At 42.6% G+C, this 72089-nt stretch overlaps 2 protein-coding genes, 1 long non-coding RNA gene and 1 pseudogene across 6 annotated transcripts in view; all 4 read right to left on the reverse strand.

The window, feature by feature from the left end:
* Positions 1–17655: 17655 nt before the first annotated feature.
* Positions 17656–49044, reverse strand: LOC149461165 (monoacylglycerol lipase abhd6-A-like; annotated as a pseudogene). The gene is made up of 8 exons (XR_016312945.1): positions 48554–49044; positions 45928–46084; positions 42665–42778; positions 37233–37365; positions 33467–33627; positions 23720–23774; positions 21950–22050; positions 17656–21102 (listed from the first exon to the last, which is right to left on the reverse strand). The product of XR_016312945.1 is annotated as a monoacylglycerol lipase abhd6-A-like (transcript).
* A 1338-nt stretch (positions 49045–50382) lies between these two features.
* LOC149461166 (hydroxyacyl-thioester dehydratase type 2, mitochondrial-like) lies at positions 50383–51059 on the reverse strand. Its single transcript, XM_089678771.1, has one exon. It carries the CDS (start codon positions 51057–51059, stop codon positions 50565–50567), a length of 495 nt encoding a protein of 164 aa, XP_089534897.1. The 3' UTR covers positions 50383–50564.
* LOC149461167 (ribonuclease P protein subunit p14-like) lies at positions 50990–59906 on the reverse strand. Of its 3 annotated transcripts, none has more exons than XM_089678774.1 (6): positions 59780–59906; positions 58951–59063; positions 58521–58605; positions 55383–55459; positions 51711–51756; positions 50990–51128 (listed from the first exon to the last, which is right to left on the reverse strand). In XM_089678774.1, exons 2-6 carry the CDS (start codon positions 59040–59042, stop codon positions 51072–51074), a joined length of 357 nt encoding a protein of 118 aa, XP_089534900.1. In that variant the 5' UTR covers positions 59043–59063; positions 59780–59906; the 3' UTR covers positions 50990–51071. The 3 variants fall into 3 exon arrangements, with proteins under 3 accessions (XP_089534900.1, XP_089534898.1, XP_089534899.1); XM_089678772.1 differs by having other exon boundaries at positions 59729–59816; XM_089678773.1 differs by lacking the exon at positions 59780–59906 and adding an exon at positions 59430–59712.
* A 12095-nt stretch (positions 59907–72001) lies between these two features.
* The window catches only part of LOC149461168 (uncharacterized), a 3568-nt gene continuing 3480 nt past the window's right edge, over positions 72002–72089 (reverse strand). Inside the window, exon 2 of the long non-coding RNA XR_016312946.1 lies at positions 72002–72089. This exon is cut by the window's right edge and continues 107 nt beyond it. This is a non-coding gene — a long non-coding RNA (uncharacterized LOC149461168).

Raw genomic sequence — 72089 nt, forward strand, 5'->3', positions numbered from 1 at the left:
AGCCCAGCATTATTGCCTGCAGAAGGTTTTGCAAGAATCCAACCCTTAGGAATGTTACTAGACTAGAAATAATAATACATTTGTATTTGTAATAATTGAAGGTCTACATTACCAGCATCCACAGAGGGCCCACAGCCCATGGCTGCAGAGAATAATGGTCACTCTTTGAGTCACCTCCCAGCGACTGCTATTTCATTTAGAAGATTGGAAGATTATTTTCACAAAATATTTAATCTTCAAGGATTATGAATGGTTGGTATGATAAGAAGGCAGAAGCTGATGGTTTAGTGTTCTCATAAAAAGAAGGTTTAATTCTTGGGTCAGTCTGTCCAGAACTGATATTTCAGTTTTGTGTAGATGCTCCATACAAGATGCTTATTGTTGGAATACAGAGTTCATGTATTTTGTGCAATAACTACATCAGTATTCAGTAGAGATATGCTCTTCAACCAGCAGGTGGCAGTGTTTATATGTTTGTAGCTGCATCTATGGTATACTCTATGTCTTTTCTCTGAATAAAGTTTCCTGCTTCCTTGTTGCAGTGAAGCACAAAAGCACATGTGCACTGTCTGTTCTGTAGGGCTATATACAGATTTATAACACCTATACAAGGTGGAGTGATAACCAACTTGGTCCTGGAAGCTTCTTGTCTCCTCTGTATCACCAGGTATAGTACAATTAGATTGCTCAGTGAGATACCAAGGCTGTGCTGAAAACATTGCAAAAGTGCTAACGGGAGAAAGTCACTTCATCCACATTCCAGAGAGAACCTCATATGTAGGGTGGGTGGGTCTGCTGGGTGAATCAGTGCTGTGTAAGGCTCCGTTCACACCTATGCAGTTTGCTTTTTGTCCATTTTGCAGTGCTTTTCGAAGCTTGTTTTGCATTTTTCTACACGCTTTTTTGATGTGTTTTTACAGCATTTTGCATTTTTTTCTCTGCTTTTTAAAGTGGATTTTTTGTTTAGCTGGGCAGAATATTTATTTATTTCAGGTACTTATATAGCGCTGTAAATTTACGCAGCGCTTTACATATATATTGTACATTCACATCAGTCCCTAACCCTCAAGGGGTGTACAATCTAAGGTCCCTAACTTACATTCATACATACACATACTAGGGCCAATTTAGACAGGAGCCAATTAACCTACTAGCATGTCTTCGGAGTGTGGGAGGAAACAGGAGTACCCGGAGGAAACCCACGCAGGCACAGGGAGAACATGCAAACTCCAGGCAGGTGGTGCCGTGGTTGGGATTCAAACCAACAACCCTAGTACTGCCAGGCGGATGTGCTAACCATTTAGCCACTGAGCTGCCCATATAAATGCAAAATGCAAAACGTGGCAAAAAAGCACTACCATGCATTTCAGAAGATTCTCCATTGAACTCTACTGTAGCAAAAATGCTGCTTTTTGCTTTTGAAAAAGTCCCTGACCCTTTCCAAAAACGCAGAAGCTCAAAAAAACGTAGATGTGAACATGTTCCATAGGAAACTATGTTAAATGGACTGCAGTGCATTTCTGCAAAAAGCACTAAAAAACGCATTGGTGTGAACGGAGCCTAATGCAGGCCATAGACGGGGAGAAAACCGGACTTTTTTTAACAAAAAAAATGAAAAATCGGTCGTTCTATAGGCCGACGTTACCACCAACAGTAAAAAAAAAATCGGCCGATTTTCTTCCCGTCTACAGCCGGCATTTAATTACTTCTGTCCCTGAAGAGAGCCCCGCTATTATATTTGACATTAAAAAGTATTGTGGTTGCAACATTGTATCTATTTATATCCATTTCGGATACAGATGGGGTTTTTTCCCCGGATACAAATAGACACATTGTTGCAACCGCAATACTTTTTGATGTCAAATATAATAGGTGTGGCAGTGCGGTGTCCTGCCACGGTCAAACTCACGTTGAAAACCCTGGATTCTCAACCAGGCAGGTTGAGGGGCTCCAGAGAGTTAATGTATTGCAGAGGAAACTGGCTTTTCCGTTTCCTCATTTATCCATTAAGTTTGTTTTGGGATCTGGAGCCTGGAGATTTCAAAGAGATCTGGGAGGGATGAAATCTCCAATCCGGGGTCCGGGTTTTGAGAACCCCCAGCACAGTGATTGCACAGGTGTGTGCAGGCCTTTTTATAGAGTCCTGACCATAGTTCTGGGCTCCACCCCGGCAGATAGGAGTCAGGCGGGCTCCACCCCGGCAGACAGGAGGTCTCTGCCGTGGAGTCAGGTGGGCTACACCTAGGAGAGGTGGAAGCCAAAAGCAGCAAGGGGCTGCTACAGAATAGCTGTGTGCTAAAGGTTCGCTGGGTGCCAAAAGAACCTTTTGGGAAGAGTCTGCAGGAGGCAGACTTAAAACTGCTTGCAAGCCAGGAGGCTGAATACTATTAATTTGCTTGATGATGGATACCCCTGCGTGGGAAGCATTCTTGTTTATTTGAACTTTCTTGTAAATAAAATTGGGCAAAAAGGCCCTTAAACAGATGCGAGTTGCTGTGTTTTGAAGAAGAGCTCTACCACTTGAAGCAAGCTCCCACATAGGGGACTGGAATTCTTCTTCTTTATCTTCTTCTTCTTCTCTCTTCTTCTTCTTCTTCTTCTTTCTTCTCTCTTTCTCTTCTTCTTTCTCTTCTTCTTTCTCTTCCTCTTCTTCTTATTTTTTTTCTTCTTATTATTTTTTTTCTTATTATTATTTTTTTTCTTCTTCTTTTTCTTCTTTCTCTTTTAATTTTCTTCTTCTTTTTCTTGCAGGTCATGGCTCATGATCAAATTTTTTATCGGTAAAAAGATCGGCCGATTTGCCCATCATTGCTGCGAAAATCGGCCGATCGGCAAAATTTTTTTCCAAAAAAAAATCGGCAAAATTTTTTTCCAAATTAACCAATCAAAAAAATCTGACAAAATCCAGAAAAACAGCCGACCAATTAACCCATTAACGGTGCAAAAATTGGCCGATTTTCAACCCATCTATGGCCTGCATAACTCTATATCTCTTACTCAATGACTGCTGTACAAAAGGAGTTGAGAATATTCACACAACAAATCAAGTGAATTTTCTCTTCAGCATATCCCTGTTCACATATTGCACCTGATTGGACCAGCGTTTCTCATCCTTTTCTCAGTCAGGGCACCCTTTCGAGGTGGTTGTGTGCATTGTTCCAGGCTCAGGTTACCCTTTGATTGGTAACATTTATTTTTTTTACATTTTAGACTGGGGTGCTGCGGCATTTTGCATACTTGTAGTATGCAAAATGCCGCAGCACCCCAGTCTAAAATGTAAAAAAAATAAATGTTACCAATCAAAGGGTAACCTGAGCCTGGAACAATGCACACAACCACCTCGATGAAAGTACCTTCACATCAGAAGCCCCATCATGGTGATTCACCAATCACATCAGAGCCCCCCCCCATCATATCATCAGTGTTCTCCATATGTATTAGAGTAACCCTTAAATGTTAGTGTCCCCCCCATCATATGAGAGTACTCTGCATCTCAGAGTTCCCCCATCATGTCAGCGTACTCCCATAACGTCAGAGTCCCCCATCTCATCAGTGTTATCCCCATATATCAGAGCCCCCCCTATAAATCAGAGTCCCGCCATCAATCCCCTCATCTCATCAGAGCTTTCCCTATTTGTCAGAGTCCCCCCTATATGTCAGCGTCCCTCCATCACATCAGAATACCCCCATAAAACGCCAGAGTCCCCAGTCATATCAGAGTTTACCCCCATAACATAAGAGTGCCACGTCTCATCAGAGTTCTCCCTATTTGTCAGAGTCCTCCCTATATGTCCAAATCCCCCTATATATTAGTGTACCCCCATAACACCAGAGTCTCCCCATCTCATCAGAGTCCTCCCTATTAGTCAAAGTCCACCTTATACGTCAGAGTTCACCCTATACATCAGAGTCCCCCACATCATGCCAGAGTCCCCACATCTCATCAGAGTTCTCCCTATATATCAGAGTCCCCCCTATATGTTTAGAGTCCTCCATATGTCAGAGTCCCCCTATACATCAGAGTACCTCCATAAAGTCTGTAATAAATCTAAATTATGATTCGGCACTTATATTGATGGCAAGCTTGCAAAATATTTGGTTTTTATGATTAGTCATAATTAATATTAATATGTGTAAATGGTCTTTTGACAAATGGTAGTATTAGTATTCTTCAATTAAACTGAGACTGAAAAAGATATGAATAAGTTAAGCTGAAGTAGCTAAATCAGTTGAAGGTTGAGTATACTATATTTAGGCATAAAGTATCTGGTAGTTACAGTATGTCAAGGTTATTAGAAGTGACTTACTATTACATTATGTATTTTAATAGTATCTGTGTGTATTTAGTATACGTTTCTAACATTGATACATATATAGTTTAGTGATTATACATTGATATGTTCTTAAGCTATATTATTCTTTAAATATATAGCTGAGGGTTACATCATTAGTACATCAGCATACATATGTTCCTGTCCATCAAACATCATATGTATAGCATCCCTTCCTTATATGAAATGGCTTTGCTAAGCAGTAATAATTTCCATAGAAGGTATTAAGATCACTAACTATGACGTACATTTGCCTCATAAAAGACAAGAAGGAACTCGCTCACACTCACGCTAACACGACACTCTTTCATACATAACACACACACACATGGCTGTTCATAAGAACTTTCTGAGATGCTGGAACAGGTGCTGCAAGACAAGAGATCATCATTATCGTCACGTCCGGCTTCTTCTTTCTCGGACTCTGTGTTGGACAAGGACATGGAGAATCGCACATGGCAAGGACAGCCATGACAGATAATGGTGACTTTATCTTTAAACGGTTGCCTTTTATTTCTACAGTAGTTTTATCTACATGGAACTGTTCATAATACGCTTTACATTGTTTATTTTACACCATTGTGTGATAGAATAAAATCACACTTCATTTTTTATTTCAATGGCTCTTTCATTCATTATCGCCTCAAGACACTAGAAGTATTATATGTGTCTAAAAATCCAACAAAGTCAGTGTACCCCCATCTGATTAGACTTCACCCTATAAGTCAGAGTCCCCCATCTCATCAGAGTTTTCCCTATATATCACAGTCCCCCCTATATGTTTAGAGTCCCCTATAATGTCATAGTACCCCCATAACATCTGTGTCCCCCATCTCAACAGAGTTTTTGTATACTTCAAATTTGCCCCTTCATGTCAGATTCCCCCATCACTTCTGAGTACCCCCACCATGACAGAGTATCCCCATCATGTCAGAGTACCCCCATAGCTTCAGAGTCTTCCGATCTCATCAGAGTTCTCCCTATACGTCAGAGCCCCGCATCACATCAGATTCACCTCATCATTGAGTCTTCTCATCACATCAGAGTCCCCCCATCACACAATCCCCTCTCCCCATCAGAGCACTACCATTTGGCTCCAGCAGGGCAAGCAGAGGGCAGAAGGTGGAATAGGTCTGGGGGAACCAGACTTCTATCCTCTCCTGAGTGCTGGGAGTTGGTCCTGTATGCCGCCTGCTCTGGATGAGTGTCATGAGTAGCCATGGAGCGGGTGGGTTGGTCACCTTAGCACCATATAACACTGTGTGTACTGTCCTAGATCATCATTGGTTGCTATGGTGCTGGTGGTGGGCCCCGTCTGCAACATGGCAACTCATTCCACTGCTCCAGGGCAAACTGCTTACGGCACCCAAGGGAACGTAAACAGCACCCCAGGGTGCCATGGCAGCCCAGTTGAGGAACACTGGATTGCATTGCATAACTCCAGAATAAGAAAATATTGTCTAAATATGAAATACATGTGTATTATTACTTGAATCGTGGTGTGTTTTGTGTATTTCTTCCGGATCTGTGCAGTAATTCAGTGTGACACTTTACCTCTGTGCAGGACCTTCCTGTAATAAAGACCAGTCACTGCTGCTCTTTCCTTGTGCAGGGTGTCTGGTCTTGTCTCCGCCCCCTCCTGTAGTTTTCCGCAGGCAGCCTGTAGTGGATGGGTTGTGCTGAACCCCACCCATAGCTCTGTTCTCTGCACAAGCTATGTACAGCACAGTGATAATGGCACCGCTACATTTACAAGGTAATACCTGGGTTTGTAAAGGCATTTAGTGCACAAAAAGTATATAACCTTTATGGCTATTGATGAATTTATTTACATGGAAAGTGTTCAGGATTTCAGCTTTAAATCAAGATGATTATTGTGTGTTTTGTAAAAAGAAAAGTGATTTTAACATATAATTGAATAAAAGGTTTTCTTTGGATATTATGAAATATTGTTATTGCATGACAGAAAAACAAAATTGTAATGCCACCTTTAACCCGCTAACAATATATGTGTAATAAACACTTGTCTTGGCTGCACACTCTGTAATATTGGTCAACATGTCCCACAAAGCTATTCTTGTAGTAGTTATTGCAGCATGAGATCCCAATCTCCAGTATGGGAAGTTACAAAAGTTATTTAAAAAATTAATCATTTGCACAGTCTGTGTAGGATTCAAAGAACAAATTCTGTGGAGGTCTTCTCTGCTCCCTGGGGCTCTAACAGGAAGACCCTCCATCCCCCTCCACCCCCTACCTATAGCACCATGATGGGCAGAAAACGTAGGCTATCTGGAAAAATGATAGGAATTATAACAAAGGCCCTGTGCATATTTTTTGCATATGAAACAAATAACCACTTGACTACCGGGCACTTCTACCCCCTTCCTGCCCAGGCCAATTTTCAGCTTTTGGCACTGTCGCACTTTGAGTGACAATTGCCCAGTCATGCAACACTGTACCCATATGAAATGTTTATCATTTTTTTCACACAAATAGCGCTTTCTTTTGGTGGTATGTACTCACCGCTGGGTGTTTTATTTTTTGCACTATAAACAAAAAAAGAGCAAAAATTTAAAAAAAAAAAGTTTCTCTTTTTTTCTATTATAAAATTTTGCAAACAGGTAATTTTTCTCCTTCACTGATGTGCGTTGATGAGGCTGCACTGATAGGCAGCACTGACGGGCACTGATAGGCAGCACTGACGGGCACTGATAGGCGGCACTGATGAGGTGGCACTGAAAGGCACAATTTATGAGCTGGCACTGATATGCAACAATGATGGGCACTGATAGGCGGCACTGATAGGTGGCATTGACTGATGGCACTGACTGGCGGCACTGCTGGGCACTGACTAGCAGCACTGCTGGGCACTGACTGGCAGCACTGCTGGGCATCACTGATGGGCACTAATGGGTGGCACTGCTGGGCACTTGTGGGTGGCACTGCTGGGCACAGATAGGCGGCACTGGTGGGTGGCACTGCCGGGCACCGATCATCAGGGCACTGATCATCAGTGCCCTGATGATCGGTGCTGATCCCTCCCCTGACAATTGTCGGTTATTGGCAGTACTTTCCTCATGCTGTGACAGTGTGAAGAAAGTGCAGCCGAGAACTGGCAACTGCATTTACCGGTGATCTGCTGTGTCATTGGACATGGCTGATCACGTGGTGAAAGGCCGCTGTGATTGGCCGTTTACCACCTCACATGATCAACTGTGTCCATAGGACACAGCATTCAAAGAGATTGCCGGGTGGGCACGTTCTAGGAGGACGTCATATGACACCCTCCCAGAACTGGCTGGCCGCAGCGAAGCCGTCATTCAGCTATCTGCTGTCGGCAAGTGGTTAATAAAAAAAAAAGACACAAATTAATGCAACTCTGTATTCATTACCATGTTATTATTTTATATGCAGGTGGGGTAAGTATTTGAATTTGAGTCAGTATCATTCTCATAAAATCCCCTGTACAGTATAGCTAAGACTGGTAGAGGGAGACGCAGCACAAGAAACCAATCAGTTGTGCTGTAGACCTTATGAGAGAGATAGAGAGATGAGCTCACCAGTTTTCCACTTCTCCTTTCACTGTCCAATTATAGGCTGGGGGAGGGACAAGACCAGGAAGTGTTACTGAACTTTAGCGGAGGGAAATCAGGTCTCCCGCCCTGGCAGACAGGAGTTTGTTGTATGATGGGAACAAATCTCAGGACTGGATGGGTAGAAGGTTATAAAAAAATATCTTTGGTCAGTAAACGTGATGGGTATGCATATTTGGATGACTATACTTACCTATGTTGAGCTTACCATACATCTGAAGAGCAGTACTGGTGAATAGTGCTGGGACTGATGTGGAGAGTTGCCTTTGAGGTTGAACGTATAGAGGGCTTAAAACCACTCTGAATATGGGGGTCTTTACATCTGGTAAGGCCGCATCTAATACAAACATTGGACAAACTTGGACTTAGCCCTTGGGTGGTTCAGTGGATATGCAGTTTACTAAAGCATAGATACCAGAGTGTGGCTGTAAATGGGGTTCACTCGGAACAAAGACCAGTCACTAGTGGTCTATATCAAGGCTCCGTACTAAGTCCTTGTCAGGGCAGGGCTGTGGAACGGACAGGTAGGCCTAGTGGCAGGGTAACGCACTGGCTGACGACAACCACCAGCAACAGACCGAAGTCCCTCAGGGCGCGGAGTCTAAGTCCCAGGCTGCCCTTCACCAGGGCCCCTGATGGTGGGGATGGACTTGACGCAGCCAGGAACCAGGTCGCGGCCCCCGAGACACCCCAGCTGCGGTAATGGCCGCCGCCAATGGCGTGTAGCTGGTGAGAATGACAATAGCGTAGTCAGGCAAGCCGGGTCAACAACAACGGGACAAAACAGTACAGAACAGTAGACAGAGAATCACAGGTCACGGGTCGGGTTCAGCAACGGAAGGTCAGATCGAAGGAAAACACAGAGAATGGTCTTAGTAACAAGCCGAGTCAGAATACCAGAAGAGTCACAAGCATATACACAGAGCTGTAGCAAGACCAAGACACAAGACACAAGTGCAAAGAGCATGTGCAGATCCCAGGCTTATATGTACTCAGCCACACCCCTCTGGGGGATGGACCTCAGAGACCTGAAGGCATGAAAGATTCCCATCATGCTCAGCAGAAATCCAAGATGGATGCCAGCACATGGAGTAACATAACCTCTGGGAAAAGGTAGGACCTTGACAATCCTGTTCTATTTAATCTATATGTAAGACTGGCCATACATTATACAATTTTCTTGAGCCAAAAACCATATAATATGAGGTCAAACCTAAATGACACTTTCAATTGTATGCAATTAGACAGGCCCTTGCATTACACAGTTGAAGGTAAATCTAAAGGAAATTGTAAGAAAATTGTAAGAAAATTGTATAGTGATAGAACTAAAGGTTTGTTGGGTAACGTTTGTCTTTTTGCTGATGACACAAAGGTGTGTGATAGGGTTGATATCCCTGGAGGTGTTTAACATGGAACATGATTTAGCATTGCTGGAAGATTAATCAAAAAAGTGGAAATTGCAGATCAATGTTTCTAAATGTAAAATAATGCACCTAGGGAGAAAGAATCCCTAGAGAGAGTACAACATGGGCCAGCACTACAGAGGAAAAGGACTTGGGGGTACTTATTTCAGATGATTGCAAAATGAGCAAACAGTGTGGCCAGGCAGTGGGGAAAGCAAATAGAATGCTAGAATTCATCACTAGAGGGGTCACCAGCAGGAGGAAAGAGGTCCTGATTCCCCTACATAGCTCTTTAATTAGACCTCATTTAGAATGCTGTGTCCAGTTGTGGAGACCTCACTTACATAAATATATTGATAAAATCAAGAGAACAAGTCCAGAGGGCAGCATTTTCACCAGGAAATCAAAATCAAGAACACGGGGACATGACCCTAAACTAACTGGAGGAAAGTTCAAAACTAATCTCAGAAAGTAATATTTTACTGAAAGAATAGTTGAGGCTTGGAATAAACTTCCAGCAGATGGAGTGAGCCAGTCAACAGTAAATAGCTTCAAACATGCTTGGGACAAACATATGTTTCTATCTAATCCTCACTGTGGTGGTGGGTGACAATGATGTTAGCGGATGAAGAGAGATGTTGTGGAGAACTAATACTTTTGATTCACTCAATGTGGACTAAATTTGTTTATAATAGTTTATAATACTATATTTGTTTTTTTTCAGAGGAGGCTTACATCCTTTTCATTTTCTGTGGACTTTCCTTTATGCACAATTTTTTTAAAATATTTCTGTAAACAATTTTGATCATTTTATTAGTTTTATCAGCGCAAAACGTATTATTGTATTGCATGTAATTAGAGAGGATATGCTCTTATGTGTTCGCTGCTGTCTTTTAATTTATGTACAGTTTTGCATAGTTTCCACCTTGTTTTATTGACTGACAAATAGTAGACCCTTTAAGATGACCCGCTTTATATAGTACAAAATAATTTGCCCTTAAACATCTGTCATTGAACTACTGCAAAGAGTCAACTGTCATTTGATTTAATTTCCCTCAATGTAAGGCTGCACAGAGTCTGCTATAACTGTCAGTTGACTTTATTTCCTCAGCAGGGGCGGACTGACAACTCATGGGGCCCTCGGGCAATAGGGGATCATGGGGCCCCTGTGTCCTTGCCAGGGGTGTATTTACCACAAGGCAAACAAGGCAGTTGTCTAGGGTGGCATTTTTCAGGGGGGCAGCGGCATTTTTCAGGGGGCCGTGGCATTTTTCAGGGGGGCAGTGCCATCCCCTGAAAGAAGGAAAGGAAGAAGGGACACGCGCAGCATGGGGACCATGTGGGATCTGAGAGAGGCTGCGGGCTGCTTGATGGTGTATGCAGAGCCCGACTCTTGTTCCCAGGGAGCTGTGAAGGTGGGTGTCTTATCTCTTGCCAAGGTGGGGGGGGGGTTTGCCAGTGTATGGGGGGCGGTGGTAGTGGAAGGCTCTCTCACCTGGGGATGGGCGGGGGACTGGGGTGTTGTTGGTCAATGTCAGGCTCTCTTCGTGGGGAAGGGGGGTGTTTGCTGGTGTCAAGGTCTCTCCATGGGGGTTGTGTTGCCTAGGGCAGCACAAAACTTAAATACACCACTAGTCCTTGCCCAAACTCAAAAAAGCCTATGAAAAAGGTACCAGGGGCATCTCACGCGGCCCCCTGCTGACCCTGGGCCCTTGGGCAGTGCCCGAGTTTCCAAATGGTCAGTACGCCCCTGTTCCTCAGTGATCTCTTGTAAAGAGTCTGTCAGTTGAGGTTAGTGGAACTATAGGCAAATTAAAAAATGACGCATGCTGCAGTCTAGCATTAGGCTCTGTTCACACCAATGTGTTTTTTAGTGCTTTTTGCAGAAACGCACTGCAGTCCATTCAACATGGTTTCCTATGGAACATGTTCACATCTACGCTTTTTTGAGCTGCTGCATTTTTGTAAAGGGTCAGGGACTTTTTTAAAAGCAAAAAGCAGCATTTTTGCTGCAATAGAGTTCAATGGAGAAGCTGCTGAAATGCATGGTAGTGCTTTTTTGCCGCATTTTGCATTTTTATTCTGCCCAGCAACAAAAAAAATTCCACTTCAACAAAAAAAAAAAGCTAAACAAAACGCAAAACTCTGTAAAAACACGTCAAAAATGCATGTAGAAAAACGCAAAACCAACTGCAAAAAACACTGGAGAGAGCGTCAAACGCAAAATGCATATGTGAACCAAGCCTTAAGGGGTCATTCACACTATGGTGTAGAGACGTCAGGTTTTCTGCAAGCGTTCTGCAAGGGCACAACAGAATTCATTGTTCTCTATGTGCCCTGTTCACACCACACTAGTATCACGTGCAGATTTTTACTGTGCAGAAATCTGCAACGTGTATAATACTCATTGCAGAGCGCATGAAAACTGATGTAAACTGATGTCTCTGCAAGTGAAATCTGCTTGTCAGTTTCCATCAGTTGGTTCCAATGGTCCAAGCCCGTTGGCATTGTTCCTGGCATCTTCCCCCTTGGTCCTTCTGGGTGCCAGTCTACAGCCATTATGAGTGGTTGGCTCAGGAATACAGTCAGCCCGGCACGCTGCCTGGACACGCACAGCACAGTGTACATTCTGCAGAGGATTGCGAATAGACAGGTAAGTGTACTTTACTGTAGAAGAGATATTGCATGTACTCTGCAATAAAAAGCCGACCTGTTTTTAGTTTTTTAAATACAGTTCTACTACTAATGCAACATTCTTTTTTCTACACCCCCTTCCCCAGAAACAGTCATATCACCTGCCAGTAGATCTGTTATTTTTCCATTTCCTTCACCAGGTGCCCACACTGTTCATTCTGCACTGAAAATGCACAGCATCGTTGTCACCCTGTGGACAGGAGCTAACATGAAACAATCTCCTACAGGGTCCCTCCCCTCGGCCGCTCCAGCTGTCTGTCCGATCAGCCACTCTTCCATCCCCAGCGACAGCATTGAATTCTTCCCTCCTATTGGCCAACATCTGGCTAGGTTCACACCTGGCATTTTGTAAATGTGCGGGTTTTTTTGTGGCACATTTTTATGCTACACGTATAAGGCAGCCCATTCATTTCAATGGACTCCCCTACATGCTGCAGACACGCCAGAGTAACTCATGTACCCTTTTGGGAGTTGAACTTCATGCGTTTTTAAACCATGCACTTTGACATATGTTTTATCACATATGAAAATGCACATCTGCTTGCTGTTTTTGGGGTGCTATTAACAATGAATGGCATCATGAGTGTGACATGTTTTCCCTGCGTGCAAAAATGCGCTTTTGCAAGCGTTCACAAAATGCTCCAGTGTGAATGCAGCCTTCCATGGAGTCTGACATTCCCTGTACCTTTTATGCATGCACTAGGCCTGGCTACAGAGAGTTTTGGTCATCCCAGGCACATGCCATGAGAAACCCATTGCTGTCTATGGCTGGGCCTGGCACATAATAATTACTGACAATGCCAAGGCCCTAGTCTTGGACAGGCTGTGCCGTGAGAATGTTTATTAATATGAAGTCTGTATTACAATGTATTCTGTATATTTCATACATGTTATGGCCTTAGAGGTCGGACTTTTTACACGAGCGATAAGATAATGGCACAGAGCACAGTGATCTAGACTATAGGTCAGGAATGTAGCCAGATTATAATTCTCTCTACACTGGGATAAAGGTTATGAGATGTGTGCAGGGTTCAATGCAGAGTCCTGCCAGTCTTGCTGGAAGAGATCTCTAAAATATACCTACACTGATCAGCTGGAAAATTATGAACACCAACCTAATGTTGAGGAAGTCCCCCTTTTGACCCCAAAAAAACCCTGACCTATGGAGGCATTGACTCCACTGGACCTCTGTAGGGATGCTGTGGTATCTGTCCAGTTTGATGCTCACATACCAAGCTGCGGTTTCTAAAGTGAGCAAAATCCTCTCTTGTATTAGGAGAGGTATAGACTCCAGAGAGAGGGATATCATTTTACCCCTGTACAAATCATTAGTAATACCTCATCTGGAATATGCAGTTCAGTTTTGGGCACCAATTCACAAAAAGAACATTGGGGAACTGGAGAAAGTGCAGAGAAGGCCAACCAAACTGGAAAGAGGCATGGAGGAGCTCAGTTATGAGGAAAGTTACATAGTTGCATAGTTAGTCTGGCTGAAAAAAAGACAAAAGACCATCCAGTTCAAAAAAAAAAGTTATAATCCTATACCCACAATTGATCCAGAGAAAGGCAAAAAAAACCAGCAAAGCATGATCCAATTTAAAATATTAAAGGAATTTAATTTAAGGGGGGGATATGATCACCATGTATAAATACATCAGTGGTTCATATAGTGAATTCGGTGTAGATTTTTTTACCCTGAGGTCATCGCAGAGGACAAGGAGGCACTCTTTACATCTGGGGGAAAATTAATCTCCAAATACAGAAAGGTTTCTTTACAGTAAGAGCTGTGAAAATGTGAAATGGACTCAAGTGTTGGTTCTGGTCAGCTCAGTGGATTGCTTTAAAAAAGGCCTGTATTTTTTCTTAGATACACAGAATATAACTGGTTACTAACATGTTAACTTGATCCAGGGAATATCCGATTGGCTCTCGAGGGATCAGGAAGGATGTTTTTTCCCTGCAGGAGCAAATTGGATCATGCTTTGCTGGGTTTTTTCCACTTTTGACACATCAGCTTCAGGGACAATATGTACACTTGTTGCCTAATATATCTCACACACTTTCAGGTGCTATTGTGACAAGATAATCATTGTTCACTTTTCTTGTCAGTGGACAAAATGTTATGGCTGATTGGTGTGTCTTTTTGTCCCAGAAAAAAAACTTCCAATATCCTTGTGTAAATAAATGTGGAATATTTGAAAAATGAGAGTGCCACAACCCAACAAATGTTAGAGGTTTAAAACGCTCCCTTCACCAGCAACTAAGATGTCATTTCCCAGCCCTGATGAAGGGAGAGGAGTTTTGAGCCTTGGAAATGTGTTGACCTCTTCCTTTTCATGCCAAATAAAATTTCTCACTGGACTTATCAAACTTTTGTGATGCTCTCATCTTTCACATACCCCACAGACTACCCCCGAGATATCATTGTCATACCTCTGTCAACAGACAGCTGCCTTTCAAGACCTAACTTTGGACCACTGATTCTCATACACGCCGAAGGCCATTGGTCCTCCAATACATACTTTATTATACTGTGCTTACAGGAGCTAGTTGCTTTTTTTTTTATCAAGCCCCTGTGTGAATCCAGCTAAATGTACTGACTTTAGCTTTACACAAGCATTTACAAGACTTTTGGCTTGCTAAAATCTGGTTTAACCTCCCTGACGGTATTCCCGAGTGTAGCTCGGGGTAACATTTCAGTACCAAAAGCGGTAACCCCGAGCTACACTCGGGCTTACCCTGCGGCACTGCTCCGGCATGTGTTCTTCACTTACCTTACCCTGCGCTCCCACGATGTGTCCCCTGCAGCGTCCCCGGCCATCTCCTCCGGCCGATGCCGGCATCCAGCTTCTGTGTCCTGTCCCTGTGACGTCGGGACGTACAGGCGCCGCCGCCGGCGGGAAATTTAAAAATTTTAAAAAATGTCACTTTTTTTTTTTTACATTTTACACAGTAAAACATTGCTGTTTCAACCTATTTCACATACATATTGTCCCTAGTGCTTTGTCCTGCGCCCTGCCTGCATTTTGTCTGTTCTTTCTGCCTGGAAACTGAGAAATGTCCATGGCGTCCAAAAAGTGTCCCTTTAGGTCAAAAGCGGTTTAGATCAGCTAGAGAACAGCGATAGTAAATCAGAACCACTTGCAGAATTGAGTGATAATGATTCGTGGGGGAAATTCGTCATCAGAAACTGAAAACGATTTTGCGACTGAGCTCAGCAATGTGCGAACTTGGCGCTCTATTTCACATTTCAGTGTTTTTGGTTTGATTATATTATTGAATTAAATTTTTTATTATTTTTATATTATTTTTATGATTATTAAATTATAATTTATGATTTTGTGTTTCAAATTTTATCATACCCGGGATGTTTACTAGACTCTTGTTCGGACAGATTTCAGTGAGTTTTTCCTAAAAATTACAGCCTACAATAAAAAAAATACATATTTCCATGCAAAAAAATGGTACCGCTTTCAGCACCAAAAATCTGAAATAATCATACCGCCAGGGAGGTTAAAGCTACAGCCTGCACCCTTCTACAATCTGTGTTCAGATTGGTTCTGAACAAGTGGTTCTAAGCTTGTTAAATGTTTATTGTTGATGCTTTGAAGAACAGTGTGCAATGTGAGCAGTACAGGCAACACCTTGCACCTCTCTTCTAATCGTCAGCCTCTCCGCCTCCAGCTTCAGTGTGCCTTGGGTGGCACTGATGGTTAGGCATGAGGTGGATGGCACAAGACTGTTCACCCGGAACGGAAGAAAGTATAAATCTGAACCTGGTGATAACAGGACACAAGACCTTTCAATGCTTGTCCCATATCTAAATCCTTCCTTTATCTGACGGATAAGGAAGAGGAAGTAGAAGCTAACCATTACCCAGCATGTTTTTAAGGTGACACTTCTTTAGGTGTCTTGTTTATTTACCATTATTACATATTATTAAGGCAAGTCATAGACGGGTCATTTATCGGCCGAATTTTCGTCCGCACGAAAAATCGGTCAATAAGCACTCCAGCCCGTCGGCCGTTTTTTGCGGATCTCCACATTTATTTTTATTGTTTTTTGTGGACATTGGTGGCAGCATCGCTGCCAGCAATGACAGATCTTTTGTTTATCAGACGATTATGCCCTGATTATCAGTATAAGCAATGTACTCACTGTATCCTGTCAGACAAGCCTGTTTACATGTGACTAGCTGTGATTGGACACAGCTGATCTCATTGTATAGGGCTGCTGTGATTTCCCCAAAAGACATTTGGACATTTGTCCAAAAGACACAGCGGTCACAGAGTGCACTCAATGCATGCTCCAGGGGGAGGCGCACATGTCCATTGATGTCCTCCCAGAACTGGGGAGCAATGCCTATAGTACGGACGGGAAAAGGTTTAAAAACATTTGTTGCATGAATATCACAGATTTCAAATTTTAGCCATAATTGCTGTAATAGATTCATTTATATTATCTTCATCTCCATGTAGTGGCCAAAATGCAACATAGTTTTCTGAAATAATGAGAAAATATACCACATCCAGGCTACTAGACGGAGGTGACTATTATAGGAATAAATCTATTTCAGAATTTACAGCCAAAATTCATGTGACCTGCACAAATGGGTGGGCATTTGTCCAACAAATGTTTTATAAATAGATCCTTTGGAGCAGGGTCATTCTGAAATTGTTCAAAAATGTTTGCAGTCTGTCATGAGGCCTTCTCCTGGGGAACATCTAAACCAGCCTTTCTCTACCTTTTTTAACCAAGAGGAACCCTTGAAATAATTGTCACATCTCAGGGAACCCCTGCTAAGGTTAGTCCATTGCAGGTAACTCGAAAAATTTGACTCCTATGAACTTTTTTGCTGTTCTGCATAGACATTTATGTACACATGGCACTTTCATTACTATGGTAATTGAAAACATTTATCTTACATTGGTGGTCCGTGGATGAATGTCCCCCTTATAGTGGTGGTTAGAATGCCACCCTTGAAGTCAGCTTTAAAGATCATTGGTGTCATTCTACCTGGCTCTGTCAAGTGATGATGGACCTGGAACTTTGTAGGCACCATCAGATGGGAGACCAATTAACCACAGCTCAAGGAGCCCCTAACAACTTCTGGCGGAACCCTAGCTGAAAATGACTGATCTAAAGGGTAAAATGTATATATTTTTAGGTATGCTGTGTGAATGGGAACATATAACAAACATATAGTGGGGTTTTCTCAAATTCGAAAAGTGTCTGCTTTGACATTAAACACAATAATTCCAGACTAGGTAGGACTGGAGGACATGGCCTTGTTAGGAGGGATGAAAGCGGTTAGAAGGAAGATTGGAAGAAATCACTTGGCATATAAAGTACATTAGATAACAGTATTTTCTATGTCAGTGCTAATTATTATAGCATGATTGATGTATTTCTATCTTACGGTTTAATTTCTGATGGTAAGAAATGCCTAGTTACTAAGCAACCTGCTGTTTATTGAACAAATTTGGGTAGGCGTTGTGTGGAGATCATAATTTCATACCGAACGTCAATTGTGGGAAAATGTGCACAGTGCCAGGACTTAAATGCCAGACAATTTGTTGGGTCTTGTGTTCAGTCTCAATAAGAATTACACTGTTCATAAATAAGGCTGACAGGTGGAATTGTTCTGCTTTTTAATGCAAAAGGTAGTTTATTGTTCCATACATTCATTCACGTAGGGTGATGGTCCCCAGAAATTGTGACACACTCATAAGTTATGCTGTTGAGCGGCTGGTAATAACTCATTAGTGGTTGTTAATGTATTGCAGTCTTAAGGTGACTTCAAAATTCTTAAAAACAAAAGGATCAACCCTGCCGCCGATCAAACACCGCTCTCCTCCACCTACAACCAGTGTTTTACTGCTTTCAAATTGTCTTTATTTTCATCAAACTGATAGATGAATAACATATTAGAAAGTGGCAGGTCATCTTTATTGCTTTAGGCAGTAATACATACAGCCCCAACCCACATCATTGCCAACATTCCAAGCAATAACCCAGGTGGCTACAGTAGACATCAGGGGATGCAGGGACCTGGGAATCGACCACTGGCTCTGATCCATCAAGTAGATAAAGTGGGTGACATAATAAATTACATACTGTATATGATGAACATGTCACTAGCAACTAGCAGCAGTTTTGTTATTCAGGGTCCCCCCCGTAACAGTTTTATTACCTGATCATGGCAGTAGATCTGTTGTATTTTCACTTCCTATAATAGGACAACACAGTTCGCTCTGCAGTTAAATCACATAGAGTGTTGTCACACTGCGATTGGGTAGTCTCAAACCATGTAATCCTACATTGACTGTAAAGTCCAACCACGGGCACATAAAAAACTGTTCCTTGCAGCAGGGCTGTGCCCACACTGCAAGGGTTAATTGCTCATTTATGTCTAGGGGAATAATAACAGAAAATATACTTACTCGATCCTCTGCTCCTTCCCCCCCTAGACTAGTCCTTGCAGCTTCTGCACCCCTACATTCCCTGAGGTCATGAAGACCAGAGTAGGGTCCATAGACCTGCTTTGGACGTGAGGATGCCGAAGGACAGTCCACCATGGCAGGGGAGCACTGTCTGCTGGAGGATCAGGTAAATAAAACTTTCCCCTTTTCCCTAGACAAAATGAGCTGTAAAGGGGGGGGTCTGGGGTGTACAGCACCACTGCAAGGGATCATTTTTTTTATCTGCTTGAAGTTGGGCTTTAAGAAATGTCAACAAAATTAAAGCCAAACTGGTGATTACACTAAAAAGGCCATTACAACAGTTTTTTTTTCTTGTGGAAAAATGGTTTAGGCTGGGTTCATACTCTTGCACTGTGGTAACACGTATTAGCCCTGGTTCACATATATGCAGCCGTGCGTGTCGCGTTTTGCGCGGGCACGAGAGCCCATTCATTTGAATGGATTCCCTTGCCCTACAGCACGCAGAGAAGAAATCCCTGCACTTCTCCTGAACGCGCAGCCCACACGGGAACCTCGGGTCCCAGTAAGGTTGCGTTTTCCAGTGCGGGCGGCATGCCATTAGAACTAATGGCACCCGTCCACGGGTCCGCATTTCTCTGTGCGGGTGGTGCGGCTGCATGGATTTTCGTGCAGATCTGCAGAGGCACCACCTGCACAGATGTGAACCTAGCTTAAGTGTACATTAATGCAACATGCAAAAACGTGTTTTGTGATTTGATGCACTGTGATGCCATTCATTCTTAAAGGCACCGAAACGCACCTTAAAAACAAATGTACATTGCAGCGCAGCACAATGGACAGTAATATACTACTGTGCGGTGTGCAGCATTTCATGATACAAAAATAGTACAAGCACCTTTTTTTGGTGCAGTAAGCAGGCCATTCAAATGAATAGACTGTCTGAATGCAACGCATGTAATGATCAGGATCACAAGCAGCAACACACATGCACTAACTCAGTGCAACAGTGTGAACCCAGCCTAAATCATATGAATCAGTACCCCTCTCGATTTTACACAGCTTGTTCCAACCCCTACAACTGATACCTGTGCGGGACAGCTTGGCCTGTTAAAAGAAGTGAAAAAAAAAAACAGCTATTGCCAGGATCAATAGGTAATAATTCTATGTTGGGGGGGGGAGGGGGGTGTAGCTGAGAAATACGTAAACAGCTGTGTTAATGCTAATACATACTGCATCACATATGTATTTTCTGATTTTGCCCATGGTACTATTAGGCATGCTAAAGTCACCTTTCAGGCACACGTGTTATAACTTGATAGGCCACTTTAGCTTTCTCTATGAACCATGGCAGTCATTTGAATTAAACTCCATGGAGTTGATTTACTAAAGGCAAATAGATGGCTCACTTTGCAAGGGAATTTGTCCCGGACTTCCATCATTCAATCATGTGCAAGCACAAAAAGCTGTTTGTTTGTTTTTTATTTTCCTTGTACAAGATTGGGTATTCTTTGCAAAGTGAAACTTCCTTTGCAAAGTGAACAGCCTATTTGCCTTTAGTAAATCAACCTCAATATTCTTATCCCACGTCTTGGTAAGAACATCCGATTGTAATATCTACATAACAAATAATATCCATATTATGAGACGTATACAAGATCATCAGTCTCAATGGCAAATACTAAAATACAGCTCTGTAAATTGTTCAGTCCTTTTTGTGGCTGATGTGAACATGAAAATTTGCATATCAGTTAAGGACATTAATTTGTATTTCTCTGAGTGTGATATTTCATGGAAGCAGGTGTGGCTTCTGATCATTTACATCATGCAGTCCCTTAGATCACAGTGCGCATGTTATCAAAGCTGATTGGTGTATTGTGTTGTCTACACAATACTGCTTTGAAGGCACGGTACCAAAATATTCATATAGTATATTGCACACATTCCAAGCAGTGTGCTCATACTTGTATATCTCAGCAGCTTGAAGGACTGGTACTTCCATTGCACAATGACTCACCAGCATCACAGTAAGGGAAGTCTTCTACCTTTGAGGCCCTATCAACAAATATTTCTGCAACAGCAGTACATTGCATATAATAAACAGGTTCAAAAGATCATCCTGCATTTATAGTGGTTTTAAAGTGTTGGGTGGAGAGTTTCGGTGCATCACATTTGTGACTGGTTTCCGTTTGCACGCTTTAAATTTTAAAAGATCATGTTGACTTTGGAATCACCATCAGCATACCATACCATAATCATCCATGTCCGTCACATGCATTATCGTAAGCCTCTGACACATTGGAAGGGATCTGCATGTGGACTTTACAGGCAGATACTGAACTCCCAGTCTTGTGTTCACAAGGAACTAAACTACTTTCCTAAGAGTTCTACAAGATCCCCTGAGAAACTCAGAGTGGTACAGTATACAGAGAGGAGCAGAGTTGTCCCAGGCATTTCCTGATTGTTAATCATGTTTTTTATTGTTCTCTGTGGTTTGAAGGGAGGATAAAAAGTCCATCATGAGCTTGGCTGTTTTTCTGGGTCTTTCCATCACTACTGAGTGACCACAGTTCTCTAGGATCTCCACCTGGCTTCCAGGTATGGCACTGGACAAGACTTCTGCTCCAGAAACATCCAAGACCTGTGACAGAGGAATAATGAATGAAACATATTAAAGATGCAGGGAAATCCATAAACTGGAAGCGGTGGTTAGCTTATGCACTGGTTATAGAACGTAGAACTAGTTTGGGATGCTTTGGAGTTTGGGAACATTGTTGGACATTCTAAAATTACTGTTAGTTTAGGAAGCTTTAGAGTTTGGGGGCATTGTTGAACATTATAAAATAGAATTTTACCCTGCGACATGATCTAACATGCTGTACACCCAGGTATGAAACAAAACTCACTTAAAGTGTTACTAAACCCGTAACAGTAAAATCAGTCTGTATATGCAGTAAAGCATGCGTGTTATATTCACTGTGGAACCTAAGGGGCTAATAATCTACATTGTGTAAAAAGGCTGTTTGATCCTGTATTCTCTGTTCCTCCCCTTCTTCAACTGTCCCCAATCCATGTGCTGATGGTACAGAGCCCTAGGAGTCACTCTGCACATGCTCAGTTTAGTGTGTATTGCAAGAGAGTTTTTTTCTTTGGGAGGGTGTATGTGATCGGCAAGGGGCCAATCAGCACTGTCCAGACAGAGGGTTAGGGGTTATGCAGCCTCATAGGACAGTCAGAGGAGAATGAAAAGTCCTCCTTCAAGCTCTAACCAGTGCTCAACTAGGCACTGATAGAAGTCACAAGACTGCTATATACTGCTGATGAGAAAAGGTATTTAGTAGTTTATATTTACTAAAATAATAACATTTCCATGTTCTGTGTTCTGTGGGAGACCAGATATAGTGAATTCAGGGTCCTGGATTTAGGAACACTTTTAACTATGTTTCTATATACTATACATATGTCACAAATAGAGCAAAGAGACCCACCTGGTCCTGTCGACCCCAGATGATCTGGGTGGGAACTGTAATTTTGTCCATGCTTTTTTGAAGAATGCGACGTGATTTTTCAGCAACCAAATCTAAAAACACTGAACAAAATATTGCTTGTTAGTTGTCACCATTATCAACTCAACAACAATATGCTCACAATTAAAACATAGCTAAACTCAAACACAAAAATGTAATAATTAGCAGCTTACTAAACCTTAGATGGTGGCTGCGATAGTTTCCTTTTTTCAAGACTTTTTTTTAACTTTATTTTTTAACTTTATTTTTATATGGTATTCGTGCAAATAGCACAGTTCCTATCCCTGAGTGGGGTGATGGGATTAGTAGTTTACATTAGTAGTTTACATATGAAAGATAGCATTTTTCTTGGTCTTTGTCGAAGTACTGGTAAACTGTAAAATATTACATTTTTGTTCTTAGTTATGATTTAAATGGGGCCTTTTGTAGAGTAAAGCTGGATATACACTATTGGAAAAAGCTGATACAGTCTCCACTGTATACAGTGCAGATGGAGGAATCTTCATCATCTAATTGGATGTGGGTGCTGATTGGCCAACAATTTTCCACTCTATTTTATTTTCAGCTCTCTCCCTTTTTTATGTACTCTTAAAAGTATCAATGTCCTCATGCTTCACTATGGGATTCCCCCCCCCCCTTTTTTTCCCTTTTTCTTTTATACGTCATGGATTTTGTGGACAACCTTTCTAATCTATTTTTTTTATGTTTTTGTGACTCTAATGTGTAATATATGTAAAATGATTTGATATAATTTTTTGCAGTCATATTATTCAGACTTCTGATTGGATTAATATGAATAAGCCCATATTTTAGTGCCTATCCCAAAGAAGCAACCACATATAACGAAACATGTTGAGTTTAAGCACTGTGTAAATCTGTAAGATTGTGGACTAGCGTAAAGCGGGCCATAGATGGATCAAAATTCAACTGGTTCAGCAGGGACCTGACAAATTTTGATTCATCTATGGGCAGGTTGCTGTACAGAAGCCTGTCTCTCAATGAACTTCTTTTGGAAGCCTGTTGACAAATTGTTGCTTGATCAGTGTTGCTGGCTATCGCCAGAGGTCCTGATGAGTGTATTCTGATGGTGCGGATGCCTTTGTGGATGGGGGAATTGATTTATTTTCTTTTGTTTAACCCGCTGATAGAACGAAAGAAAATGTATGCATGGCCAGCCTTATTTATTTTAGATGAAGTCTGTTTACTATATATATATATATATGTTAATTGCATTCATTGTTTACATACAATAATATATGTTTTTATTCTTTATAAATCACTGTGTTTGCGGAAAATAAAACCTTCCCTGGAGGTAAAAAGTAGCAACGTCTTTAGACCTTATTCAAACAGGCTGTTAATATGGGCGCTTCTGGTGCATTTTTCCGTTCCCCCAAAAGCCTAACAAGGCAGCAAGAGGGGATCATACACACTATTTAACTTGGCTTGTTGTATTGGCAGGTGGTGCTGCCTGTCAAACCTGTCCATTAAAGTTCATGGGACAGTGCTGCACCTGCAAGTCAAATAATGCTTGGCTTGTAGTTCTGGTGTGTTCGTTCCATGCAAAATTGACATTTGGCAAAAAAAAAAAAAATAAAAAAAATAAAAAAAAAAAGGCATTCAGGACTGTACATATTTATCCAATATGGATCACTTTTTAAAGACTGCTGCCATGTGAACCTAGCCGAATACAGTAATTTTCTAATCTCTTACAGCAGATAGACTGTCACTTACACGTTCTGTAAAATTCATTATGAGGAATGCGAACATCAACGAGTCCTTGAAGCACCTAGGAATAAAAATGTTTCAATTGGATTAAACATTAAGGATGTGTTACTAATTCAACTTAGAAATAATTAAGTGCAGACTGGTTTCATGGCTTTCCTCTGCAGTTTTTCTCTTTTTACAACACTGGGGCTATGAATGTAGCAGACAGACACTCTCATAGCACTTCCTTGTAGTTGAACTAGGACCTTTCATTAAAGAATATAAATCACAGCAATTAATTATACTGTATGTGCATTCTTAGATTGTAAGCTCCAAGGATCAGGGCCCTCCTAACTCTCTTGTATTGAACTGTATTGTCTCCCGTTATATTGTAAAGCGCTGAGCAAACTGTTGGCGCTATATAATTCCTGTATAATAATCTGTATCTGCACTTACAGTTTTCTCTCAGTCCCCCTGCAAGGGCCCACAAATACCTGTTGAACCTACCAGTGAAATCAGCCAATGCAGCTTCCTGTGATGGTGTGGCAATGATGCTGCATTGCTCCTGAAATCAGGGCTGAGTTGCCACTCTCAGGTAGGCTGTGCCACCTTGCACTACAGTGGGTTGAAAAAAATGTTATAGACAGAGGGTCAGGGGTTATGCAGCCTCATAGGACAGTCCGAGCAGAATGAAAACTCGTTCTACAAGCTTTAAACCAGTGCTCAGCTAGACACTGATAAAAGTCACAAGACTGCTATATACTGCTGATGAGAAAAGGTATTTATCAGTTTATATTTACTTAAATCATTGCATTTCCATGTTGTGTGTACTGTCGGAGACCAGATATAGTGAATGCAGGGTCATGGGTTAAGCAACGCTTTAAATTACAAGTAAAAAATTAAAGATTTGCCATCTTAAAGGAAAAGGTTAATTGTGCCTAAGCAGCACTTAGAAAATACTACCATTTTTAATTCCTTCTCCAAAATAGTGCACATCCTGACATGTGACTCTGCCTAGGCACTGCTGGATCTACAGCCTCATTGTTGCACATATGTGAGAATATTTAAGGTATATCCTACCCACACCTGCCTCTAATGACTGATCTAGTAATTATATTTGAATTGAGTTTGGTGATGTCACTACTGCTCCCTCATTGTTCACCTGATGGCCTACTGGAGAGAAAGCTGTAGGAAACCAGAGGATCTACAGTGCAAGGATCTCCCTGCTTCTGCTTCCCTCATTCTGCTGATCTGTGCTTCCTCCACCTCTGTTGCTGCTTCCTGAATATCCCCATCCCACACCAGTCATAAGATCACAGCCCTCAAAATGGCGGGAAACAAAGCCCTGTTCTACTACCAATTGCCCCCTCCAACAAGACACAAGAGAAAAAGGTATGGTAACACAGCCCTGGGAAAATTATCATCTTTTTTGTGCACAAAAAAGGATTAGGATGGATTAGAACTTTTGGCAAAATTGGAATAAGGATTAGGTAAAGGTTTAGATTTTCAGATGAAAACGTAGGTTAGGTCAATTGCTGAAGATTATAGATCACAACGAGGTTTGGGGTAAAATCACATGCATCATAAGCAGTAGTGCCAAATATATAGTGGCAAGGTACAGTTTATTTGTACAAAGATTTCAGGAGACGGAAATGTTTGCAAGGACTGCCAATGCTCCCCAGCAAAATTAACTGCATCTGTTTTAAGAAGCTAAAAATCAAAGCACATATGAAAACCACCAAACCCTTCAGTCATCTTTTTCACATACTGTCTAACTCAGTTGTTCTCAACCACAGGACATGGCTGCGGCCCACTGCTGGGCCCTTCCTTCCTTTCTCCCAAGCCTCCAGTCAGCTTTGGATCCCTTAACCTCCTACAGTGCCTCCCAGCTTCCATAGTGCCACCTAACTGCCCATAGTGGCCCACAGTGCCTTCAAGCCTACTATGAGCCCTCAGCCTCCACAGTGCCCCCCAACCTCCCACAGTGCCAACTAGCCTCCCACAGTGCCCACAGCCTGCTGTAGAGCTTCCAGACCTTCAGAGTGCCCTCATACCACATCAGTGTCCCACAGTGCCCCCCAGCTTCCTCCCGAAACCTCATCCCCATCACGGCCACCAAGTCTGCTGAAGAGTCCCCCTACCAACTCCAGAATTCCCATCCACAGTGACAACCAGCCCCATCCAGACCCTTCCAGACTTTCAATACATGTTTTGTATTCCCAGTCATAGTTTTGGCTACATTTACTGGGCCCTGATCTCAAGGTTAAGAACCACTGGACTAACCTATAATGAAACTCCTAGTGTCTGATGCAGTGGATCAAGTATATAACAATGATGTTTACCCAGAAGCCTCTTCCTCAGGGGTACAAACCTAGGTAACATTATTGGACAAACTGTCTGTCTCTCCTAAATACTTGATAGAGGGCATTTTGTAGGAAGCTTTGAAATAAACACAGTGAGTTAACTCTGGAATTGCTGGAATGCTAGCCTTGAAACAAAATCCTTCACCTTTATTTTAGTCTCTTTGTGTACATCTGATATTGTTCCCCTATAATTGGTGGATAGATCTACACACTTGGCGCAGCAATACATCCTATTATCCTGTGATCTTCACATTTTCTCAGCTGGATTAATTTCTTGGAAATATTCTCTTTTTATCTCACAACAATTAAGGTTATTTTCTGAGGGCTACAGATAATGCCATTGGCTTTTCATGGTTTAATAATATATGTATTTATTTCTGAATGCCAATAATATGTCTATTGTTGACTACAATACCCACATATTTTCTATGTGCCCTAGTGATGACTGGCATTCTTCCAATTTGAAAAATGTCAAATCACTGCTCTAGTGTGAATGGGCCCTAATATCATGGGAAACTGCTTGCTATGTATCTGTGCAAAATAAAAGTCCTGCTTTTAAGCAGACAAGTTTAACATAATTCAATGTTCCTTTAAAAGAAATCCAGGGCTACTTTGCCATCCTCACAACTCATCCCTGCACCAGGCATCAGTGACATATTTGGAGGTATTCAAATTAGAGCAAACAGCTACAGGTGTACAACTATACTTCTGGGAGCTGGAAATTAAGGCATGGAGGTTCCATTGTTGTAATATTCAAAACATATCGCCATCAGGTTCTGGCCCTAACTAAAATACATATGTAGTGCCCCCTATGGGTGCTAGAGAATTAAATTCAGTTTGGCTCACAGTAGTGAAGTAAGCAAGTCTGATTGTGTTACTTTAGGTCAGGCTAGAGGACTCTACTGGTCAGGTCTCTAGTACATCCCCAAGGTTCTGGAGTCTTCCAGGATATTCTTCAAGCTACTGGGCGGAGGGGTGGAGACTGAGATCTGCATATCCATGGGAGTCTGGCCAACCCCAGGCAGGAGGCCTGGCAGTGTGGCAGACAGACCCATAAGTATGGAAGAGCCTTGCTAGCAGCAGGAGTCTGGGAGTTGGATGAAAGATGGATTGTTGAGATGCTTTCGTATAGCCTGGGAAGGGACTACAGGGAACTGGGACCTGCACCACAAGTCCTATCCAGAGGGTACCTTGTTCAGCATGTAGGACTAGCACAGTTACAAGGCCTGAACAAGCAGTCTTATGCAAAACCATAGGATACAAGGGAGAGGGCTGCCAGGTGCCATACATGGAATTCCTTGCTCTGAGATACTCTTCAAGGCAGCCAGGTGGGTGGGTAGTTTCCAGCTGGGGTCTGAAGAGATTTACTTAAAGGGAACCAAGTGCTCCTTTAAAGAGACTTTGTAACTGATCCATTAAGAGACAAAAGTCACTTTGGAGGGAGTAGAGTCCAGGATCCATCCTTTTTGTACATAAAATAGGAAGTTTGTCATCAGAGTTGCTGTTTTTAAGTCAAATTTGGCGTCCCATATACCAGGGCCCAAAATTATCACTCACCTGCTCGCATTTGGCAAGTGAAAATAATGTGGGGCGAGTGTGTCCACTTAGGGCACCAGGATAGGAGCGGCTGCTGACATTCCTCCGGTGCCTCTTCCTCCCCCAATGTTTTGCTCTCTCTCCCTTCTCCCCCACAACTCCGCCTAAGCCCTCCATCTGCTTGTATTTCCTGCATGTCGGTACGGGACTCAATGCTCTTGTGGGTTCCTGATTGTGCACTGGCTGTGTGGCGGCTCCCTGCGGGAAAAGAGTGCTCTCCCCCGCCTAGGGACTTCACTCCTCTGAGACTCTGCTCCATCCCCAGCCCAGTCTTGTTTTATTATGTCTCCCCCCAGCAGCAAGAGCAGGAGAGGAGAAAGCCAAGACAAAGAGCTGCCAGCTGGATGTGTAATAATGGGCTGGCAAGGTAGCAAACAGGAATACAACTGAGCCTGCAGATCAGAATCGTCCCTCATGTAAGTGGATGCTTACCATTTGGAGACACCTGATGTAAAGGGGGGCTCTGATGGGACACCCAATGTAAAGAGGGACTCTGATGGGGACACCCGATGTAAAGGGGGACTCTGATGGGGACACCCGATGTAAAGGGGGACACCTGATGTAAAGGAGGACACTGATAGGGACACCTGATGTAACGGGGGGCTCTGATGGGGACACCCGATGTAAAGGGAGACTCTGATGGGGACACCTATGTAAAGGGGGACACCTATTTTTGTACCTTAATTCTGCATAAAACATTTAACAGTGTAATTTCATGAGATAATTTATGGGGGCATGTTTAGGGACGGAATTAGGAGCGGGGCAAGGTAGGGGTTTGGTAAGGCAACTGGTGGCGAGTAACTCTTAAGGCCTGGCTAGTAGTTTTGAGCCCTGCCATATACCCCTAGACATTATCCAAGTTGTTTACGTGAAATAAAACAACAAAAACAAGCCCAAAGGACTAGATACTGACTCTGAATGGAAGTTGAAAAATGTGTTTTGCCTAGCTGTGCAGCTATAGGGGACCAGAAAACTCAGTGGCTCCTTATGGGGTAGTGCCACACATATCACTGATGTGGATTATACCTTCAAAGTGGAACTAGACTCTCTCAATCCACATGAACTATTTTTAATCCTTTTTCTGCTAGCAATAGTAAATAGATAGGAAGGTATATCATGTTTACTCATTTTAAACTTTTTTTTTTAACGTCTTCAGTTGCTTCCTGGTTCCTGGCCTAGGCAAAAATCATTTCATGAATCCCAAGAGTCTTCATTGCCATTATATTATTCATCTGGAGGAGGGAAGCAATGAATTTCTCAACTAAGCACACCCTCCTGAATTCACACCTGAGCAAAGGATTCCAAGAACTAAATGCTGCTCCATGAATCATCTGCCCTTACTGATGATAGCTACAGCTAGAAATGCTGGGGGGTATTTTTCAGAGCAATTTCTCAACAAAATAAAGCATGGAGACATAGTTGGATGGGTGTTGTTTGCTTTTATATGAATATTAATTAATTATAGGTCAAGTTTTTAGGGTGGAACATGTAGAACGTTCCATCTCCTGCACCTTCTTTCCCCCGATCCTCTCCCTCCATGTGACATCAGACAGAGGATCCACTCCCTGCACCTGCTGTCACTTTTTAAATGTAGCACGGCTGTGCAGGGCTGCGCTCACACAACCATATCATTCATTCACAGTTTCCTGTGACTGAATAAACTACAAGTACTGTCACCCACTGTGGCAGACATCTTTGCAGTTTAAATGAACTGTGTGCTTGCTGATCAGCATGCCCATAGTTCATTCACACTGCATACAGAGGTACGGGCAACAGAGCTGCACAGTGTGTGCAGCAGCCTGGCACGGCACCTGCGATCAGCTCCCAGTTTTATAAACCATGTCCCATTTAAAAAAAAAATAATGCACATTTTTTACCTGCAAAAAAAATTTGCATTTATTATTTTTATGTAAAGGTGAACTTAGCCTTTAAAAAACATTTTCAGTTTAAGTTCTGCTTTAGGTTCGGAATTATGACAGGGAAGTTTCACTGCTGGAGTATCATTTTCATGACATTTTAGAAAAGAGTGGCTCATTGGGTCCAGCCCTAACCAAAATATCACATTTCAGTGGAATGGCCCTTTAAATGTTACTAAACCCAGGACCCCGCATTCACTATTTCTGGTCTCCCACAGTACACAGAACATGGAAGTGCAATTATTTATTTTAGTAAATATAAACTGCTAAATACCTTTTCTCATCAGCAGTTAGAGCAAACTTCTAGCAGTGTCCAGCCGAACACATGTTAAAGCTTGTAGTTTTCATTTTGCTCTAGGAGGATGCAGAACTCCTGACCTCTGTCTGGACAGTGTTGATTGGCCCTGTGCTGATCACATGCACTCTCAAAAGAAAAAATAAAAACCTCTCTAGCAATACGCACCAAACTGAACATGTGCAGAGTGTCTCCACACCATATGTCTTATCAGGAGATAAGAGGGGGAGACTGGAAGAAGGGGAGGATCAAGGGGAGGATCAAAGTCAGGATCAAACAGCGTTTTTATACAATGCAGAGGATTAACCCCTTAGGTTCCACAGTGAGTATAACAAGCATGCTTTACTGCATATACAGACTGATTTTACTGTTGTGGGTTTAGTAACACTAAATGTAAAAGGTGTAACTTCTATGTTTCCTATAGGAATTTCCCATACAGAAAAGTTCCAGATAAGGAAATGACCAGGTTTCCTAGATACAGTTTTGCCTCCTTTCTACTCAGATAGACCAGAGTTATGTATTATGGCTGAGGCACTAGCTGAGAGCCCCCAGACGCACACATGGTTCTCACGGTCAATCCCTGCTACCCACTGCCATCTGTGCAGACCAGGCTGAAAATAGCTCAGATTATGCTGTATTATGAAATGAACATTAGCTCGGTCTACCCATACGAAGAGAGATTTTATCAGCAGCAGATCTGAAAAAAACGTCACGTGGTCAAATCTAACAAACAACAGCGTTTCCTGGACTGTCATAAATAAAAATGATGCTTGAAAAACTTTCTTGCCACCAGGTGCTTTGATGGGTCTCATTTATCAATATGTCTGTTATGTCTGGGGAACAACTAATCAGATTCAAACCAGGAACATTACATTTGGACAGTGGATGGTTCAATTACTGTCTCTGGGCAATACATAAAGTTCTCATTGCAAAGTCTATTAGGGGAATTCATAAAAGTGTCTAAGGTGTTCTTTAAAATTCTGATGTGACTCCACACAAATGTTGGTGCGGGCAACAGATTCATGTAGCTATTGTAAACAGGTTCTCCTGTACTGAGAATTACTTATTCTGATTTTACTGCACACTGTGAGCTTTCCACATGTGCACTAGAAGCTGCAGCAAGTCGTATCAAGTCAGCTTCATTTTCTGGCTGGAGGACATCAAGCATCACCTAGCACTTTTTTCCTCAGCCTGCCTGTCCTTAGCCCACCCCTTATTGGATTTCAAGTTTTTCAGTCAATGAGGCTCAGCATCACATGCAGGCATTAGCACCGCTTCCTGTTTTCAGGAAGCTATGCCTGCACCCTGTCAGCCCCTCCCACCTGTCATGATCTGCCAGATTGCATAGAGATACACAGAGACCAGTCATGTCACTGGGTCTAAAATAAGATATGTAATGAAAACAGAAATGTTTTATTTAAAAGAGTTTCTTAACCCCTTCACGCCTAAGGGTAAAACAAATCTAAATGCCTAAGCACAATTTTGCAACGTTGACATGTGTTAGTAAAGCTGTACATATCATCACAACTACTTTGTACATCCAGGTGAATTATACCTTGTTTTTTTCAGGACAAATTGGGCTTTCATTTGGTGGTAAATGGTAATGGAGATCTCCTGATTTTTTTTTTATTATCAAAGGAAAACTGGCCCAAAATAGTAAAAAAAAAAAATACTTTTTTTTTATTTAGCAGTGTGTTTCTTGCTACTACCATAACCTACCACCAAAGAACAACCCAAAAGAAATTCTCCAGCTCTTGACGATCGCAGCGATACCATATATGTGTTTGTTATTTGTTGTTTGTAGCCGTAGTACAGCCAAGAAACAATAGCGCACATTTTGTTTTTGTCTTTTTTTTTTTTACCTAAAACACACAGACACTGACATTAACACTAATCCTGACCTTTGACCCTGACCTTGACCCAAACACTAACCCTGGCACTGAACTAGATCAAACCTTGATCTAGGTATTTTTTCTTTTATTTTTTAATATTTATTTATATTTTTTTTTATTTTACAAACATTTTTTTCCCTCTATGCCAGGAGTTAGAGATACAATGTATCTCTATCCTCCATTCATAGAGAGAGAAAAAACAAGGGGGCCGTGCTGTACAGTGACTGATCACTGTGATAGCCAATCAGAGGCTATCACAGCGATCATGTGACCCAGAATCGAGAGTCCCGAGTCCCGATCATTAGAATGGGACCCGGTGCTCTCAGTGCGGTGCGCTCTCAGCACAAAGACAGGTGTGCAAATATGCGACCCCACCCTAAAAAGCCCAGTTCTGTGAGGCCACATATTTGTGTTACGTCGGTGCAAAATGGTGCAAATAAAAATGTTGCTGAGGGGGGAAAAGGAGGTGCCAGAAAAGGCCAAAACTACTAGATTAAACTTCAGCTTTAAAGTGATTGTAAAGGCTGAAGGTTTTTTTACCTGAAGGTTTTTCGTGCAGCAGCCCCCCCCGCCCCCCCCCCCAGCCCTCTCAATACTTACCTGAGCCTTGCAATCCAGCAATGTGAATGACAGCCTCGGCTGTCCTGAGTCTCTGCCTCCTTATTGGCTGAGACAGCAAGCGGGAGCCATTGGCTCCTGTTGCTGTCAATCACGGCAAGTCAGCCAATGAGGAGAGGGTAGCTCCGTGTGTGATTGGACACACGGAGCAGCGGGTGTCCCCATAGCAAGCTGCTTGCTGTGGGGGCACCCGACAGACAGGAGGAGCCATGAGAGCCTGTAGGGGACCCAAGATGAGGAGGATCCAGGCTGCTGTGTGCAAAACCACTGCACACAGCAGGTAAGTACAGACATGTTTGTTATTTTACAAAAAAAAAAAACCCTTTAGAATTGCTTTAAATATTGTACTCAATAGTCACAAAGAATATAAATGCACTTTGTGTTCCTCAAATGCTTTTGCAAACCCAGTTATTACCTTATTAAAAGTAGCAGTGTCATCACTGCTGTGCTGTACGTGTGCAGGAGGGACCCAATAGACCTGATCACTTGTGTTTAGACAATATTTGCTTATCCCAAAGTTGCGTCTGTTTAGAATAAAAAACTGTCTTGTCTACAGTGATAAATCTGAATTTGTAAATCTGTCTCAGATGTTTTCCCAGTTTCATTGGTGCAGTGGAGGTCCGCAAATAAAACTATTGCACAGGCTAAATGAGAGGCAACCTGATCTGAGTCTATACGGGCTATACGGGCACAGTGGCTAAATGGTTAGCACTTCCTCCTGGCAGTACTAGGGTCAATGGTTCAAATCCCAGCCACGGCACCACCTGCCTGGAGTTTGCATGTTCTCCCTGTGCCTGCGTGGGTTTCCTCCGGGTACTCCGGTTTCCTCCCACACTCCAAAAGACATGCTGGTAGGTTAATTGGCTCCTGTCTAAATTGGCCCTAATATGTGTATGTATGAATGTAAGTTAGGGACCTTAGATTGTACACCCCTTGAGGGTTAGGGACTGATGTGAATGTACAATATTTGTATGTAAAGCGCTGTGTAAATTGACGGCGCTATATAAGTACCTGAAATAAATAAATAAATATTATATGTGTCACCAATTTACTCAATAAATGTCCCCCAGTTCTGTGTAGTCAGCACCATTTACCTGCTGTGGAATCTTAAAGCGGACATACGAGCACAGTTTCATCATCTGCTCCATCTCTTCTGCAGTGGATGGAATGAGGGGGATTTTTGGATTTTCTTCTCCAGATTCTTTTAAGTCCTGTAGCTGTTTCAGGAATTTGCTTTCTGTCGGATACTGTAGACCTAATCATTGAGAATTAAAAAAGACAAGAAAAATAAACAAGAAATGGCCACATTTCAATACATGTATGGCAATTCCTGTTCAGGAGAAGTCGATCTATCGATTGACTTTTCATAAACGAGATTGTTGGAAATTCCCTGCTTGATCAGCCATGCTGCCAATGGGCTGCAGCACTGATCAGTGTATTCTGATGAAGGGAGAGTCAGCTGTCAGATTACAAAGACACAAGGGGAGGATTTTTCCATTCACCTCGACTGTGTGGATGGGGAAACCAGCTCAGTTTTTTTCTGAGTAATGAATGGCCAGCCTTAGATAGCCTTTTATTTCATCAGGTTCGGTCAGCACCAACTCGCAGAGATTCATTACCCCGCGGAGTAATAAAAACCAAAAAAAACTGTCATATACAGTATTGACTTTTTTTGGTTAAACGTGCATTAATTTGACTAATATTGGCTTACTTGGGGGTTAAAGTGACACCATCAGCACAGACTCACTTATATAGAATTACATACCTGCTGAAGGAAATCACTGTACTTTGGGTAGACCCATTTGTTGAAAAGCCGTTTCTATGCTAGTTACTTGGCACTGCAGGTATTTGACCGGTCAGATGGGTGGAATACCTGGTTCCCCACAAGCTGTGGTTCTTCCTGTCAACTCATATGTCCTGTAGTGATGTATGAGACGACGGGAAATCCACAGCATGCGGTCAGGGAACAGGTATTTCACACACCTGGAACTGGCAGCGTTTTAACAAATGGGCCACTGAAAAGGTATAGTGACTCTTGTATTAACATGCTTGTTTAGAATTCTATAAAATGAGTCCTGTGTCGACAAGGTCACTTTAAAGAATAATTTGAAAAGCAGATTTACAGGTAGATATAAAAACCTCATAATAAATCAAATTCTGCAGTCATTAAAAAATCCTTAAAGCTGAACTTCAGCCGGCTTCCAAAAGAAAAAAAAAAAAAAAAAAAAAACACTCGATATTGCCTCTTCCCAGTCCCCCATTCCCCACACACACTCCTTGCTCATAAGCATTCTGTAGCTCATTTTCAAATATAAATAAAGTTTATAACACAAGCTATGGACACGGGATGCATAGGTGTTCTGTCCATCTGTATGCAGGCAGCCCAATTTATGGGCAGCACAGCGGCGTCAGACCCCCAGCCCTTCTCACCAACTTGTGACTGAAGGACTAGCCAATCTAAAACCGCGCTGTCACGTGCGTAACAATGCCACGCTCAGCTACAACCTGCACAAAGATTTTCCAGCTCACTGGACCACAATCCATGTGCCGCAGCCTGAGAGCGATTGTTACTGGGTCAGGTTAATTACGCAATTAATCCTTCACACTGCCACCACCGCCTTTTTGTACAGAGTAGGAGGAAACTGGCCAATCTTAGTAGTAACACTATGATGTTTGAATAAGCATCTGTATACACACTGCCACCGCAGGCAGATGTATGCAGAAGTTTAAATCACACAGTAGCGCTCTTCAGAGACAGGGATTCTTGGTTTGCATTAAAGAGCTTTAGAAACAGTTAAACACTTTTCAGAAAATAGGATTTATTACTAAAAAGGTCAAAATGGTGCAATAAAAATATTTACAGAAAAAGCTGTAGCATATATATATATATATATATATATATATATATACAGAGAGCAATAACACAGCAGAGAAGTTTAGAGAGGTAGAATACTTGCCAGACTAATGGGTTTCAGCAGATTCAAGGGTCCTGAGCAAGAGGGTACCGTTTCTCCCAAAGTTGGTTCCTGATGTGAAGAAATCTCTTCATCTTTTTCCCCAGGCATACCAGCCTTTTTCTAGGAACCCAGCAGGGTGTCTCCTTAAAGCAGAGAACCAATTGCCTCATTTGGGGAGGGGTGTTTAGGCGGGGAACTCAGGCTATGACCAAATCCCTCTCAGTTTATATCATGGTCAATAACCTTCTATAGGTGCATGCAGCAGCCTAGCCACTGGCAAGATAATATTCAGAATGATATTCTGAACGTCCAGACACCAGATATGACATATCTGGCTGTGACGGTTAAAGAGATATAGCTTTCTGCTCCCGGGTAGACGAAATCTAGGGGTGTAAGGTATCAGGTGACTTGACCTCTCTGAATATATGCTTTGTATTCTTGTACGTATTTCTTACGAGAAATTATGAAAGTGTATGGTCTCCAAATGAGATGTTTTACTGCTATCCCGGAATGCTTTTGAAGTCCAGTGACTGACGGGTTTATAGCTTTACGATCAGCTTCAGAGCAAGGAGTGGGACAGACACCCTGGCATCAGCTAATTGGGTTTACAACCATGAAGGGTATCCAGCTGTGCCCTGTGCACTCCTGAACTCAGCCACACCAGACCACCTGCCACTCAACAGAAAGGGAGGGGGCTGGTTTTGTAGTGAGAATGACACAAGATGGAGGATCTTTAGCAACATGGACGTCCGCGTCCATATTTGTGCGCACGATTGCTACAGTTAGCACTTCCGCCTGGCAGTACTAAGGTCATTGGTTTGAATCCCAACCATGTCACCACCTGCCTGGAGTTTGCATGTTCTCCCTGTGCCTGCGTGGGTTTCTTTCGGGTACTCCGGTTTCCTCCTACACTCCAAAGACATCCTGGCAGGTTAATTGGATCCTGTCTAAATTTTCCCTAGTATGTGTATGAATGAATGTAAGTTAGGGACCTTAGACTGTACACCCCTTGAGGGTTAGGGACTGATGTGAATGTACAACATATATGTAAAGCGCTGCATAAATTGACGGCGCTATCCAAGTATCTGAAATAAATAAATAAAATAATATCTATTGGGATGCAGTGGCTGCCTGGACACAGCCACTAATACCTATTGTACATCAGTGTGGGTGCTGGTGCATTTGGGTGTGTGTCCCTGAACTCACACTGTCTGCATTCTGGGATACACATCTGCACCCGCATGGATGTCAAATTGGGCGCAGTGGCTGTGTCTGTTCAGCTGCTGCATCCCAGTTGACATGAAAGGGACTGCCTGCATGCAGATGCACAGTCCTGTGCAGGCAAACACACCCCTTTGCTTGGCTGCATGCTTAAGTACATAAGAAAGTCCTTTTCGTGTCACAGTGCTCTGATCTACAGAGTTGAAATGCTGGTACCTCTAGGATTTGGGTGGTGAATAGTGAAGGTAAAGTAAAGGCATCAGAAAGCAAGCAGTGAGATAACATTTAGGAACAAGTGGTGGTTATATAATCATTTTTATGCCTATGAGGATCTGTAAAAACATAATTAACAGTTTTTGTAATATAGCTACACTATTTTTTTTTGTTGGGGGGGGGGGGGGGGGATTTAAAATTATATATTTATTTCATAATTTAGAAAAACAACTTGAAATGCTAAATAATTATGAAATACTTATACTTTTCTATTAAGTACACCCTGTTATTTTTATTAACATGTGCCTACAAAGTCGACAATAGCCTGTCAGCCTGTAGGTCATATACGTATCTGACATTCCAATTGATACTTTACATAATAACATGATTAAGGGTTACATTCATACATCACAGGAAAGCACAACTGATCCAGCCCAGAAGTGGTAAACATGTGATTATTGGGACTTACCTGCAGGACAAATTAGAGTCAAACTGCCAATGTCTTTTGGATACTGAGCAGCGTATACCCCGGCCACACTACCACCCATCGATGTACCAACAAGATGGAAAGGCCTCTTGTTCAGGTTTATGCTCTCAACAAACTGTCAAGGAAGAAAACGTGTTATCCTAAATATGACACATTAGCTTAATGCAAATCGGTTTTGCCGGTAGTTTTCTGGGGGAGGCTCCGACACCACAGAACAACACAATTGTAAGTAGCAGCAGTTGAAGAACATGGATGAGACTCTATAAGAGGCAGACAAATGGTACAGGTAGAAAAGAGGAGTAGCCAAACACAGAACACGGGGAGAAGACATAGAAGGCAGAGTAGGAGCTGATCTTTAACCAGGAGGAAAGATGAAGAGGAAGAGAAAGAGCTTATCATAGATTGGAGACTAAAGAGAGGAGGAAGAGTGGGAGCTTATTGAGGAAGCAGGAAAGAGAGCGGAAGCAGAGTGAGAGCTTATTGTGAACAGAGGGAAAGAGAGAGGAGGCAGAGTGGGAGCTTATTGAGGATGGCTGGAGGCAGATTGGGAGCTTATTGAGGATGGCTGGAGGCAGATTGGGAGCTTATTGAGGACGGTGGAGAGGCAGAGTGGGAGCTTACTGTGGACCATGGGAATAAGAGAGGAGGCAGAGTGAGAGCTCATTATGGACTAGATAAAAATGAGAGGAGGCAGAGTAAGAGCTGAGCATGTTAAGAAGTAGGTGCTATGCCAAGAAATAATCCCCACAAAAGGTGGAATGTCGGTGCTCTGGCTCTGTGTGTTTTCCCAGCAGAGATGCAACTGAATGATTAAGATTGGTATAGCTGGCACTCGTCTTCCCGAATAATAAACTTTATTGAACAAGTAAAATGTGCATATAAAATGGCTTACGCATTTTGGCAATAAGCCTTAGTCATAGCCATGACTAAGGCTTATTGCCGAAGTGCGTAAGCCATTCCAGAGCCAGGAAAAAGAGGGGAGACAGAGTGGCAGCTTTTCATAGACCAGGAAGAAAGGGCAGAGGTAGGAGTAAAGAAAGGAATATGGGGAAAAAAAGAAATGAGGCAAAGTGGAAGCTGATCATGGACTTTCTGAGGAAAGCAGAGGAAACAGAGTGGGAGCTGATTATAGATTTGGGGAGGAAGAGGAAGGTGAAAGAGCTGGAGTCAATCTTTGACTGGGGAAGACAAAGATGGAAGATGGGAGCTGATCATGGACTGGGGGGGGGGGGGGGGGAGGGAAGGCAAAGTGGGAGCTGATCATGGATCAGGAAAAAGAAAATAGACCAAATGGGAGCAGATTATGAATCAGGAAAGAGATGAGAGAGAAGGCAGAGTGTTTGCTGCTCATGGAATAGGAGGTAAAGAAAAAAAGGCAGAGTGGGAGCTGATCAAGGCTCTTAATTTATGTTAAGTACATGTAAAAGTGCATTAAAAATGATCTGTCAGAGAGGAATAACCCATGAAGATTTTGGAAACATTTTCATTCACCATTTCCCATTGACAAACAACAATTGCTTTAAAGTGTACCTGTCAGCTTTACTTACGTTACCCATAAACAATACAGTGTGGTCGATTGTGTGAGCACTATCTAGAAGCCAAATTTTTATTCTCTTTTTGGAAGTTGGTTGCATAACATTAATCCTTGAAATCCTTTTCTAATGACCCATGCACACGATAAGAAAATTTTGTGTCAATTTCCGTACGAGGAACAATCGCCAATTATCTGATAGTTAGTATTGTGCTTTCAATAGCCAATTCCGACTTTTCGGACAACAAAAACTGAGGGTGCAAGCTATAAAACTTTTATTGTACGTAAACACAATGTCCGATTTTCATTTAATGTGTACAGTAATCATATGGAAATAATTGAATAGAAAAAAAATGAGCGTGATCAGAAGCAAAGAAGGACCCTACACTTCCTCTTCTACTAGTACGTAGCTACATTTGCCTACTTTTTCCTTTGTCAGGCTAGCATTTTCTCACAAGTCAATACCATTCCGACTACATCATGATTTGCGCTTTTATGAAAAATCAGACATTTGGTCGTCCAATTTTCTCATTAAGCTTTAGAACTACAGAGGGTGGTGCCCAGAGCCAGGAAACACTTGGCCTGATGTTCTGAGTGATCAGATTTTGGGTTTTTAACAAAACATGAATACTGACATTCAAAGGGATTTCATAAACATGGTAGCTAGCTGGACAAAATGAATGCCAAATGTAGGCAATAAAAGAAGTACTTCTGAGCTGTATTTTCTAAATTAAGAGGTAAATCTTGATGGCTTGGAGCATACCTTTGAATTAGTAACATTTTCAGGTAATTAGGTTACAATGGTAGTACATTCAAAGATGAAATGATAATTATGACATTAATTCACGAGGATGTGTTTTGTTAAATTCATCACAACTTTGCCTGAGCTTTTTGATTCTATTAAGTGAAAGATGAAGCAGATGGAATGTAATCATCTTAGACGTGGCATGACAGGGAAGATTTTAATCTGGGAAGAATTAGGGAGCAGTGGCAGATCTGTAGAAGAGAATGTGACATGTGTTTATCAGCAAGAGCAATTTATCAGAGTGCTGTTAATGTGATTTTGTTGTTCTTCCTCACATCAGATTTACATTCACAAATACATTTATGGAACAGTTACGTAGTTGTGTTGAAGCTGGCTTCAAGGTTGAGCAGAGCTTAGGGGCTCACCAGTCCTCTGTTTTTAAATATCACATCAGATGATAATATTTTAGAAAGCCACAAACTAATTCATAGCTGTGAGCACTGCTGTCATCAGGGGAGAATTCTGACCAAATAATTACATTAGTTAGGCATTGCATGTGATGATCTTCAAATGAATCCTACAAAATAAACTTCAGCTCATGTAGGGTTCAGTATGAAGTACGTTTCGCATTTCAAGCCTAAGTTTGCATCTCTTAAAGAGTAGCTCTCGTCCATGCCTTACATTTTAGTTTTAAATAGACTGAAGAAGGATTACAATCTATGTCAGATTTTTTACTGCTGTCTTCTTTCAAGTTGAAAATGGTTGTAAACCCTTACATATACCCAGAGAAGAGAATAGCCTCAGATGATACACAGAGATGATATGTAAGCTGTACCTGTTTATCTGCAGCCCTCTGTCTTGTACAGCCTTCTAAAGTATACACTTTACACAGAATTTCTGATTGTCAGAAGTTGGGGGGCTTTGATGTCACGCTCCACAGCACAGAGGGAACAGCTGTGGAATGGACACCCCCCTCATCACAGTCTCATAAGGAAACATGGACAGCTGAGGCTGTCTATCACAGGCTGTGTCCTGGAGCATCCTTCCCTTCCCCCTGGATCCCTTGGAGTCGGCATCAACTGTCAGAAGTGCAGATAGCAGAGGAAGGAGAAAGGAGACAGAAATCACACTAAGTGTTTTGGATTGAGGCATGTACACACTATAGAATGGTTTGCTTTGTTCATTTTTTTATTTCGGCAGTGTACAACCACTTTTCTCATTATACCTTGTCTCTGGAATAGCAGTCACCAGAGAAAAGTCTTCAATAAAAACACAGAGACAGCAATATAAACCTGAGATAGGTATTAACTCTTCCTCCTTCTATCCAAAAGTAAAATAAAAGGGCCTCCTACCTAGACATTTGTTCATGTGAATATTGTTGAAGGAGAAAATCATCTCATTTAATTGTTATAGTTTCAACAGAAATCACATTACTAAATAACTAGGTAACTGGCCCCAAAGTAGGCAAAAGAGGATACCCAGAACAGCATTTTGTCCTGGATAGAACTTTATGTTAGCCCATCTTAATTCACCAATCCAATCCACCGAGAATGGTAACTTTTAAACAAAGAGTGATGCATTTTCATGGACACAGATTCCCATGACAGGCCAGATAGTAGGTGTTCCTATGGAGGTGGTTCACATACATGCAATTAAACTGCACTGCGTTTTGACTGCATTTCTAAAAGGAGTCCTGTGAGAGTTTGGAGCGATACACTACAAACTCACAGCTCATAGAGTATAGTGACCTTCTGAGATGAGAGGAATGGGTTTTTGCATAGAAGAGGGAAAACAGAGGAGGAAAACAAGAAAAAAAATATTCTGAACCAATGGACTGCAGACATAGTACAGGAGATGACCAGAGACTGCAGACACAGTACAGGAGATGATCAGAGACTGCGGACATAGTAAAAGGAGATGACCAGAGACTGCGGACATACTACAGGAGATGACCAGAGACTGCGGACATACTACAGGAGATGACTAGAGACTGTGAACATAGTAAAGGAGATGACCAGAGACTGCAGACGTACTACAGGAGATGACCAGAGACTGCGGACGTACTACAGGAGATGACCAGAGACTGCGGACGTACTACAGGAGATGACCAGAGAATGCGGACATACTACAGGAGATGACCAGAGACTGCGGATATACTACAGGAGATGACCAAAGACTGCGGACGTACTACAGGAGATGACCAGAGACTGCGGACGTACTACAGGGGATGACCAGAGACTGCGGACCTACTACAGGAGATGACCAGAGACTGCGGACATAGTACAGGAGATGACCAGAGACTGCGGACATAGTACAGGAGATGACCAGAGACTGCGGACATAGTACAGGAGATGACCAGAGACTGCGGACATAGTACAGGAGATGACCAGAGACTGCGGACATAGTACAGGAGATGACCAGAGACTGCGGACACAGTACAGGAGATGACCAGAGACTGTGGATACAGTACAGGAGATGACCAGAGACTGCAGACCTTTGGGGAGGGGGGGGGGGCGGGTACCCGAATTTGACAGGTACCCACTACTACTTCCGTGTAGATGTCCTCCCCCCTCCCTCCCCGTAGTATTGTGGGACATGCGATAGGTCCCTGAAGACTATGGGGCCATTCAGAAAGTGCAGCGCTTCTCACGCATGCACAGTGGGCACCCGGCTGTGAAGCGCAAGCTGTTACAGCCGGGTGCCGGCACTGAAGATGCCGGCGTGAGGGAGAGAAGACGGCCGGTGAAAGCGGAACACCACTGGACCGCGGGACAGGTAGGACCAAGGAGCGGGTTCTTCTGCACAGTAGAGCCAAGCGGCCGGCCCGGTATTCTGACACAGCAGCGGCGGGAATACCAGGCCAGCCGCTCCATATTCGCTCCATAAGACGCACACACATTTCCCCCCATTTTTGAGGGGGAAAAAGTGCGTCTTGTGGAGCGAAAAATACGGTATGTGTTTTGGGTACAATGGCCTTTTTACTTTCAAGATGAACAGTAAAATATAATCTCAGAATATAAGAATGTTCCAAAATCTTATAACCTAAAACAACATGAAACACCCCCTCCATCCACCCCAATCATTATTAGTTAATTCACCCTATTCCATTTACAGACATAACATAGTATAAGCAAGTACCTGGTGTATCCGGTTCACCTGTCCGATGACTGAGTAGTCATCGAAGGGTGAGCGCGTGGTACCTTCATGACCGGGTAGATCCACACAAATCAGATGCAAGTTCTTAGGAAGGAACTGTAAATAAACAGCATTTCTAAACGGACTATATTCACATCAGCAATATACAGTATATATACAGTACTGTGCATAAGTCATAGGCAGGTGTAAGAAATATTGTAAAATAAGAATTATTTCAGAAAAAGTGTTAGTTCCACTTATCAAAATGGAAAGTAAATGAGCAGAAGAGAAATCCAAACCAAACAAAAGTTTGGTGTGACCACACTTTGCCTTCAAAACAGCATCAATTCTTCTAGGTTGTACGCTCTAACAAGAAGGGCCCTCTGTTTCTTCTGGTACCAAATTGTATTAGAACTGTAATGTCTGCCTTAATTTTGCAAAGCGCTGCAAAAACTGTTGGTGCTTTAGAAATCCTGTATAATAGTAATAGGTGCACTTGTACTCTTGTTTTTGAAGGACCTCGGCAGGTAGGTTGTTCCAAACATCTTGGAGAACTAACCTCAGATCTTCTGTGGATGTAGGCTGCCTCAAATCCTTCTGTCTCTTCATGTAATCCCAAACAGACTCCATGATGTTGAGATCAGGGCTCTGTGGGGGCCAAACCATCACTTCCAGGACTCTTTACACTTTGTTCTTCTTTACACTGATGGTAGTTCTTAATGACATTAGCTGTATGTCTGGGGTTGTTGACCTGCTGTAGAATACATTTGGGGCCAATCATACGCATCCCCGATGGTATGGCATGATAGAGAAGTACAGTTGTGACCAAAATTATTCAACCCCCACTGAAATTGAGTGTTTTGGCCAGTTTGACATTGCTTTTGATCATTCAGTCATCTTGCTTACATTTACATTAAAGAGGCACTTGTAGGTCAGACAAATATAACATAACAGTTATAATGAAATAACCACAAATGTCTTTTCTGTGCTCACAGCATTATCAGTTTTATTCAACCCCCAAGTGACATTCAATCTTAGTACTTAGTACAGCATCCTTTTACAGTTATAACAGCTTTTAAACGTGAAGCATAGCTTGACACAAGTGTCTTGCAGCGATCTACGGGTATCTTCGCCCATTCTTCATGGGCAAAGGCCTCCAGTTCAGTCACATTCTTAGGCTTGCGCACTGCAACTGCTTTCTTTAAGTCCCACCAGAGGTTCTCAATCGGATTTAAGTCTGGTGACTGCGATGGCCACTCCAAAATGTTCCAGCCTTTCCTCTGCAACCATGCTCTAGTGGACTTGGAGGTATGCTTGGGATCATTGTCCTGTTGAAAGGTCCAACGTCTCCCAAGCCTCAGGTGTGTGACGGACTGCATCACGTTTCCATCCAATATCTCCTGGTACTGAAGAGAATTCATGGTACCTTGCACACGCTGAAGCTTCCCTGTACCTGCAGAAGCAAAACAGCCCCAAAGCATGATTGACCCTCCACCATGCTTCACAGTAGGCAAGGTGTTCTTTTCATCATAGGCCTTGTTCTTCCTCCTCCAAACATAGCGTTGATCCATGGGCCCAAACAGTTCTAATTTTGTTTCATCAGTCCACAGAACACTATCCCACAACTTTTGTGGTTTGTCCACATGGCTTTTGGCATACTGCAGTCGACTCTTCTTATTCTTTGGAGACAGCAAGGGGGTACGCCTGGGAGTTCTGGCACGGAGGCCTTCATTACGCAGTGTGCGTCTTATTGTCTGGGCTGAAACTTCTGTACCCACATCTGACAAATCTTTTCTCAGTTCCTCAGCAGTCACACGGGGACTTCTCTCCACTCTACGCTTCAGGTAGCGCACAGCAGTCGAAGTCAGCATCTTCTTTCTGCCACGACCAGGTAGCGTTTCAACAGTGCCCTTTGCCTTGAATTTGCGAATGATGCTTCCTAAGGTGTCTCTTGGTATGTTTAACATCTTTGCAATCTTCTTATAGCCATTGCCCTTCCTGTGAAGAGAAATCACCTCTTCTCTTGTCTTCCTGGACCATTCTCTTGCCTTCACCATGTTTGTAACCACACCAGTAAATGTCTAGAAGGAGCTGAGTATCACAGTCATTTTAAAGCTGCCTAATTGGTGCTTATTATGCTTGATTGCTGCTCGGTGACATCCACAGGTGTTTTCAATACCTGATGGAAAGCACCTGTATGAACCTCTGTTCTTCAGAGTGGTAGTCTTTAAGGGGTTGAATAATTGTGGCAATGAAGAAACCACATAAGAACCATTTACTACTGTATTACATAAACAATTGATGTCATTTTAGTTGCATTTGGGTAGTTACAACGTCCTTGTAGGATTTGATTCTGAATACAATTCCAAATGTACACTATAGTCCCTAAACCCCTTTACAGCATTGGGGGTTGAATAATTTTGGTCACAACTGTATCTGCTTGTATTTTTCAGCATTAAGGACACCATTGGTCCTGACCAATTCTCCAACTCTATTTGCAGACAGGCAGCCCCAAACTTGCAAGGATCCTCCACCATGCTTCACAGTTGCCTGCAGACACTCATTGCACTGCTCTCCAGCTCTTCACAAGCAAACTGCTGCCTGCTACAGCCAAATATTTCAAATTTTGATTCATCAGTCCAGAGCACCGACTGACATTTTTCTGCACCCAGTTCCTATGTTTTCTTGCATAGTGGAGTCACTTAGCCTTGTTTTCATGTCCTATGCACAAGGAAATATAACTGCAGCAGCTTTCATTTACCCCTCTACACCTGAATTGGTCTCTTCTAAAAGGGAAGAGCTTCAACACCTCTACGTAGTGTCAGAGCTGGGCCCCTTCCTCACACAACATCTCTACACCCAATCCTACTATTATCTGGCTCGACAGCCAGCAGAAATATGGTAGAGACATGAGGGTGCTGGCAATCTCCTTCACCACTAGGAACTGCTGGAACTTTGTATAGTCACCAGCACTTCATATAGCTAGGCACCAAATAGGAGAAGGAAAAAATGTTTCTTGAACTATATTGAGCCTTAGGACTCCTCTCCTAATTTTGAGGATTGGTTCTGCACCCCTTACCATGCTACTCTAGGCACTGGCCTGCAAGTACCATTACGATGAATAAAGCCCTGAATATAGGGAACTGGTCCACTTCTGCTTCACATATGGTTTATCAGGTTTTTTTTTTTTTTCAATCAACTCACTTCCAATATATAGCTATGAGCAATTAAATATTCCAATAAACAAGGTTAATGTCCTCTCTCACCTTGGCTATAGCCAGCCACATGTCCTTATGGGCAGAAAATCCATGTAACATAAGGATGGATGGTTTGGGCCCCGGTCTACCTCAACATGTGTAGCAGAATCTGTAGTTTCCATAGTTGGCAAATTTTACTTGCATTCCCAAGGCCCTGCGCCAGTACCTGAAACAAAGAACACGTGTCAGCACTGGAAATCACAATCAGACAAATTAAAGTGTTACTAAACCCAGGACCCCGCATCCACTATATCCGGTCTCCCACAGTACACAGAACATGGAAATGCAATTATTTTAGTAAATATAAACTGCTAAATACCTTTTCTCAGCAGTGAGAGCAGTCTTGTGACTTCTATCAGTGTCCAGCCAAGCACTAGCTAAAGCTTGTAGGAGAAGTTTAGTATAGGTCAAGTTTTTAGGGTGGAACATGTAGCATGTTCCAGCTCCTGCACCTTCTTTCCCCCCATCCACTCCCTCCATGTGACATCTGGCAGGGGATCCACTCCCTGCACCCGCTGTCACTTTTTAAAATTAGCAAGGCTATGTGGGGCTCCGCCCAAATAGCCACATCATTCATTCACAGTTTCCTGTAAGTGTTAATAAACCCAGGACCCCGCATTCACTATTTCTGGTCTTCCACAGTACACATCACATGGAAGTGCAACCATTTTAGTGAATATAAACTGCTAAATACCTTTTCTCATCAGCAGTTACAGCAGTCTTGTGACTTCCAGCAGTGTCCAGCCGAGCACATGTTAAAGCTTGTAGGAGTTTTCATTCTGCTCTAGGAGGATGCAAAACCCCTGACCTGTGCTGATTGGCCCTGTGCTGATCACATGCACTCTCCCAAAAAAAAAAAAAAACCTCTCTAGCAATACACACCAAATTGAGCATGTGCAAAATGTCTGTCTTCTCAGGAGATAAGAGCAGGTTGCTTGAAAAAGAGGAGGAACAGAGAAGAAAGGGTCAAAGGGCGTTTTTACACAATGCGGAGGATTAACCCCTTAGGTTCCACAGTGAGTATAACAAGCATGCTTTACTGCATATACAGACTGATTTTACTGTTGTGGGTTTAGTAACACTTTAATGAAATCAAATCAATTTTAGGGCTGAGCTATAATGAGAACTATGCCTATGACTGTACATTGATCTTGTCAAACTGTTAAATCTGTTAAAATAAATACTCATTTGGTAGTTAATTATCAAGGAGATTCCGGTTAGTCTCTTGGCAGTTTGTTTCAGAGTGATGGGCTTCAGAATGGGCACAACATATGGCAAAATATTGACAGGCAGAAATAACATAAGAATAGTATACAGAATCATCATATGCCTCGATATAGAGACACAGTGCAGATCAAGGTATGGGGAGTCAATCCCTGGGGTCAGCCCCCTGACCATGTTTATTGTGGTTCTCGACATCCTGAGTCCTGGCTCCCAGGAACTTTAGCTTAGTTTATACCATGCAAAGGGCAACCATGTGGTTGTGTAAAACAAAAGGTAACCTAATGCACATCCAAATCACAACCTCAGTGCATAAAGGGTTAATTCCATAGAACCACAGATTGGTTTTCCTCAAGAAAGACCCAGGAATCATACTTCCATAAATAAATAGTAGGCAGCACTCCAAACAGCTAACGTTTTGATTTTCATATATTTAAGAATGAAAGCATAGTATAAAAAACAGACAAGTACATCATTGTACATAGACAGGGAGGAGATCCAGGTTAAAAGAGTGCAGGGAGAAGAGGCTGTGGGGACTGGTCTAGCAGTGCTTAGGAGCCTGCAGGAGCAGAGGGTCGGGTAGGTAAAACTGCTTTAACAACCCCCTAGACATAAACAAACAGTTAAAGTATAACTAGGCAAACCTTCTTTTAGTTTTTGCATAGAGTGGAGAGGGATTAGAACCCCTGTCAGTTTTCTATTGAAGTCTGTGTCCCAGTTAGGGAGATTCACCTTCTCTGTTTGTTCGGTTTATCAGTGAAAGTACAAGAAAATCTCAAATTTTGGGCTGTCCCCAGAAAAGTAACAGAGGGGAAATCTTCCAATGGGGACATTAGTTCTGGTGACCTGGAAGTCCCCAAGGAATTCCCTTAATTTGCAGGGATTTCCAATCACTTCTTGTTTGACAATGGGACAAGAAGTGAAGGGAAATCTCCCCAATGGGACACAGATGGCATAAAATAAACTGAGAGGGGTTAATTTTGGGCTGTCCCCAGAAAAGGAATAGAGGGGAAATCTTCCAATGGGGACATTAGTTCTGGTGACCTGGACGTCCCCAAGGAATTCCTTTAATTTGCAGGGATTTCCGATCACTTCCTGTCTGACAATGGGACAAGAAGTGAAGGGAAATCTCCTCAATGGGACACAGATGGCAAAAAATAAACTGAGAGGGGTTAATAACCTCCCTTACTCTATCTAAAATGTAAAATAGTGTTGCCTGTAGTTCTACTTGAACCTTTGCAGTGTGCTACAAGGGATGATTTCAAGTTTCCTGGAGTTCAGCCTTTAAGAGAACAGTCACCAGTGGGCGTTTGTAATCATCAGAATCACTACTTTTGGGCTCCAGGTACCATATACTAGTGTCCTATATTACAGTGCGTGCATTTTCATCTCACATTCAATAGCGCAGCCTTACCAATAATAAATCTTGATGAGAGCGGCGGGCCACAGGAAAAAGGAAGTCACAAAAGCCAAAATCGGGATCAGCAAAGTACCTCCAGCTATTAGGAACATATTCAGTACATCCAGGTCCATGGTCCTTAGACCTTGTGCGGAAAGAGAGGAAACAGACTTTAGTGTGAAATTCAGCAGTGACAGTACAGCACTTCTTCCAATATCCATACATCTGTGTGCAGAGAATCAGCGCAGGTGTCTATAGTTCTGTAGAACATGAAATGAATGGGCAGACATATAATTTTTATGACAGAAGAATCATGAACAGCTAATTCTCAGAGCAATCATCCAGCATTAAAAAAAACAACACTATTACTCCACACTAGATTTATTCTTATATTCCTTACTTGGGCACATTTAATTTCCAATTGTTCTGTATTTTTATTGACTTACAGAAATATTTGAACACCCTGCGATTTTGAAAGTTCTACCACTTAGAAATCATGGAGGGGTCTGAAATTTACATTGTAGGTGCATTCCCACTCAGAGACAGAATTTAAAAAAAAAAAATTCAGAAAATCACATACAATCATAAAAATCATACAATGCGATTTCCTGAATTTTTTTTTAAATTCTGTCTCTCAGAGTGGGAATGCACCTACAATGTGAATTTCAGACCCCTCCATGATTTCTAAGTGGGAGAACTTGCAAAATCGCAGGGTGTTCAAATACTTCTGTTCCTCACTGTACATTGTATTGTGAATCGTTATCTTTTAGTCCTCATGCACATTGGACGTTTTACAGCGGCTGTTTTTGGCTTTGAGGGTTTTTTTCTACAGCCAGTAAACCCCCAGCATGTTATCCTATGTGTCCATGCACGAATAGACTGTAAATCAATGTTGTCTGGCAGAGGTGTTTTTTGGCTGGAAAACCCCTCAGAACTAGTTGGTTTCTAGAAGAGTTTTTTAGCTATAAAAACGCTTTAACGCTGAAAAATAGTAAATCGTGGTAAACCAGCGTTTTTGGACTTTTTTTTTTACCACAAAAAATTTTTTGCGCGGTAAAAAAAACCTCTAAAAAAAATGCAAACACGAAAAAATACAGCAAAATGCCACTAAACGCTAAAAAACGTTTTTAAACATGACTTTACATACCAGCATTATTAAAACACCCAGTGTGCATGAGCCTAATAAATCCAATTTACAGAAACTTGAAACAAATCAGCACAGCCAAGAATTATAAGAAATTAAAGAACTACATATTCCAAAGTTGTCTCCGTGCTGAACCTTCATTTCTTAGCCACTGTACCTAGGCAAAGCCTTGTACACACGGGCCGAATGTCAGGTGGCATTGGCCGGTTCAATAGAAACTGGCCGACATTCGGCCTGTGTGTATGGCAGCCCGTCTGACAGAAGCCAGCCAATCGACCAGCTTCTGTCAAAGGGGCATGGTTGTGGGGGCCTGCGGGCAGGGGGCTTATCGGAATCTGGAATCCCCCTTTAACAAGGGGGCCCCCAGATCCCGGCCCCCCCATGTGCATGAGGTACATAGTACCGATACTCATTCACAAAAAGTGTAGTGTGCTAAAAAGACAGGACATAAAATAAATGTTATGTGCAATTAAACCATGGCAACATCTAATGTTTGTGTAGTATTATGTTCAGCAGACTGTGTTCTTCTATTGTTGTGACTTAGATGACGTTCAGAGCACATTTTATGCCCAACTCATGCAAAACTCCACGTAATCCCAAGGGGTTCACATACTTTTTCTTGCAACTGTACACTTATTGGTATTTTTACAAAAATATGTAGCAGAATACATTTTGGCCTAAATTTCTGAACAAACTTGACTTTTTTTTACGTGAATTTTTTTTTTTTATTGGATATGGTTTAGAGCAGAAAGTAAAAAATATTGTTTCCAAAATGTTGACGCAAAGTCTGCCATCACAACACTCTATGCCTAGGCAAGATATGGTTTTGAACAGAATGGACACATTTCAGCTTTTTTCCTTCTTTGCTGTTGAACTACAGAATCAGTCTTCAGGCACAAGAGCTTTTACTGTCCCCTCCATTACAGTCTGTCCGCTTTGCGTTGCAACACAAGATACTCTAATAAAAGCCAAGGATTTCTTTAGAGATGTAATCTGTGCTCTTGCTACAACCTCTTCCCCAGCATGTAATGGAGCTGGAAAGTGAATGTCCTGGGAGAGAAGCACACAGCCTCCCCCAGGTAGTTTAGTGCCCAGGACCGCAGACACTAGGCCATTGAGTAGAACACCATGAACAACAGGTTTCCCAAATCTTGTCTTCTTGGCAAACTCCTCATCCAGGTGCAGTGGGTTCGTATCCCCAGTAAGTTCAGAGAACAGGGCGACGTCCTTCTGAGTGAAGATCCTAAGGAGCTCAGCACTATCACCAACCCGCAGGTGTAAAGGCCGCCACAATGCAAAGTTGTACCATTTGTATGATGATAATGGACAGCTGGAAATACCAAGTATTGTTCCTCGGGTGACCAAGTTGCGGAACATTTTTCAAAATAGCTAGTCAAGGACTAGTTCTCTGCTGTTACCTGCCAGTGCCAACAAGAAGGGAGAAACCTATATATATAGAGAAAAAATAATACTTTATTTAATAATCAACATGAATCAATATGTTTGTATATTTTATAAACACTGCTTGCGTTTATAGTTTTATATGTAATTTTATATGCTTTTGAGACCTGTCATGCCAGGATGCAATATAATGCATACTGCAGGGGTGAACAAATGTAGATGAATTCCAGTCTGTCTAACCCAGGAGCCAGATACACTAACTAGAGTGGACCTCAAAAGGTTAGAGACATTGTCTACCTGGTTCCTGGGATTTGTTCAGCCCTGGCATTCTATGATGAAAAAAAAAAAAAAAACCTGATATGTTTGTGATGGACTGATCCCTTAATATTTAAATGCTACTTTATAGCTGCATATAAATACCAGGTATGCTTTCTTGCAAACATGAACTTGAACAGTAACAATAAATCTGTGGTGTGTTAGGTTTTGTTTCCATTCCAGAAGCTCAGAAGGATCACAGAACAAGTCTGTCCAGTTAGAAAGTTCACTGGCAGGAGCTTCTGATCTCAGACCTGCATGAAAACCCAGTGTTATTGTTCTGTACAGTGACAGCTTGTCAGATAGGTTTACCTGTAAAACACGCAAAGAGCACTCCTGGTTCTGCTTCACAAATCCACTGCAAGAAAAGAATGTCAACTTAATCAGACATGCAATAAACCATTGACAATACATAATATGGAGTTCTGAAAATACATTTACAATAGTGTGCTGCTAGCAAGTATAGAACTTTAAACTAATCACACAATTCTCCATAGATAAGATCTCATGCTTAGTATGTAAAGACTCCTTTTCAATGAAAGACGAGACCCCCTTGGATTGTGCAATTTTTAAATGTTGGGAAAACGATTCTAATCCTACCTCTTTGCATTAAAGCAGTCTCCTAACTTACTCATCTGCAATTAGAGGTTTGTTTACATACAGTGAGGAAAATAAGTATTTGATCCTCTGCAGAATTTTTAGGTTTGCCCACTTACAAAGAAATGAAGGGTCTATAGCTTTTATCGTAGGTGTGTTTTAAAAGATACAGGCAAAATATCAACCAAAATTCCAGAAAAAACACATGATACAAAACGTTATAAATTGAGTTGCAATTCAGTGAGTAAAATAAGTATTTGATCCCCTACCGACCAACAATAATTCTGGATCCCACAGACTAATCTGTGTACCACATGAGCACATAGCCAGTCATGTCAATTTAAGAAGGCACTCCCAACGACAACTTGTTATGTGTATAAAAGACACCTGTCCACAGAATCTCTTTCTTCCATTCAAACTCACCATTAAACCTAAAGAGCTGTCAAAGGACATCAGGGAAAAGATTGTAGAGCTGCGCAAGGCTGGAATGGGCTACAAGACCATTAGCAAGAAGCTTGGTGAGAAGGATACTACTGTTGGAGCAATTATTCACAAATGGAAGAAATACAAAATAACTATCAATCGCCCTCAGTGTGGAGCTCCATGCAAGCTTTCACCTCATGGGGTAAGGATGATCATGAAAAAAGTGAGGGATCAGCCCAGACCTATATGGGAGGAGCTTGTGAATGATCTCAAGGCAGTTGGGACCACAGTCACCAGACAAACCATTGGTAACACAATACGCCGTAATGAAATCCTGCAGTCCCCGCAAGGTCCCCCTCCTTAAGAAGACACATGTACAGGCCTGTCTGAAGTTTGCCAATGAACATCTAAATGATTCAGAGAAGGATTGGGACAAAGTACTGTGGTCAGATGAGACCAAAATTGAGCTCTTTTGCCATTAACTCAATTTGCGGTGTTTGGAGGAAGAAAAATGCTGACTGTGACCCCAAGAACACCGTCCCTACAGTCAAGCACAGAGGTAGAAACATTATGCTTTAGGGGACATTTCTCTACTAAAGATACAGGTTGACTTTGCTGCATTAAGTGGCTCAAGAAGAAGCACATTAAGGTCATGGAGTGGCCTAGCCAGACTCCAGACCTCAATCCTACAGAACATTTTTGGAGGGAGCTGAAACTTCAAGTTGCCAAGCGACAGCCATGAAACCTGAAGAGAAGATCTGTAAAGAAGAGTGGATCAAAATTCCTCCCGAGATGTGTGCAAACCTGGTAACCAACTAAAAGAAACATCTTACCTCAATGTGCTTGCCAACAAGGGTTTCTCCACCAAGTACTAAGTCATGTTTTGCTTGGGGATCAAATAGTTATTTTACTCGCTGAACTGCAGCTCAATTTATAACATTTGTATCATGTGATTTTTCTGGGTTTTTTTTATTGATATTCTGTCTCTATCATTTAAAACACACCCATAATAAAAATTATAGACCATTTCTTTGTAAGTGGCCAAACGTCAAATATCTGCAGGGGATCAAAGAATTATTTTCCCCACTGTATGTGTTTAGTTTTGCAAATAGTATAAGACCTTTTGAAAAAAATTGCAAATGTATGATCCTATGTGCTTGCTTTATAAAAAACATCCATCTTTAGAATTTTAGTTTACAGATCTATCCCCTATGGCAGAAATTCTCAACCAATGGAAAGTACTGATAGCCGAGACAAGCTGCAGCAATGAATCAATCATCTCTTTTCTAGCTTTTGTTTATTCGGCTGCGGCAGGAAAGAAGGAGGGGTAGGTCGGACCTCATAACTAAGGTTAAAAAGCACCTAAAACATGGGACAAAGTACTACGTGTACTTTGACTCACCTGGGAAGTGGTTCCCAACCACTGGGTGATGGCCTCCCTCCTCCCAAATTTCCAGCCAGCTGTAGATTGCCTAACCAAAATAGTGCCCTCTACCTCCCATAATAACCACCTCCTGTCCAGCTGTTGTATATAAACGTCTGGACGGTGGCAGTGCAGGGTCAGGTGGCCATTTATAAACAGCCTCCCTGCCCCCTGCTTGTGCCCGCTCCCTGGGAGCGCGCAGCACTGCAACCCGGTGCCCGCTGTGTCCTCCGGGTACAGTGGAATACCGATCGTCAGACGGGACCTCTGTGCAAGGTCCCGATCATGTGATCACTGATTGGCCAATCAGTAATCACATGGAGAGTAGTAAGCAAGATGTAATTTCTGACACCTCTGCTTACTATGTGTGAAATCTATGAATGATCACAGAGGTCACATGGTACAAGGCTATTCACAACAGCCTTGTACCATGTGACAAGCTGTGATCAATCACAGCTCACACAGTAGTTCTCAATGGCTGCAACAATGCAGCCAGAGAGAAGGAGAAATGTTTGCTTTTACAGCCTTTATGGGTGTAAAAGCAATCAGTGTAAAATAAAAAAAAAAATAAATAATCTTCATCACGCCCCCCCCCCCCCCCCCCACACACAAGTAGTACAGTGTCACCATGTTGACACTGTACTGCTAGGGTGACAGTATGTATATAAAAATAAATATAAGAAAATAAAATAAAAATGTAAAAAAAAAAATGTTTAAACATTATAATTTTTGGTTATAGACTAATTTGGGTTTTTTTTTTTTACTAAAGAGATAATGGAATAAATTTTGGTCAAGATTTATTATGAAATATTTATTTGCAAAATTTTATAAGAAAAACAATTTTTTTCAAAATTTTTGGACATTTTCATTTACATAGCAAAAAAAATAAAAATCCGAGCGGTGAATAAATACCATCAAAATAAAGCTTTATCTGTCTCAAAAAAATGCTAAAAAATTCATATGGGTACAGTGTTGCATGACCGCACAATTGTCATTCAAAGTGTGATAGCGCTGAAAGCTGAAAATTGGCCTGGACAGGAAGGGGGTAAAAGTGCCCGGACTGGAAGTGGTTTTAATATGACTTTTTTTTTGTACACAAAGTTGTCACTTTAATGATATATTGCTCGCACATGCCATGGGTATATGTGGAATAACACCCCAAAACACATTATTCTACTTCTTACAAGTATGGCCATACCACATGTGAGAGACATTTTGGCAGCCTAGCTACATACATGCCCCCAAAAACCAATGACCACCTCCAGGCTTTCAAAGGGCATATTTCCTCATAGTACAAATGACCCCTTTTGGAAAGTAGACACCCAAGGAATTTGATAAGAGGCATGGGGAGTATTTTACAGATAAAATGTTTGTCACCAGGGTTTTGAAAAAAAAAGAAAATGTTTTGTTTTCTTTCTTCATTTTTCAGAAACATGTGGCAACAAATTAGATCTGAAAAACACTCGCCATGCCTCTTAGCAAATACCTTACACATACATACATACATACACACACACTTCCTTTACACGTTCTTCACATACCTGCTGTTGATTCTCAATATTGCACACAACGTCTTATCATCATATTTTAACAAGTCCAAGGGACAAGAGGCTCCCACCTAGAAACAAAAACACTGTATATAAAGGATTTTTTTTAGCTAGTGTAGGGAAAAGTTAAAACCTCTGTCATGTTTTTATTGAGGTCTCTGACTATGATAGGTAGATTCACCCCTCTGTCATGACAATAAATGAGCAAAAATCCAAAATGTAAGTGTTGTCTCCAGAGAAAGAGGTGAGGAAAAGTCTTCCAATGGGGACAGCTGTTCCTGTGGCAAATTTCTAAATGGAATTTCTGTTCCCTGAAATGGATTTCCTCTCACTTTCTGTTGCATTTCCAGGACAGGAAGTAATGTCCCCAGATGAGCAAATGCAGCAAAATAACTGCAAAGGGGTTTTAGCTCTTGATACTCTTTCCAAAACAAAAAGTGTTGGCTTTACATATTATGGCCAGGGATGAAATATTTTATTCATAGGGGCTCATTCATACGAGTGATCAGACCTCATCCGTATAAACCCAAACACTTATTAATTACACAGGTTCTGTGGCTGATTAAGGAGGCAATTAAACTCACATAGTGCCTTGTCTGCATTAAATAAGCCTCAGAACCGGTGTAATTAATAAGTGTTCGGGTTTAAAAGGATGAGGTGGCAACCCTAGATCAGACCCATCCTCCGATCTAAGCTGCTGCCTGCTGCGTGTTATCCAACTTGGAACTTCATACAGACAGCCCACAGAGGTGGATGCACGTGCAGCGGCTTCACAGACACAATCACATGTCATAATTTCACATGCAAGCAGGTGCATGGATCCGAATGCACAGGTTCTGTGTTCGTGCAGCTACTGCGTGTGAATCCACTTCTATGAGCTGCCTACATGCAGCTCTGAGGTGGATTCACGCACAGAAAATGAGTCCTTAGTGTCTGTCTATTAGTTGCTCTTTACACCAGTTAATAATGAGACAGGCAATTATAACCAATCACAGAAAAATAAGATAAAATCACAGGTAACAATGGAGTATTCTGCATGTCACAATCAGTTAAAAAGGAAACTACAATGCACCCTCAGGCAGTTCTCAATTTGAGTTAAAGTGGTTGTAAACCTCTGACATGAAATATGAACAACATATATCCTTCTATATTGTGTATTTGTATCACCCAGGGCACTAAGCGTAATTTCTTTTTGCTGCCTTGTTCCTCTATCTGCAGTCACTTGTGACAAGTTTTCCTGACCCCAAGAGAAAAAAGATGACAGGAGAGGGCACATCCTGTAACTGACAGCCTTGGCAATGTTCCTGTGTGCTGTGTGAAGGAGGGTGTGTGTCCCTTCCCTCTAATCGGCTTTGGAAACGCTTCTCACTGAGTGTAACTTCAGCTCCCCGACCCCTGTAATTCAGAGCTGAGAGATCCTGTGTAAATTCTGCACTTTGAATGGATTTAGAGGACAGATAGCTGTAGATAAACAGGTCCAACTTATGAAGGAGGATTTGTTTCATCTCTGTGTATCACCTGAGGCTAGTCACTTCACTGGGTATGTGAAAGGGCCAATTCACACCATAGAAACGCAGTCCAGATGCGCTTTTTCACCCTTTTTTCTCTTCAATTTAAATAGGGACATGTGCAATTCAGTGCACTTTTGGTGCATTCCAGTGCGTTTTACTGCGTTCCAATACAGTTCTGTGCAGGAAAAATGCAATCTGTTCTACTTTTTTTCTGCAACTGGAACTGCAAGCACTGATGTGAACTATGACATTGACAACCATATAACCTACTTTCTGTGTAATGTGGAGGCAGAAAAAAAGCAACTGAAATGCATGTAGTGTGAACTGGCCCTAAGGGTTTACAACCACTTCAATTGTTAAGAGGACCATTTTTACTATGAGTTCACATATTTACATGTGTTGTGCCTGCTGTGCCACATTTTTATGCTTTTTTTTCATGTACAGATAGGGTGGCCTCTGATAGAGTGGTTTACTGATTAGCATCCACATTGAAGAACCAAAGGGATAAAGACAATTATTCACAAACAGAATCAGTTGTCGTGAATCATTCCAACTGAATGATAGTCTTGCACTGAATACAACTGTAAAGCTAAGTTCACATTTGTGTGATGTGGTAATGCATGAAAAAAAATCACATGAATTCCCGCAATGAACAAAAAGCGTGCATCCTTTTTGCAGGCACATAGCGACACCCCAACACACCTTGCTAAAATGTGTGTGATGTGTTTTGGTGCAGTGGGATTAAGGGGAAAAAAAGTCAACTTTCGCACATGAGAAGCCAAACAAAATGAATGTATACCCTAAATGTGATGCACCAAAATACAGAAACACCTGCATAGGCGTGAACAGAGCCCTACACACACTGCACTGAGACTATGCACTACTAGATCCATGGAAACGTGGCTGCTATGCTGTATGCTTGAAATCAATTAAAAAAAAATACTAAAATCAGAAAAGTGAAAATAATTCCAATGATGGGCTCATGCACACAGCTGATTTGGGCCGTACACTGCCCAGACCAACATAGTTCTGCGGAGGTAACACAGGTGTTCCAATCAGCAGTGGAAGGGCAGGAAACCTGTATAAATCAATAACAGGCTGACAAGGTCTGTATCTGTTTGCATGTAATTGCACATGGAGTGGTTATCTGCTGTTCGGGATGGATGTGCGCTCCAGGACATGGACATTCTGGGGTTGATTTACTAAAACTGGAGAGTGCAATACCTGGTGCAGCAGTGCACGGTAGCCAATCAGCTTCTAAATTCAGCTTGTTCAGTTAAGCTTTGACAAAAACCCTGGAAGCCGATTGGTCTCTATGCAGAGCTGCACCAGATTTTGTCCTCTTCAGTTGCAGTAAATCAACCCCTCTGTGTCTATAGGCACGGATCCATCCCTGCACACATGACTGCTTTATATGTAATTACATCTGAACACCAGTGAACAGTGTCAGCCTAGTCGGCTGTGTGCTTTTTTTTTACTAAAGAGCATAGGAAGTTATGGTGATGGGAGATTAACAATTTTGTCATGTAGGGATGTGAAGAAAAATTCTCAGTCTTCTATCCTGGTACTGGAAGCCATAAAAGTGGACAGTCCATGAAGATCAGACACAACCGGTACTTACCTCTCCATGCAATTCCTTTACAGCAGACACAATCAGTGATTTGTACTGAGCTGCAGTCAGCTTGACACCTTCACGCTGAAATACTCTGCAGACCAAACACAAGTATATCAGTAAGTACACAGAGCTCCTATAATTAGGGATGAACACGGGCGTGGTTGGATCCTAGCCTGAACCCAGGTCAGCAAGCCCATCAGGAACTGTTACCTGTACTGGGCTAATCATCTGCAGCTAAGGCATTCCCCACTCCACAGCCAGATGTATACACGCCCCTGGTATATGTGCAGCTGCAGGGAATTACTCGGCCACCGATGATTGGACCAGTACAGGCGACAGCTTCCTGGCAGGCTCGCTCCTTGGGTTCAGACTAGGATCCAAATATGGCCAAGTTCATCTATAATTATATTTAGTGTATTGTGCCTGAGCAACTCACAGCTGGATCTTCAGGTACTGATACTCAGAGGGGTTCTTCAGCACAGTCCTTTCACATGAAACTGGTTCCGATGGAACGGGTCGCCCTTCCATGTTTACACAATCCAGTTATTTCTAGGAATATAAATCACAGGAAAATAAAATGCTTCCATTTAGATATATAGGCTCCCTAATAGAAACTAGTGGAAGTGCCCAAACGTGCCCCCTATGCTCCTTCATCCAGAGTGGGGGCACTCTAATACAGGAGGTGTGTTACTGGCCAGATCACCTGGTGAAAACAGAGGGGGAAAAAAGACTAATTTAGCACATCTAGTGAATGGTAAGCTGCAATATATTTCATGTTTGGGGATAATACCACCTTATTGACAGCTGGCATTATACAGCCCACTTCCTGTGAGCCCAGGTTGTCATGGACACACCACCCTTAGGGTGCATCATCATTGCCAGTCCTGAGCTCACAGTACACAGGATGGCGCTCACATTAGATCACTTCCGGGGACCTGGAATCTTTCTTCCATGAACCTGACTCATCTGTACAGGAGAGCGGGCCGCACTGACATCCTCATCCTTCTCTCAGCTCAGTCATCTGGGAAGTACTGCAGCCAGCCAGAGCCAGGAGATGTGTATTGTAGGAGGAGGTCAGCCATGGCAGCCCCTGGCTTTCCTCTATCACATGTACACCAGCCTTTCTTCTCAGCTGTATAATCCAGACAACCTATAAGAATCACCATAACCCTCTGTACTCTGTATGTCCTACACCCCGGAGCCACTACACTCACCATCCCTCCACCTGGACACCTCTCACACCGAACACCAGAGGAAAGACAAACCTGCACATGGCTAACCAAACATGTCTGCACTGCCGGGGCAGCGAGTTCTCCAGGATCCAAGGCGACCGCCATATGTAAGAGGACCAAAGAACCATTCATATTGGCTGCAATGTCCTCCGCAAAATGGCTCCGAAATGGAGACAAAATAAGAACTACGCATGACCTCTATGGACTGTGTCCTGCGGGCGTAACTTTGTAAATTGTCCCCCTAGAAACTGTGACTTGTGACTTCCTACAGCTAAAGTATATTCTATGCAGTACAAAACCTGGTGTGTTACTGCCATCTAGTGGACAAATAGGAATTTACACTAGCGATAGAAAACATCACAATGCTATAGTTTTCACTCCTTACATTTCAGAACCATGAAATAAACTGGTTCAATAACCGGCGTGTTACTGCCACCTGGTGGTCAGATAGGAAGTTACACTAAAGTCATAATACTGAAATTTGTTCAATAAAAGGTGTGCTACTGCCACCTAATAGAAAAATGGGAAGTTACACTAACATTACTATTATTATTATTATTATACAGTATTTATAAAGCGCCAATAGTTCGCTCAGCGCTGTACATTACAAAGGGGGACAGAACATGTGACAGAACAATACCAATACAATGTGATACACGAGGGGTTCGAGGGCCCTGCTCTTTCGAGCTTACAATCTAGGAGGGAGGGGGTGGTGGCACAGGAGGAGATAGCTGTGGGGGATGGAGTGGTAGGAAGAGTGGAGGAGGTCGGCAAGTTAGCAGGGGGTGGGGTAGGCTTCCCTGAAGAGATGGGTTTTCAGGGTGCGCCTAAAGGAGAGGAGAGTAGGTGATAATCTGATGGGTTGGGGCAGGGAGTTCCAGAGGATGGGTGACACCCTGGAGAAGTCCTGGAGGCGGGCATGGGAGGAGGAGACCAGGGAACTAGAGAGAAGGAGGTCTTGTGAGGAGCGGAGTGTGCGTTCTGGGCGGTACTTGGTTATTAGGTCAGTGATGTAGTTCGGGGCAGTATGGTGGACAGCTTTGTACGTCAGCGTTAGGATTTTGAATTTGATCCGTTGCGCAATCGGAAGCCAGTGGAGGGATTGGCAGAGGGGGGTGGCGGAGACAGAGCGGTTGGAAAGGTGAATGAGTCTGGCAGCCGTATTCAGGATGGACTGAAGCGGGGATAGCCAGCGGCGAGGCAGGCCAGTGAGGAGGGAGTTGCAGTAGTCGAGTCGTGATATGATGAGGGAGTGGATGAGCTGTTTAGTGGTTTCTGGGGTTAGGAACGTGCGGATTTTGGCGATGTTGCGGAGGTGGAGTCTGCACGAGTTTGTTAAAGATTGGACTTGGGGCTGGAAGGATAGGTTGGAGTCCAGAATGACACCCAGTACTCTGGCCTGCAGGGCGGGTTTGATGGTAGCGTTGTTGCATGTGACGAAGAAATCAATGGGGGGTGGTGTCCGGGCTGGGGGGAAGAAAAGAAACTCGGTTTTGGAGAGGTTCAATTTAAGGAAGTGGAGCGACATCCAGTCTGATATGTCGCTCAAGAAAACAGAAAATAAGCGAGCGCTTGAAATAGATATAATGAGCAGCGGCTGTACACCAGAAAGGCACCGTATCAAACCTTCAGGGACATAAATATAAAAAGGGGGGGGTGCAGCGCTACATCTTAGCAAAATGATAAATCAAACACAGATAATAAACAATAAAACAGTGACTGTGTGCTAATAGAGCCACTGGATGGTGGCTATGAAGTGAAGGAAGTGAAACAGTCCAATGGAGGAGTGCTCTTAAGATCCAGGATGATCCTCAGACGTCCAATATTAGGAACCGTCAGGTGATAAAAAATGTAAAGACTGCGCACTCACCAGATACGCAATCTTTATGCGCATTTGTGTATAATATCACTGGACCTCCTGTGTCATCATCCTGGTCTGGTCAAATCTGGTCAGCATATCCTCCCTTGCCTGATATCCGGATAGATGCAGCTATTCCATGGATCTGGCTGGCTCCCACCAGAACTCAAATAAACAGAAAAGGCCACATAGTGTGATATCCTCAGGTATCTTTATTGTAGGCAAAGGATAGCAGGAAAACCAACATGTAAAAAATTACTGACCCAGATGCAAAATCAAAGATGGCCGCCGGGGCCCCTCGTGGTGCCGGCGGTGAAGCGTCCAACCTGCTGTAGCTCTCCCTGACGCGTTTCGAGCGAAGGCTCGTACTCATAGGGGTGCAGCTTACAGTGGTGGACGCAAATGACAATTTTAAATACGAGCGATGGCGCATGCGCAGTACGCCGTGCGCCATCTTTCCTATGCTGAATGTCCGCGCGACGGGCGCCATTTTATTGTAGCCCAACCCGATGGCGCATGCGCAAACGCCCTGTCGTCGGGTACGCAGAGACAACCAGCAGAAACGAATGCTATGAGCACCAGGGATGACTCACTCATATGCTATAAGCGCCAGAGATGATCAAATCAATAATTTGACGCTATAGATCACCTATGTGGAAACCAACCAAGATAATATAATTATGGGCAAGAACAAAGATGGATCTTAATGAACAGATCCAAATTCATGTTATATAGCCCGTGTTTATCACAACAACAGTAATGCAAATGTATAGATACTCCGTATGAAAAACTATATTCACATAAATGAATTAAAAAATTATTAAGTTAAAAAATTAAAAGATTATATTCATGTGAGAACCTGGTGGTCATACATATGTAAACGTTGGCAAAAAGTCTGCCAAACATAAGTACCCATATATATAAAGTTATACCTGAATACTAAAAATCCAAAAATACATAAATCCACAGTATATATAATCAATACAAATATAAAATAATACATACATCTGTAGACCCATCGGTCATTAGTGCATGTAGAAAGTTAGAATAATAAAACATTAAATATTAAAATTACCTGAATAACAAAAATATATCATCAGAATAACAAAGAAATAAAGTTATATAATATTAAGTGAAATACACACTAGGATCAATGGCAAAAATACATATGTGTATATAGAAAGATATCTAGATAGTCCCAATCAGCTGTTATCAATGAAACTATTGATATCCAATTCTATATTAAGTCCATTGGGGCGCATACAGTCCATCTGGAATATCCATTTCGTTTCCATTTGCGAGACTGCTCTTTTCTTATTTATGCCTCTCCAATGGGCTTGCACTGTGTCAATACCCACAAACTGCAATGAAGATGGGTCCCTGTTATGATGGGTCCTGTAGTGTAATGATAAAGAATGATCTTTAAAGCCCTTTTTTATGTTGTTAACGTGTTCACGGAGTCTATCCCTAAGTCTTCTAATGGTGCGCCCAACGTACTGTTTTTTGCACGGACATTGCAAAAGATACACGACATTTTTGCTGTAGCATGATATAAAGTTTTTAATTTTAAATGTCCTGCCAGTACTAGTTGATAGAAAATTGTCGACCCTCTTTTTCCTTTTGCCATTACAGGTGCATATAATACACTTGTTGCATGGGAAGAAACCAGTAATATTATTCAAAAAGGAAGTGTTCCTAGGAGGGTCGATAATATTTGGGGCTATAAGATTTCTCAGAGATTGTGCTCTTCTATAAGTAATCTCAGGTCTATCAGGAAGGATATTAGTTAGCACTGGATCCGCCTTCAAAATCTTCCAGTTCTGATTAATGATTCTAGAAATCGTCCTGTATTGTCTAGAAAAAGTAGTAACAAAGGGGCAGATTTTTTGTGACTTTTGTGAGGTATTGTTAACAAGCAGAGAATCTCTATCCATATTTCCTATCTCATGCATAGTGCGAGTAAGACATATCTCATCGTATCCCTTTTCCAAGAATCTATTTTTTAATATAGATGCCTGTGACAAAAAGGTATCAACAGAGGTACAGTTTCTTCTCAGCCTTAAGAATTGCCCTTTCGGTATGTTTGAAAGCCATAGTGGATGATGGCAACTGCTAATGGGAATGTATCCATTCCGATCTGTTCCTTTGAAGAAGGAGGAGGTTATTAGGGTGCCCTCTTGGTTCATTAATGTCAGATCCAAGAAATTCACACTAATCTTACTGTAGTCAAAGGTTAATTTAATATTTAAAGTGTTGTTATTAAGGGTACCGAAAAAGTTAACCAATGTTTGTTCATCCCCTTTCCAGATAAGCAGTATGTCATCAATATATCGTCTATAGAAGTATAATTCTGGCCAATCCCTGGCATATATAATGTCCTCCTCCCATCTAGCCATGAACAGATTTGCCAGGCTTGGAGCGAATTTCGCTCCCATAGCCACGCCCCTAGTTTGTAGGTAAAAATTACTGTCATACCAAAAATAGTTTCTAGTCATAGCGAAATCCAGAAGGGTAAGTATAAATTTTTTATGAAGAAGAGGCAAAGTAGATTCATTAAGATAAAAATCCACTGCTTGCATACCCTCTGTGTGGTCAATGCTCGTGTACAGAGAAGCCACATCAGCTGTAACTAGAAATGTATCCTTATCAACATAAAGACCTTGGATGTCTTGTAACACTTGTTTAGTGTCTCTCAGATAGGATGGCGTTTTCCGTACTAGCGGTTGTAGGAAATAATCTATGTATTGTCCTACTCGAGAGCACAGAGATCCAATACCGCTTATGATAGGTCTACCGGGAGGGTTCTCTAGGTTCTTATGTATTTTAGGGAGAATGTACATAACTGGTATCCTAGGAGCCGATGGACATAAAAACTCCTTCTCTTTCTTATTTATAACATTATCCGAATAGCCTTTGGCAATAATGTTTTTAAGTGATTTTTTATATGTACTCAAAGGATTCTTTGGTAAACGGCAGTATGTGTCTACATCTCCAAGAATATTATATACTTCCTTATTGTAGCTATCTTTATTCATTAGTACAACTCCTCCTCCCTTATCCGCAGGCCTTATGACTAGGTCTTTCTGGTCAAGGAGGGAGTTAATAGCTTTGGAAGTCCCATGCTGATTTTTATGGTTCTTTACCTTCACAGCAGCTAAATCCTTCAGTACCGTTTCTTTGAAGGCATTAATATAACTATAATTTTGTGGGGGAGGATTGAATAGGGAAGCATTCCTTAGGTTAGAATAAGTGTTCATGCTAGTGTTATTTCTAGCGATAGGGTTCGAGTGAAAATATTTTTTCAAAGATATTGATCTTACAAATCTATGTATGTCAATATATGTATGGAATTTGTCCAATTTGTTATTTGGTGCAAATTTTAATCCCCTATCTAATAAATCCAACTCTTGGGAAGTTAATATTTTCCCACTAAGATTAAAAATCCCTTTACCCTTTATAGTTTCCTCTTTTTTGGGTTTGTTGACCCTTTTGCCTCCCCTTTTTCCCCTGCTCGAACGTTTCTTTTGCGTGAGCTTTCCTGGTCTAAAAAATGAACCGGAGTGGGATTCCAATTCTCATTTTGATATGTGGAATGGTTAGTTGTAGGAGGATAGTAAGTATCATTTCTATATGGTGGGGCATATGGTGGTTGCCTAAATGACTGCTGAGGTGTTCTAGGTGTAGGTGTCCTGAACTCATCCTGTCTATATGAGGCTCCATAATTCCTTCTCGGGGAGTTATAATTGCCATACCCTCTGTTATAATTATTGTTGGGGGGTCCAGTACCCTGTTGTTGAAATGGTTTCTTGAATTGGTTATCCCTATAACCTTGATTGGGATACCAATCATAGTTTCTTGAGCCTATATTGTTGTCTGACATAGACCTCAGTGGTTCAAAACTGTTGGACGTGGGTATATTACTATTATAGGTGACCCTAGTTTCCCCAGATGGCTGAGATTGGTGATGATATGTATGACGAGAATGATTGGGGACCCTCCCGCCTTTATTATTTTTCTTTGGTTTAGATGTATATGAATTAGTCTCCATGGGTATAGGAGGCTCATTCGTGGGTTCATCTAAGTCTGTTTGCCATTTAAAAACTTTATTTTCGGCATAGTCCCTATGATCACGTATGTATTTCTTACATTTTTTTGTCTTTTGTTCCTTTTCCGTGTGTTCTAAAAATTGTTTGAGTTTCTCAGATTCTGATTGATAGTCATTCCTATCTTTAAATGGAATGAGTTTCTCTCGTACTTTATTAATTTCCGTGTCTAGATAGATGATCTATAGCGTCAAATTATTGATTTGATCATCTCTGGCGCTTATAGCATATGAGTGAGTCATCCCTGGTGCTCATAGCATTCGTTTCTGCTGGTTGTCTCTGCGTACCCGACGACAGGGCGTTTGCGCATGCGCCATCGGGTTGGGCTACAATAAAATGGCGCCCGTCGCGCGGACATTCAGCATAGGAAAGATGGCGCACGGCGTACTGCGCATGCGCCATCGCTCGTATTTAAAATTGTCATTTGCGTCCACCACTGTAAGCTGCACCCCTATGAGTACGAGCCTTCGCTCGAAACGCGTCAGGGAGAGCTACAGCAGGTTGGACGCTTCACCGCCGGCACCACGAGGGGCCCCGGCGGCCATCTTTGATTTTGCATCTGGGTCAGTAATTTTTTACATGTTGGTTTTCCTGCTATCCTTTGCCTACAATAAAGATACCTGAGGATATCACACTATGTGGCCTTTTCTGTTTATTTGAGTTCTGGTGGGAGCCAGCCAGATCCATGGAATAGCTGCATCTATCCGGATATCAGGCAAGGGAGGATATGCTGACCAGATTTGACCAGACCAGGATGATGACACAGGAGGTCCAGTGATATTATACACAAATGCGCATAAAGATTGCGTATCTGGTGAGTGCGCAGTCTTTACATTTTTTATCACCTGACGGTTCCTAATATTGGACGTCTGAGGATCATCCTGGATCTTAAGAGCACTCCTCCATTGGACTGTTTCACTTCCTTCACTTCATAGCCACCATCCAGTGGCTCTATTAGCACACAGTCACTGTTTTATTGTTTATTATCTGTGTTTGATTGATATGTCGCTCAGTAGGTGTGTGATTCGGGCTGAGACCAAGGGGGTGAGGTGGGGGGTTGAGAGATAGATTTGTGTGTCGTCGGCATAGAGGTGGTAGTTGAAGCCGTGAGAGTGTATGAGTTGGCCAAGGGAGGAGGTATAGATGGAGAAGAGAAGGGGCCCGAGGACAGAGCCTTGAGGGACCCCAACAGAGAGGGGGAGTGAGGGGGAGGTGGTAGCATTATAGGTAACGCTGTAGGAGCGTTGTGACAGGTAGGATGAGAGCCAGGAGAGAGCAGAATCTCTGAGGCCGAGGGAGTGTAGTTTTTTGAGGAGGAGGGGGTGCTGTGTCGAAGGCCGCAGAGAGGTCAAGGAGTAGGAGCACTGAATAGTGGCCATTAGCTTTGGCGGTTAGCAGGTCGTTGGAGAGTTTGAGTAAGGCGGTTTCGGTGGAGTGTAGGGGATGGAAGCCGGACTGTAGGGGATCGAGGAGGTTGTTGTCGTTGAGGTGAGAGCATAGGCGGGTGTAGACTAGGCGCTCGAGGAGTTTAGATGTAAATGGGAGCAGGGAGATGGGTCTGAGGTTGTTCGGGTCATTGGGGTCCAGGGAGGGCTTTTTAAGTATGGGGGTGATGTGTGCATGTTTCAGAGGGGAGGGGAAAGTGCCTGAGGAGAGGGAGAGATTGAAGATGTGGGTGAGGGAGCGTAGGATGGAGGAGGAGGAAGGTTGTAGGAGTTGTGAGGGGATAGGGTCGAGGGGGCAGGTGGTGAGGTGGGCATCAGAGAGGATCTTGGAGACTTCCTCGATGGTAGTAAGGTCAAAGGTGCGGAGTGTGGGGGGAGCTTCAGTATGAGGAATGTAGGGTGGGGTGGAAGAGGAGGTCAGAGCAGTGGTGGGGCCATGGGAGAGGGGTGATGAGGGGGTAGCTGAGTGAGGGTGAAGGGGCTGGAGAGAGTTTGAGCAGCGACGAAGTCCCTGCGGGTTATGTCGAGGGGGAGGGGGGATAAGGGGGTAGCTGTGTGAGAGGGGACGGGTTGAGAGGGTGTGTGAGTTGCGGCAATGTCCTTGCGAATTGTGTCAATCTTGTTTTTGAAGTGATTGGCAATCTCAAGGGCAGTGAGTGAGGTGCTGGGTGGAGGTGGGGGTGGAGAGAGTAGAGAGTTGAAGGCAGAGAAGAGTCGGCGAGGATTGGAGGAGAGGGCCTTGATGAGGGTCAAGAAGTAGGCCTGTTTGGCAGCATGGAGGGAGGAGGTGTAGGTGCGGAAGGCAGATTTATAGCTGGTGAAGGCTTGTTGGGATTTGGTTTTGCGCCATAGTCGCTCCAGGGCATGACTTTGTCGTTTGAGGGTTTTGGTGTGATCAGTCTGCCAGGGCTGGAGCGGTCGGGGTCTGATGTTGCGTGTGGTTAAAGGCGCTAGTGAGTCAAGGGCTGTTGAGAGCGCATTGTTGTAGGCGGTCAAAGCCAAGTCGGGGCAGGACAGGGGGAGGATGCGGTCGTGGAGTTGATCAGCTGCAGAGTGGAGGGAGGCAGGGTTAAGGTTGCGGAGGTTACGGCTGGTAGTAGTGTGACATTTGGAGGGGTAGGCGTTGGAGGACGAGGAGATAGAGAAGGTGATCAGGTTGTGGTCAGAGAGAGGGAAGGGGGTGTTAGTGAGGTTGTGGGGAGCGCAGCGGTTGGAGAAGACAAGGTCCAGGATATTTCCGTCGGAGTGGGTGGTGGATTGTATGCACTGTGCAAGTGCAAAGGAGGAGGTTAGGTGGAGGAGACGGGCTGTGTCTGGGTTGTCGAGGTTGACAGGGATGTTGAAATCCCCAAGGATGATGGTGGGTAGCTCAGAGGAGAGGAAGAAGGGTAGCCAGGAGGAGAAGTCATCCAGGAAGCGGGGTATGGATCCAGGAGGCCGGTATATCACAGCAATCTTCAGGGGGGTTGGGGAGAATAGTCGGACGCAGTGGGCCTCGAAGGAGGAGAAGGATAGGGAGGGGGGGGTTTGGGAGGACTCGGAAGGTGCTCTGCGGTGACAGGAGCAGACCAACCCCACCACCTTTACGACCGTTAGGCCTGGGTGAGTGGGTCCAGGTGAGACCTCCGTAGGAGAGTGCAGCAGGGGAGGTAGAGTCAGTGGGCTGGATCCAGGTTTCCGTGATCGCTAGGAGGTTGAGGGAGCGGGAAACAAAGAGGTCGTGGATGGCGGTAAGCTTGTTGCACACCGAACGGGCGTTCAGGAGTGCACATGAAAACGGGGGGGAAGGAGATTTTAGGGAGCAGGGGGACAGATACTAAGTTGCGGGGGTTGCAGTAGGACGTGGACGTGGGAGGGTGTTGAGCGGGTGAGGGAGGTGGAGGGCCAGGATTCAGGGAGATGTCCCCCGCGGCTAGGAGGAGGAGAAGGGTGAGAAAGGTGGCATGGGAGCGGGATGTGCAGGAGCATGAGAAACTCCTAGTGGAGGTGTTGGGGTCAGTGGGAGAGCGGAGTAATAGGAGGAGGTGGTGGGTGCCATAGAGGGGCGAAGGAAGCAGTGAGGACACAATATACAATTGTTTGGGAGGGGCAGAGGGATATAGTGAATGGATTTTGGGAACGGAGGAGAGGAAAATGAGAAGGAGGAGTGGAAGAGGCATTTTGGGGAGGTGAAGAGAGCAATAGTAGGGAGATGATAGCAGTGAGGGGGAGATGTACAGGTTGTGGGGTGGAGCAGAGGGGTAAAGAAATGAGATTTGGGAACAGAGGATAGTAATATGATAAGGAGAAGAGGGGGTGTATTATATAAAGGTACACGGAGTGGGTCTCAGGCATGTAAGAGGTTTCCCAGGGTGATTGCTTGCAGTCTTCCAGCATGCAGTAGAGCTTCTTGCTGTTGTTGTGTCTTCCTGCTGCTTGAGTTCTCCTGCTTTAGTTCAACTGCTGCGTTTAACTGCTTCTTCTATGCACTCGTTCTAAGCCGCACTCAATCTGAAGCAGCACCCCCATCAGAGACTGTGCCCCCCATCAGATCATAATCATATACAGTACTGTATTTTTTACTTTATAAGATCATTGAAATATTTAAACTAGTTCAATAACTGGTATGAGACTTCCACCTAGTGGAAGAATAGGACATTACACTAAGGGAATAATATGTCACAATCTTTATGTTTTTTCACTCCTTACATCAGCCTATTTCAACCTTTTTCAATGCAGAGGAACCCTTGACATAACTTTCCAGTCTCAGGGAACCCCTGCTAAAAAGGACTTTAGTTACAATTCATGATACATTAGTGTGATAGTCAGAGGTAAGAATGCTCCCTACACTTGTGGTCATTGGGAAGAGTTAAAAGAGTGAAAGGGTGCTGCCCTACTTAGTGGAGGATATTTTTGTATAGTTTTGCAGCACTGGATGTTTCACAGCGTGCACTGAAGATTTACTGTGTTTTTTTTCTGTGTTTTGGGACTGTCATATTTTTGGGACTGAGTCACTTTATTTATTGGTATTTTTTGGTATTTTTTATCCCATTATACACATCATCATTATTATTATGTTCACCCCTGTCACCAGCACATTATAGTGTGCTGCCGTTTTTGTCATTGTTTGCACCCATTCACATGCTTTTTGGATATGTTATGTTTACACTTGGATGAGGGGCATATCTGTATTCAGTACATATTCTATTTATGTTTTTATGGCGCATTGTTCATACACTAAGTAGCGCAGCACCCTTTCATTCTTTTATTTGTTTTCACTATTTGGGAATATAGTCAGGTGTTTGCGGCCACTTTTTTTGGGGTCATTGCAGGTAGGGCACAGGATGACCACCTCTATACCATTAGGAAGAATTACCCCCTTACAGATAGCTAAAAAGATCAATGGTGTCAGTGGGAACTTACCTGAGAGGCAGAAACTACTCATTGCGCAAGGAACCCCTTGTTGAGAAACCCTGCCTTACATAGTAGAACAGTGGTCTCTAAACTGCGGCCCAGGGGCCAGATGCGGCCCTTTGATTGCCCTTATCCAGCCCTTAGGGCACAATTTCTCCAACTGACCCCAACGATGGGGCATTTTTTTTCACACTGACATTGAAACCTTTTCTACTCCCAATGGTCGCAGTAGCTCCCCCCCCCCCCCTTAAAGTTTGAAGGCATGTAAACTGGCCCTTTGTTTAGAAGATTTGGAGACCTCTGTTTTAGAACATTTAAATAAATAGGTTCAATAAACAATGCGTTACTTCTGCACCTAGTGGAGGAATAAGAATTCACACTAAGGTTGCAATTCATCACAATTATATACTGTATTTTTCACACCTTTCATTTTAGTGGTCTCCAAACTGTGGTCTAGGGGTTGGATCCAACCCTTTGCTTGTTTTTTTCCAGCCCATGGGCCGTTATACCCCCCACTGTCAGCTACAGTGGGGACTAGTTCCTGCCCCTGACACATACAACAAGGTACTATTCCTCCCACTGACCCCATCGATGAGGCACTATTGCTCCCACTAATACCAATAATGAGGCACTATTCCTTCCACTGACACCAACAATGGAGTACTATTCCTCCCACTGACACCAACAATGAGGCACTATTCCTCCTACTGACACCATCAATGAGGCCCTATTCCTCCCACTAATACCAGTGATGGGGCACTATTCCTCCCACTGACACCAAAAATGCAGTACTATTCCTCCCCCTATTACCAAAAAGAAAACATTGTTTACTACCACTGGCACCAAGACAATTTCTACTCCTGCTGGCCACAGTCTGCCCCTCCTAAAATTTGAAGGACATTAAACTGCCCTTTGTTTATGCTGAAACAGTTTTATTCGGTGTTTAAACAGTAAAAGTTCATGTCTATGTCCAATAAATGTACAGAGATGCATAGAGGCCAGAGTAATGTAAGATGAGACATCACAAGGTTATGAGAAAGTAAAGGTCATTAAGACATGTGAAGATTAGGAAAGCATTTGCAGATATTGTCAGCTCTATAACCATAAATAATATAATGTGAGAGATCACAATGAAAAAGTTATACTGGCTTTTTGTTTAGAAAGTTTAAAGACCCCTGTTTAAGATCATTGAAATAAACTGGTCCAATAACTGGTGTGTTACTGCCAGCTAGTGGAGAAATAGAAATTTACACTGATTATAATAAGCCCAATCATATACAGTACAGTATGTTTTCACTGCTTACATTGTAGAACAGACTGGTTCAATAACTGGTGTGTCACTGCCAGCTAGTGGAGAAATGGAAATCCACACTGAGGTTTTAATCCATCACAAAAATACATTATTCAGTCTTTGCATTTTAGAAGAACATTGAAATAAACACAGCTATACACTTAATAAGAATCTTATTTTGTTTATTTATTTATTTTAGAATGGCATGGTGCGTAAAGAAAGTGTATTTAGGACAGTCTCAGTTGAATAAACA

Source organism: Staurois parvus, unplaced genomic scaffold (assembly GCF_062004578.1).
Source record: "Staurois parvus isolate SC_StPar_1 unplaced genomic scaffold, SC_StPar_1.0 ptg000209l, whole genome shotgun sequence".
In the NCBI taxonomy this organism is placed as follows: domain Eukaryota; kingdom Metazoa; phylum Chordata; class Amphibia; order Anura; family Ranidae; genus Staurois; species Staurois parvus.

What these genes read in the sequence shown, in the direction of transcription:
- LOC149461166 (XM_089678771.1), bottom strand. Translation starts at nt 51,059, where the DNA reads ATGTTCCGCAACTTGGTCACCCGAGGAACAATACTTGGTATTTCCAGC.
- LOC149461167 (XM_089678774.1), bottom strand. Translation starts at nt 59,042, where the DNA reads ATGGAAGGGCGACCCGTTCCATCGGAACCAGTTTCATGTGAAAGGACT. An exon ending in TAAAGGAATTGCATGGAGAG is followed by an intron (nt 55,460 to 58,520) that starts GTAAGTACCGGT and finishes TTTTGTTTCTAG; the next exon opens with GTGGGAGCCTCTTGTCCCTT. An exon ending in GCTCTTTGCGTGTTTTACAG is followed by an intron (nt 51,129 to 51,710) that starts GTAAACCTATCT and finishes CTATATATATAG; the next exon opens with GTTTCTCCCTTCTTGTTGGC.